This window comes from Schistocerca americana, chromosome 9, assembly GCF_021461395.2.
Source record: "Schistocerca americana isolate TAMUIC-IGC-003095 chromosome 9, iqSchAmer2.1, whole genome shotgun sequence".
Classification (NCBI taxonomy): domain Eukaryota; kingdom Metazoa; phylum Arthropoda; class Insecta; order Orthoptera; family Acrididae; genus Schistocerca; species Schistocerca americana.
Window position 1 is genome coordinate 117532225 of NC_060127.1, and position 72089 is coordinate 117604313.

Here is a 72089-nt window from a genome sequence, read left to right on the forward strand (position 1 = left end):
GTTGTCTTTTAAAGCCTGTCCTTGAAGCTTGGTAAGCATACTTTCTTAGGATAGTGTACATCTTATCTTGAAGCGTCTGCCAATTCAGTTATTTCAGCATCTCTGTGACACTCTGCCATGGGTCAAACAAACCTGTGACCATTTGATCTGCCCTTCTCTGCATGCGTTCAAATCCCCCATTAATCCCGTTTGATACAGGTCCCACACATTTGAGAAATATTCTAGAATGGATCATACAAACGATTTGTAGAATGACTGCATTTCTATGGTATTCTACCAAAAAAATCGAACTCTTTCGCCTGCCTTACCCCTGAGTGGCCCTATATGACTGTTGTTCCATTTCATATCCCTACAAAGTGCTTCACCCAGGTAATTGTATGAATAGACTTAATCCAAGCAATACACCCTGATACTGTAGTCATACCACACTGCGTTTTCTTCATTTTGCAAAATGCACGATTTTACATGTCTGAACATTTGAAAGAAAGTTTGAAATTATCAAGAACTGACGAATGTTTGTACAATTTCTTTCAGACTGTACTTTATTCTGATAAATGCACTATCTGTGAAAAGAGTGCTTTACTATTAATATTGTCTGCAAGGTCATTAATGTACATGAACACGAACAGCAATGGTCACAACATACTTCTCTACGAGACATCTGAGGTTACTTCTCCATCAGATGATGACTCCCCAGCCAAGATAATATGTATCCTCAATCCAGTCACAAATTTTACTCGATACCCATCACGGTAGCAATTTTGATAATAAGCATCGATCTGGCACTAGTCAAAAGCTGTTCAGAAATCAAGAAATACTGCCTGCACCTGTCGAGTCAGGAAGACGAAAGTTTTAAGGTCATCAGTTTAGGATAAATGAGAAGATGTTGACAAAACAGATTTTTAACACACTTGGAAACAAACCTAAAGTTTCTGACATAGTTCAGAGGAATGAGAAAGGATCTTTGACAAGCTGGATTAAATCTAGGCGGTATCTCACACCGACCAGAGTTACAACTTTAAAGGCTTCTACGCTGAGCATAATCTGTGAACAGTGCATGGACAGAGCAAATAAGACAGAGTGCTGGAGGAAGAATGCAAAGGCGGCTTCTAGTAATGTGCAATTGCTATTCTGCGTGGTCTTTAATAGCCATTATCAAATTTTAAAAAATTGAGAATAACAATAATACGGTACACAACAGGAAGGGTACAGCAGACTTCCCGTGATTGTTCCTTTCATTACCTTTCCTTGATCTTTTTTTTTAAAAATGATAATGTTTCTAAGTCTTTCCTGGTTTCCATTGAAAGGTTTGGATTGTTTGAAAGATTAATTTACACATTTTTTAATATTTTAATGTATTCTAAGACAGGAACTCAAAGAGCACAAGTATAAAAAAGCTGCATGTAGGACATTCATGTAAAGCTTTCCATTTTTAACTGCAAGGTAACGCCAGTCTATTTTGTTACAAGAAAATGAATGTCATTTCTCAGGTTTTCTTGGCATATCTGATTAATAGTGTGCTTCCAGGTGTTCTACCAAGCTGTTTAATCTGAAGAAAATGGATGGGTTGGTCATCAAAATATTGTGCCACCACGAATCACATGATTAAAATTACTATTGTTGGCCCTTAGGTAGCTCATAAAAATCTAATCAGTCTTATATGACTTGTACAACAAAAATGTTGAAATTAAAAATGCTTGAAATGCAAACGTAAGGTCTGCAATTGATCCCTGCTCGACTGCAGGGCACTTTTTTTTATGAGAGTTTATGTGATATTCACTTTTGGAAATGCTTTGTGTATATAGCAAGTTGCAAAATAGGTTGGATCCTATGCTAAACTCTAAGACCCCCTACAACTGGTAAGGGTAAGCGGTTGCCAGATCAGAGGAAGACAATAATATACTGGGTCAACAAATGTTCACATACCCTCACCCTCTTGTCCCACATTCAAACAATTACACTAAGCATTAATAAAAGTTCATCACGACCAATATAACCCACTTCCTCACATTAATTTTGCACATTATCACTCCAGTTTTCAGTCTGTTGGGGGTCATCCGAGGCTGTATTGGAGATGATAGCCCGATGACAACTCCTCTCTTGCTGTCCACAATCCACCACGGCACTTAGTTCTCCAGAGCTGATACTATTATAAGGAGTTGTGATGGAAGAACATGAGTTCCAAACAATGGATGCCTTGGATCTGTTTGCTGCTGCTTCTTTTTAATCTCTGCTGCTAATCTCACGAGTGAAAGATCTCTACCAACGAAAAAGTAGATTTGAATGACATCAAGTTTCTTCTCTTGCCGACAGTTGTTTCTACTGAAGAGAAATGAGTCCGGTCATCTTTGTTCATTTGCAGTAATTCAAAAGTGTCGTGGCACCTGATATGTATGTTTGAAAATAACAAACGATCAAAATTGTAATTAACAAAAGTATTGACAGCAGTAAGCTGTATTTATCACATTCAAAAAGTTTGTAAAAGCTGTGGACCCTTGTTTTATCATGTCAATCCATTAGTGCCAATGGCTAACAGAGTACCATTGACGATTACGTCAAGTGGCAATAACATTTTGCTTGCATCATAAATATTGAGTGTCAAAAGTTAATTCTAACAATATGAAATAGGACAGATTGCTACTCACCAGTTAGAGCAGGCAATGGGCAGCAGACAGGCATATTGAAAACAAGAAACTGTCAGATACTATATACTCAAAAAAACTCTTAGGTACTAAAGGAATTATCCAAATACCAAATAGGGCTGAAATCAGTAAATGTGACATACATGTGAAGACAGAAAAATAATTACAGTTTCAGAAAAAACTGGATGATTTATTCAAGAGAAAGTGCATCACAAATTGGATGAGATGGTCCACCTCTGGCCCTTATACAAGCTTGGTTCTGGTTGATAGAGTTGTTGGATGTCCAACAGAGGGACATCATGCCAAATTCTATTAAAGTGTCATGTTAAATCGTCAAAATCCCGAGGTGGCCTAACGGCCCTGCCCATAATGCTCCTTACATTCTCAATTGGGGAGAGATCCAGCAACTTTGCTGGCCAAGGTAGGGTTTGGCAAGCATGAGGACAAGCTGTGTGTGGACAGGCATTATCTTGCTGAAATGCAAGCAAAGTATGGCTTGCCAAGAAGGGAAACAAAATAGGATGTACAGTATTGTCAACAAACGACTATGCTGTAGGTGTGACATGGATGACAACCAAAAGGGATCTGTTACGAAAAGAAATCGCACCCCAGATCATCAGTCCTGGTAGTTGGACCGTATGGGAGGCGACGTTCAGGTTGGTATTCCACCAATGTCTGGGGCGTCTTCAGACACATCTGTGCTGATCATCGGGGCTCAGTTCATAGTGGGATTCATCACTGAAGCCAATTATATTCCAGTCAATGCAATTCCAGACCATAGACGTGCCTGGGGACACACCAGATAGCAGGGCGATACCAACCCGGCTGTTGGCTGCCATACAGCCAAACGAGGACCGATGGTCTACTGTGCCATTTATTTCCATAACAGGACCCCTTTGGTTGTCATCTGTGTCATCCTTACAACACAGATGTCTGCTGACGATATTATAAACCCCATTTTGTTTCTCTTCATGACAAGCCATCATCTGCTTACATTTCAGCAAGATAATGCCTGCCCACACACAACTTGTCTTCATACTTGCCAAAGCTTACCTTTGGCAGCAAGGTCACGGGATCTCTCCCCAACTGAGAATGTCTGGGGCATTATGGGCAGAGCCACCCAAACAGCTCATGATTTAGACAATACAATTCACCACTTGGATAAATTTGGCACGATGTTCCTCAGTAGGACATCCAGAGGTGGACCAACTTGCTCAATTTGTGAAGCTCTTTCTCTTGAATAAATCATTCAAATTTTTTTTTTTGGTCTGCGCACATACATCACATCTATGTATTTCCATCCCATTTGGATTAGTCTTTCATGCTGCATAATGTTTCTTTTTATCTTATGACTGTAATCTAATGGACAGAGCCCACCTCAGCATAGCAAGTTCAATGGTTGGTAGGGAAATGGGAGCAGGGGAGGGCATTGAGGTATGGAGCCACAGGAACGAAGCGTAGTAACTCTAGCTGCAACATATTTCCCATTCCTGTAAACCCCATTGCCTAAACCTTTGCTAGTCTCTGTCTCTCACATATCTAGGCCTTTACCTGCTCCCACCCCAGCCTCGCACCACCTGCTATCCCCCACCACACCTCCTGGATGAGGACTCTGTCCCACACTTTCTAATATCTAAAAGTTTTCCTTCATTTTGCCTGTCTGCCACTCAGTGTCTCCTCTAGGTGGGGAGCAGAAATCTATCGTATTTCATATTATTGTTATTCCATCCCAGATTTCCCAATGTTTAAAAATTAATTTTAGGCTTGGTGTAAAGTATTACACAAGCACTAAGTGGTTATTTTTTCCGATATTCAGATTATATTTTGCTCTCATTTTTGTCCCTTTATCTAATCGACTTTGCATTGTGACATTTCTGCCGAAAGTGCGAGTTATTCAGAAAGTAGGTAAAAAGTAGTGAATTCTTTCACTTTGTCTCAGGCATGAGCAAATGGGTGTACTGTATATGCGTTTAGCTGTATCAAATTATCTTCCCTAACACGAAAATGGGGTCATTATTCAATTTATCTTGAAAGTATGTGTGAAACGCACTTTCCACAAAAATGCTCATATGCGTAACTCTTAAAATATGAGTTTGAACAATAGGTCTGGAATTTTTAAAGACAAGATGAAGAAACCATTGGATTGTATATTTTTTTTTTATTAATCACAATGAAACAACATGATTCAAAGACATCAACAACATCAATGGAAGTTCAAGTGAATTGTCCGCCTCCAATTCTGATCAGAGAGAAACACTCCAATAGGAAACAGGGCACAACATCCTGCCCCATTTTCAAAAGATGCAATGTCAAATATTACAATCTGTAAAAAAAAAAGTCATGTGATAAATATTGTTTACATATCGATTACAGTAACAGAGGCATATATGGTCTAATAGGAAGGGGGAACAGAAGGGCAGGACATGGGGAACAATGAACAGATGAGATGTGAAACCACGTTAAGTTAATAGTGGCAATAATGCCAGTTAATTACATGTGTGGGAAAAGCAACCACTCTTGCTACTCAGAGCTACTCTTGTTTCTGCAACTGATCTTCCGTTCTTTCATTATCCCTATTTTTCTCATATTAATGGTTCTAGTTATAGAAGGTTTTCTAACTAAACGCTTATTAGGATTTTGTAATGAAACCGATCAACAATACAGTCTCATTCTCTAATGGAAGAACACAGTACATCGCGTTTGTAAATAACTTGATCCAACAAAACTTTTTATATGAGTATCTGGATATTCATTACACGACATTTAATTTTAGGTATCAATACAAACACTTATATAAACATTATTTACACTCAAAACCCATTATTCAAAATTGATGTCCATATGTGTAACTGTTTACATTAGCAATTATTAATATAGTTATTATTGCTAGCTTTAATATGGACTGTTAAAAGTTTAGAAATGTTAACTCAAAAATGAACTGTAAGCAAAATCTTTTCTGTTAAAAAGTTAATGTTGAAACCACTGGAGTAACTTTATAATGTATTATTGTAGTCATCATGTAAAAAAAAAAAAACACCAAAAAGTAATTAATGTTGAGTAATGAAATTTCAGGTACATTTGTCTAGGTAACATATTTAAGTGATTAATGTTGCACGATCACAGGTTAATATAAGTGTGAGATACACCATTGCAAATGTGATACACTAATACATTGAAATCCAGTGTAACTGCCAGAATGCTGAATGTAAGCATGCAGACGTGCATGCATTGTGCTGTATAGATGCTGGATGTGAGTTTGTGGGATGGAGTTCCATGCCTGTTGCACACTGTCACCAATACCGGGATGGTTAATGCTGTTTTTGGAAGACACTGGAGTTGTTCAATAATGTCCCGTATGCACTCAATTGGAGCCAGACCTGGTGATCAAACAGGCCAAGGCAACATGTTGACACACTGTAGAGTACTTGTGGCTATTAAAGTGGTATGTGGTCGAGTGTTATATTGTTGGAAAACACCTTATGGAATGCTGCTGTTCATGAATGGCAGCACAACATGTCAAATCAGCAGACCGACATACAAATTTGCAATCAGGGTGCTTGGGATAACCACAAGAGTGCCACTGGTGTAGGAAGAAATTGCACCCGACACCATAACTTCAGGTGTAGGTCCAGTGTGCCTAGCACACAGACAGCTTGGTTACAGGCCCTCAACTGGCCTCCTCGTAACCAACATACAGCCGTCACTGGCACCGAGGCAAAAGCAGCTTTCATTATAACACACAACACACCTCCACCCTGCCGTCCAATGAGTCTCACTTAGACCACTGAAGTCGCAAATGGCGGTTTTTTGGGGTCAGTGGACTACACGCTACACGACGTCTAGCTCTAAGCTGTTTTTGAAATAATCAATTTGTAACAATTCATCGTGTCACTGTGGTGCCAACTGCTGTTGCTGATGCAGTACAATGTGCCGCAGCCATATGCCGGACACGGTGGTCTTCCCTGTCGGCAATGCCATCCGGCTGTCCAGAGCCCCGTCTTCTTGCGACCGTACATTCTCGTGACTGAGTTGAGGTGGCACAGTGGTTAGCACACTGGACTTGCATTCAATTCAAACATGTGTCTGGCCATCCTGACTTAGGTTTTCCACAATTTCCCTAAATTGCTTCAGCCTAATGCCGAGATGATTCCTTTCAAAGGGCATGGCCGATTTCCTCCCTAATCGAAGTTTGGGTCCAGTTCTAATGACCTCGTCAACATAACATTAAACACTAATCTCTTCCTCCACAAATTTTGGTGCCATCACTGCCAGCATACGTGTGCAGTGGCTACATTCCTGCCAAGTCTTTCTGCAATAGTGCAGAAGGAACATCAAGTTTCTCACAGCCCTAATGCATGACCTTGTGCAAATTCAGTGAGGTGTTCACAATTACATTTTTGTCACCTTAAAGGCATTCTTCACCAACACCAACTAACCACGTCCGACTTCAAAAGTAACTAATGCTAACGATCATTACAGCTGGTATTTAAAGCAAACCTAATTTGTATCCTCATAGTGGCTCTACTAGCACCACTCTTGTGCGTCTGTACTGAACAATGAGTCTGTTGTACAAGATGTAGCCCGTACTTTAGAGCTCATAACCAGCTGAGATGAAGCTAATGCTACAGTTGTACCTCCAGAAGCCAAAAGAAGGAAAGCGTTAGGAGATGGAGGAGAAAGTGGTACGTTATCTACAAAAAAATATAAATGTAAGTGGTATAAATGTCAACCAACGTAAACAAACACTACTGAACCAGGGAAGAGCAACGAACATTATGTTGCGGAATGTCTAGCAAATAAGACAGTGCCCCAGGTGTTTGAGGATTTTTTTTTTTTTTTTTGAGAAACTAATGGATACTATTATTGAACAAATGAAATCTATGCTTGCCAACGTAACAACATAAATTTTCTGCTAACCAAAGAAGAACTAAAATCATTTATTGGCATACTACTTCTGAGTGGTTATCATAAACTTCCCCATGAGAATATGTATTGGGAACAGGCTCCTGATGTCGGTGTTCCTTTAGTCTTCAACTCCATGACAAGAAATAGGTTTCGGGAAATAAAGAGATTCATTCATCTCAATGACAACTCCAAAATAGACAGAAACGACAAGATGTACAAACTGAGGTTGTACTTTGAAATGCTGAAATAGGAATTTGGTGAATTTGGCGTATTTCATTCAGAACTCTCAACTGATGAAATGATGGTACTTTATTATGGCAAACATTCAGCTAAAATGTTTCTGAGGGAAAAGCCTATCAAATTTGGATATAAAATTTGGTGTCTTACAAGTTCCAGTGGCATTCTTTATAATTTTTCGCCATACTGTGGCAATACTGACAACAAACAGGAGCCTTTAGGTGCAAGGGTAATAAATGAACTAACCAGTATGATTCCAGAAGTATCCGAATTATAAGCTTTTCTTTGACAACTTTTTCACCAGTGTTGACACACTGATCACACTCAGAAAGAGTAAAATGAAAGCTACAGGAACAATAACAGAGATCCAAACTAATGCATGTCCTTTGATTGACTCAAAATGAATGGCAAAAGAAAAGGAACGAGGATTCTATGACTAAATATTTGACAAAGAGAACAAAGTTCTGGTTGTGAAATGGAGTGACAACAAACCAGTATGTGTAGTGACAAATTACAGTACTATTACTCCTCTGAGTTCTACTAAAAGATAGTCATGGGCAAAGAAAAAGGAAATATCTGTTACAATGCCACATCTCATTGAAGAATACAATGCCCATATGGGTGGCGTAGATCTACTGGACAAGCAGATATCACTTTATAGGACGAGGATAAGGTCAAAGAATGGTGGTGGCCATTATTCACACAGATGATAGATATCTGCGTAGTAAACACATGGCGTGCATACCAAATCGCTAACTTTAATGAGAAGCTCTTACTTTTGGATGTCCGACAGAGAATAGTGATGTTTTACCTATCAAAGGAAACAGGATCAGTACCAAAACGCAGAGGACCACAAGGAAGCAAATTGAAGGGAGGACGGGTGAGCACAGATGTACGACTAGATCCAGGAAATCATTTCTTTGTGCCAAGAAAAACACAGAAGAGATGTGCTTACTGCAAGAAAAAAACAACTAAAATTTGGGGTAGGTGCAATGCTGGTGTATAGACAAGTGTTTTGCTTCATTTCATACTGAATACACATTCCATAATATTAAAACATTCTTTACTTAATGTTTGTGTTGCTTCTTACAATATTATGCATGGAGAATAAGACTGTGTATTTGGATAGCACATTTGGCCAATGTCCCAAAAATGGGACGGTCTAGTTTTTGTTCTAATAAACCGAAAATTTTCAAAACAACTTTTTATTCAATTGATCACGCAATGTAACGTATTTATGTGTAAAAGTTTGCAAAAAATAATCCGATAGAGTTTTGGCCAGTAATGGGTTAAGGGAAAACCAGATGTAACACAAAGTGTCTGTCAGAAAATCTGCTACAGTAACTAAATCACAAACCCCGACTGCTCGCAGATTATGCAATGGACAATGGTAACTTCCGAAAGTTCTCAAATACACACGTTTATTTGCATTGATATACAATGAAATTCAGGGGTGATATATACTTTGGCTGAACTGTGAACCACAAAGCATTGATTTGCTACGAAGTAAATTACGTATACAAAACACTGCAAATATAGCACTAACTTACAAAGTATAGTTTTGTAGGTGTCTGAAAATTCTGAAACTAAACTATTTCTCACATAATTGGACAACAAAATTAGAGACAGACTATTTTGAATGAGGATGATAGGCCTACTGTTCTTAAACTAAATTGTTCTCTTTCAAAAATTTTAAGCCTACAATTGACAATAATACCCAAGTATCAATACAATCAATGAAAAATTATGCAGAAGTGACATGAACAGCAAAATATGCAAATATAGAACTTTGAATAGACACATTATCTAGTACAAGCAGTCCCCACATAAGGGAAAATTCCTAAGTCAGCTTTATTTAAATGGGTAAATAAAATAAATAACAAAAAACTGGAAATTGTCCCTCCTCTTGCAATGAATTGCTACTGGACAACTGCTTTTGTACATTAAATGGAGAGTACAGTACACATCTAATTAACACCAATGGATTTCTTTTCACAGAATAACAATCTTTGGATACTGTACTGCATAATGTGGGAATTATGAGACATCCTGGGTTGCTGCAGTGATTCATTTTCTAAAATAGACAGTGTGAAATGGTGTCCACTGTTAACATACTAGGCATATTTCACGGGCCACTTGTTCACTCCTTTTGTAACACATCAGTTAGACTGAGGTAGCAATGGAGTTTAAAAGAAGACATTCATACATGGCACTGAATTTAAGATAGAAGTGAATTTAAAGCAGTATTTGGAATCTCTTCATGCAATAAACCAACAGTCTGCTGCTGATTTAACGATTTCTGAGACACACTCTTGAAGACTGAAGTCAATAATGACAGCCACTACTGAAGAAAACTAGCTTCACCTCTGGATAATGATGACTGAAGAGGGCAGCTCTACCAACAAAATGAATGCAATCTTTGAATCAGATCAGAACTAGTTCCTGCGTGGCAATCTTCAGATCAGAAAAAATAGTTGTGAAGATCAGAAAAATAGTTGTTAGATACAACACCTTTTAACACTTGAGTAAAAAAACTTGATGCTAAATCCTGATATTAAACAGTTGAAAAATTTGATTCTCATTGGTCAAAAGCTGCATACAATAACTAATGACAGAAAACAACTGTACCAATCTGAGAAACAAAGCAGTTGTCATGTGATAGATCTTCTCAGAACAGACCCACATGGCAAAAGTGAAAAAGTGGACACAAAAATTATTAATGTCATTGGATGAAAATGATATTTTTCAACTTAAGATAATACAGTTACTAAATATATTTTTAGTTAAGCAACTAGTTTCAGCTCGAAAAGCCATTTTTCGGTTTACACACATAGCGAGGTCCCACAAAAATAAAAAGGCAGCAAACTCACACTATGTGCTGCTGTTCATCATGGCTTACAAATTACAGTAGAAATGCTACTGTTTGTTGTACTTTAAAAACATTTAAAATGGCGTTTCGGGCCAGAACTAACCGTATAATTAAGGAGAGGTCCTATTAAAATACAACAGCTTAAATGGAAAAAATATCACCTTCATTCATTACAAAGGTTGTCGTAATGTCAGAGACATTTAGAATGTATCACACATATGTAAATTTAATCACCTGAGCAGATCAGTATCCTTCATCACTCCAAGTAATGTTGTAATCAGGATATGCAGTCTTCAGAATTTCTACAGTCTTGCTGTGGTCTGCCTTCCCAAACCCCTGAAATAAAGCAGTCCTTGGATATTTTAAAACGAAAGTACAATTAAACAGCGTGCTACATATCACAATAATAATTAAACACTAAAACGAGAACTCTTAACTACAACTACATCATTAGTAAACAATGTGCTTGTAAACTGTAAAGCAATCTGAAATTTTCTAAACCACACATCACAACACAAAAGCAGCAGAAAAAGGAAGTCAGACCAGATGTGCAAGCTGTAGCATCTGAATTAATTTTTGTATTGATGGGTCTGGCATTGTACACAACACTGAAAACACAAGCAGCAGTAATCATGCAAAAAATTAAACACATACCCACAATCTGCAACTGTATTAACTGTGATAAATGAAACAGGTAGGTCACAAAATATGTGAAACACAGTCTGAAAAATATAAAATAGGTGCGAGGGGTACGGAGGAATCATTTGATCTGCTCCAAGTGCGAGGAATTGTTGATTTGCGTAATTACGACAACAACTGTCCTGGCAACTGGAAAAAGTCTTGTAAAAACACCAGGCTCACCACAACTCAAGTGCTGCCGTAACTATACTCAATCAAAAAATAGAGTAGCTGGTAATAATGTCATAAAATTATGGGACAAAAGATTCTCTCTCTCTCTCTCTCTCTCTCTCTCTCTCTCTCTCTCTGAATATACAGGTGGTAGCAAGGATTGTGGCCTCAAAAATAATCTGAAAGGTGTGAGAGAAAATCATGAATCAGATTGGACAGCTCAGTTGGTATCAGCATTGTCCATGGAATACAAGGTTTCAGGATGTAGTCCTGATCCAGCACATAGTTTTAATTTGGCAGGAAGTTCCATAATCATGGCTGCTACCCAGAACAAAAGTAGCAATTTCAACCAAAACACTTGTCCACAACACCACACCCAAATTATTATACACAGTTGTAATAAGCATGATGATGATTTACAGGTATTAACATCTGGCGACATTTACTTCTGACCATCTAACAAGGCATTCTATAATTTGTGCCATGTAACTGAAGCAGAAACTGCTTTCCCATGGAGGAGCTTGGCATATAATGTCCTCTACTGTTCTGAAGTGAGGTTGGATTGGACAAGGTGGTAAATAATCACCTAAAATATTTTAGTTTCTGACAATTCAGTCTTAGGGAGGAATATGCACAGAAAAATACGGATGTTGCATGTATCAGAGAGAGCTATTAATGTGACTGGACAAATTACACACAAACAGCAACATTCTTAAAAACTTTAAAAATACTTGAATTATAGGGCACACAACATATGAACAGAAACTTCACTGTTTTTAAAATATCCTTTGTTAACTGTGGTCTGCAGCTTATACGAATTGTAGAAATAACATCACGTAACACTTTAAGCTGTTGATAATTTTTTTTTTTTTAACGATGCAACCAGTTTTGGTCAAAGACCATTTTCGAGCACCTGTTGTACCCACAGCACAAAAACACGGAAAATTCTGTATTCTTTTGATATATATAGTTTTTGCTGCTAACCAAATTCTGTAAGTGTTGCTTGTATTGTTACTATAATTTTCAAACATTCTTTTCACCAAAAATTTTCATGTATCCACGATATATATACAACAGGAGCCTGAAAATGGTCAACTGAAACCAGTCACACAGTAAAAAATTTTGGTTGAATAACAGCTCAAGATGACACATACTGTCATTTCTACAACTCACTGCTTTTGGTATTACCTGTGAGTAGCCGTACACTTTGATGACCTTGGCACTGGGGTCGTGCTGTATTCTGCCACCACCAGTGCACTCTGTATCAACACCAAGGCCTTTCACCCTGTCCATAGTCTCATCGTAGACATCCGAATGGAAGCCAGCTCGCTTGTATCCTCGCACCTAGTAGCAGGAACCATAGCCAAACTTTGAACAAAAAGTACTAAGCAAGAAGAAAACACAAAAGTAGCAACGTGAGTGGAAATTGTGGCCTCAAAAATAATCTGAAAACAAAACTTAAAGGAGCTGATGTTATATCCACTATCTATAGGAAACACAAACAGAAGCTTCTCTTTTCTCTAGTATCTACTGCAAATGAAAATGAAAGCTTTTGTATATTCGGACATGTGTTCTCTCCGAAAACATGGAACATAATGTAAATCATCTAGCTGACAAGGTAGTTGGCAACATCAGCATGTGGCTTTTGGAGAACGGATTAACACTTCACTGCCAACAACTGAACTCTTGTAAAAGCGAAATAGTCTTGTCCTGAGATGGTCGAACAGACATTTTAAATTCTTAAGACTGAAGGTAGATGAAAAACTCTCTCGGAAGTATCATGTTCAACACCTTAAGCAGAAAATGAACACCTCTGTCTTCACTATACACAATGTCTTGGACACAAACACAAAAGCTTGTTTACTTTTGCTCTGTTATCTCATATGGTGTTATAGTTTGGGGCAATTCTGTGCACTTTGCAAGAATATTCTCATCCCTGAAAAATGCAGTCAGCAAGCTCTGCAGTGTCAGGTTGTGAACATTCAGGGTTGCCACAAGTTTCCCCAAGTGACATTCCCTGATTTCTAGCAAGTTTTAGCATTTTTCCCGGACAAATTTCGAGGTCTCAAGGGCAAGTAAAGACATAAGTTCACAAAAAAATGTAAGGATTTCTGTATTTCTTCCCCTCATGAGCAAAAATCTTAAGTACTAATGTAATCTTTTGTAATGAACCGTTTTTAGATGGAGAAAGAAAGACAATGGTATACAGTATTTCATAAGACCACTGTTGTTATTTTATTTCAATAAAACTAAAGATATTTGGTGACACAAATACGCATTTCCTTGGAGTCGCAACACAGATTTAAAATACCTACACTGATTTCAGAAATAAACTCAGAAAAAAGTAGGCCTATTGAAAGAAGTATATAAGGCAGGCCAAAATATACGGGTACATAGCATACAAACTGCCACTGACTGCCACAAGTTCTTCTTCCTATCGCTCGTACTTTCTAATATACAGGGTGTATGTTACGTCTGCGAACACTTTCAATTATTTATTGCACAAGAACCAAACATTGCACAGGTATCACACATATGTCATTTTGAAGAGCAACCCTGAAAGTTCTTTTTCATGTATGCCACCACAGCATAGTTTGGTGATTTGCCGATAGCACCAGTCATAAACATGGCAAGTTCAGGTGCGGAGCAAGCTTTCTGTGTGTTGGGAGTTCGACAAAAAAAGTGTGTGCTACAACTGTTCAATGGATGTTTAGAACAAAGTATGGTAAGAAACCACCAACAAGGAAGGCACAACAAATTTATTATGACGGGTTGGTTGTGCCCAGCACAGAGAAGCAGACATCCCAGTGTGAGTGAAGCGAATTTGGATTGCGTACGAGAGACATTCATAAGCAGTCCAAAGAAATTGGTGCGTCGTGCATCCCGTGAACTCGAAATGGCTCCACTGACTGTGGAACGTCCTGCGACAGAAGTTGTCTATGAAACCATTCAAATTGGAGCTAGTGTAGAAGGTCAATAACGACGACAAAAGACGAGTGTTTTGAGTTTTGCTCAACAACTGAATGAGGATGGGGATGGCATTTTTGATCGCGTAAGTTTTAGCAATGAAGCCACTTTTCACACTAATGGGAAAGTGAACAGGCATAATTGTCGAATCTGGAGTACAAAGCATCCACATGAATGCATTGAATTTGAGTGTGATTCGCTTAATGTAAATGTTTTTTTGTGCTTTGTCATGTCGAAAACTGTACGGGCCATTCTTCTTCGCCAAGAGCACTGTCACTGGATATTCCTACTCGGACATGTTGCAGCAATGGCTGATGCCTCAGATGCAATCGGACTCTCCGTTCATCTTTCAGCAGGATGGGACTCAACCCCATTTTCAACGTGAAGTTCGTGGGTACCTGAACACGGAGCTGCCGCATCGATGGACTGGCCGTGCTACAGAAGGGAACAGCTGTTTCATGAAATGGCCTCCCTGATCACCAGATCTCACTCCGTGTGACTTTTTTTCTGTGGGGACACATTAAGGATCTGGTGTATGTATGGTCTCTACCACGTGATGTAGCAGGGCTCCGGGAGAGAATGCGAGAAGAAAATGTTACAGTCGACAATGCCATGCTGGGACAGGTATGGCACGAATTCGATTACTGTATTGATGTCTGCCGGGTCACTCATGTTTCGCATATTGAAAAAAAAAAAAAAAAAAAACACCCAACAACAACAACACTTTCAGAGTTTCTCTTCAAAATGCAATATGTATGACATCTGTACAGTGTTTAGTTCTTGTGCAATAAATTATTGAAAGTGCTCCCGAACTTTATGTACATCCTGTATTTTCTAAGCCCCAAAATGTACTAGAATAAATAAAATATTTATAAGACAATGTACCGCACAATGTACTTGCAGTGAGGAAGTCGTAATTCCTGAACTCCATCACCCGTGGCCTCTGGCCTGCAGAGGAGCACCACAGTCCTGAGTCCTTGGATAAATCACAAAAATCCATTGTACACACAAACAGAGCCGGCCTGGGAGCAGATCGGTGAGACTAGATCCAACGGGCAGGGCTTGCACATTATTGGGAAACAATGGGCTTCAAATCGGCAGCCCCAATCCCTTAGAGACACCCACAGAAATGGCCTGTGGTTTTGGTCCATCATGGAAGTCCATTCATGTGGCCAGCTATTCATAAGTCACTGACATTATGTTGATGAAATGAGATGGTGATAAATCCATCAATTTGTGCAAATACTCTGATAATTAATGCTAATGAAGATAGGTGGCAACTCACAGTAAAGATGATCGCCAACTAAATTTTCGGCCATAGCCTTTCTTAGAAAATGACAACACACACACACACACACACACACACACACACACACACACACACATATTCACACAATCACTCAGACACAACTCATGCACACATGACTGTCATCTCCAGCCGCTGGGTCAACAATCTCCAAGAATCACATCAAAACAAATCACTCCTCACGTGTCCCATCGGCAGCTACTAGGCTAGTGGCAAGAAGTGGTAGCAGTACTGACTGCAAGCTGAGGGGAGTGGTAGGAAGGGGAGAAGCAGTAAGAATGGGGGAGTAGGGAAGCGGTGCATGTATTAAGCTGCACCCAGCCAGCGACGATGCATTAAATCCCAGTAAACAAACCGTTTCATCTACTGAGACAAAAAACAAGACTTCTCCAGTTTTTTTTTCTTTTTCACGTTTACCTTGTGGTATGCTACTATTCCGCACAGGAGACCCTCACAATACTTGAGAACTTCTCTATGCAATACGTAATTTATCCTAATCTTTCTTAATTTTATATTTTATTAATTCTGTAATTTTTTGTTTATAAATTTTATATTCAGCTAGGTACCACCTCACCCCATGAGCTTTGGCTCATAAAGTCTCAAGATACCAGATTTAAAAGAAAAAAAAAAAAGAAAAAAAAATTGTCAATCCCAAAACCTCACACGCCAATATAATGATCTGCAAAAAACTGATGCCCTCGATAATTCGAAGCTCTCATTTAAAGTCACAATTGTATGTATTATAGAACACTGTACAGGAAAAATGGAGGTATAAATGTAGTTGTGTGTTTTAGTGAAAATGACGTTTTTTTCAAATCATGGAGAACGATGGAGATATGTGTTGCTAACATCTGCTCTATACCATAAACCAGCACAGTACTTGGACGGCACTTTATGAAGTTTAGTCAAAGGCCTGTTTTGTGAGATGAGAGAATTTCTTTCTGGAAGTTGAATGCATTGCTTCTGTCACCAAAGACAGCGGTAAGAAAAAATTACGCATTCAGCCCCCTCACATCATTACATCGTCAGAACAAACCCGAAGATATTTCTCATGTAAATCTACATGACTCTCTGGCAGTCCACACTTAAGGATACAGGGCATTTTTCCAGCTCAATATTATATAAAAATCAACACCTATTTCTTTCAGGCACTGTTTATAATGTATATGTTTTACAGATTTTTTGTTGATATCAGGTAATAGAGCACACTTTCTAAACAAATTAGAAGTATTTTGAATATTTTTGAACTTGCTTAGGGTTATTTAAAAAAAATAACAAGGAAATTGATGCTTTTTTTTCCCAAAATGCTTCCTCACACTGAGGTACCATTTAATCCAATGTTATACATTTGAAGGAGACCAAATTTTTACCAGACATGTATGACATGATAGCTGAGGTACTAGACCAATTTAATTCCACCTATTATGTACACGGTTATTACAAATGATTGAAGCGATTTCACAGCTCTACAATAACTTTATTATTTGAGATATTTTTACAATGCTTTGCACACACATACAAAAACTAAAAAAGTTTTTTTAGGCATTAACAAATGTTCGATATGTGCCCCTTTAGTGATTCGGCAGACATCAAGCCGATAATCAAGTTCCTCCCATACTCGGCACAGCATGTCCCCATCAATGAGTTCGAAAGCGTCATTGATGCGAGCTCGCAGTCTGGCACGTTTCTTGGTAGAGGAGGTTTAAACACTGAATCTTTCACATAACCCCACAAAAAAGAAATCACATGGGGTTAAGTCGGGAGAGTGTGGAGGCCATGACATGAATTGCTGATCATGATCTCCACCACGACCGATCCATCGGTTTTCCAATCTCCTGTTTAAGAAATGCCGATCATCATGATGGAAGTGCGGTGGAGCACCATCCTGTTGAAAGATGAAGTCGGCGCTGTCGGTCTCCAGTTGTGGCATGAGCCAGTTTTCCAGCATGTCCAGATACAAGTGTCCTGTAACGTTTTTTTCGCAGAAGAAAAAGGGGCCGTAGACTTTAAACCGTGAGATTGCACAAAACACGTTAACTTTTGGTGAATTGCGAATTTGCTGCACGAATGCGTGAAGATTCTCTACCGCCCAGATTCGCACATTGTGTCTGTTCACTTCACCATTAAGAAAAAAATGTTGCTTCATCACTGAAAACAAGTTTCGCACTGAACGCATCCTCTTCCATGAGCTGTTGCAACCACGCCGAAAATTCAAAGCTTTTGACTTTGTCATCGGGTGTCAGGGCTTGTAGCAATTGTCGGTAAGGCTTCTGCTTTAGCCTTTTCCGTAAGATTTTCCAAACCGTCGGCTGTGGTACGTTTAGCTCCCTGCTTGCTTTATTCGTCGACTTCCGCGGGCTACGCGTGAAACTTGCCCACACGCGTTCAACCGTTTCTTCGCTCACTGCAGGCCGACCCGTCGATTTCCCCTTACAGAGGCATCCAGAAGCTTTAAACTGTGCATACCATCACCGAATGGAGTTAGCAGTTGGTGGATCTTTGTTGAACTTCGTCCTGAAGTGTCGTTGCACTGTTATGACTGACTGATGTGAGTGCATTTCAAGCACGACATACACTTTCTCGGCTCCTGTCGCCATTTTGTCTCACTGCGCTCTCGAGCGCTCTGGCGGCTTCAGTCGAACAAAACTTTATGAGTTTTTCTACGTATCTGTAGAGTGTCGTGACCATATGTCAATGAATGGAGCTACAGTGAATTTATGAAATCGCTGCAATCATTTGTAATAGCCCTATATATTACAAGGATAAAAATGTACCACATCTTACATTTTAACATTTATAATTTTTTTCCTAATAAAAATGTTATTTTTTCTATGATTTAGCTAATTCTGCAATAAAGCTTAGGTCTACTACATAAGTATGGACTACTGCAAGTTACAGAAAAAAATTAGATTAGATTAGATTAGATTACAATAATACTTGTTCCATAGATCATGAATACGGCACTTCGTAATGATGTGGAATGTGTCAGGTTAATAAAAGATGTCTGTACAAGATATTACATTACACAAAATATTGCATGACACTAATGTTTAAGTTGTTGTTGTTGTTGTTGTTGTTGTTGTTGTTGTTCCCCCCTTAATTTATATCTAAAAATTCAGCCAATGAGTAGGAGTTGTCATCTAGAAATTCTTTTAATTTATTTTTAAATGTTAGTTGGCTATCTGTCAGGCTTTTTATGCTGTTTGGTAGGTGACCAAAGACTTGTGCCAGCATAATATATATATATATATATATATATATATATATATGACTTACCGAATGAAAGCGCTGGCAGGTCGATAGACACACAAACAAACACAAACATACACACAAAAAAGTGGCAAGTCTCATCATCTTTCTTTTTAGATATATTTTTCCCACGTGGAATGTTTCCCTCTATTATACATATAAAACAAAGATGATTTGACTTACCAAACGAAAGCGCTGGCACGTCGATAGACACATAAACAAACACAAACATCCCACGTTAGGCATAGTAAGCTAATTTACTGAGATTCTTATCACCAAAATTTGCAATAACCCTAATAGCATACGTAGCTGAACTCAGACGTTTCAGCAGACCATCAATGTGTTGCTTCCCTTTTAACCTCTCATCAATGGACACACCTAAAAATTTTGAAAATTCTATCTTAGCTACAGACTTCGGTCCAAAGTCTATATTTATTACTGGAGTTGTGCCATTTACTGTACGGAACTGTATATACTGTGTTTTATCAAAATTTAAAGAGTCCGTTTGCTGAGAACCACTTAATAATTTTGTGAAAAACATCATTTACAATTACATCACTTAGTTCTTGGTTTTTGGATGTTATTACTATACTTGTATCATCAGCAAAAAGAACTAACTTTGCATCTTTATCAATGTGGAATGGTAAGTCATTAATGTATATCAAGCACAGTAAAGGACCTAAGACCAAACCCTGTGGGACCCCGTACTTGATAGGCCCCCAGTTTGGGGAATCAGTTGTTGTTTTAACATCACACGAACCACTTATTTCAACTTTCTGCATTCTTCCAGTTAAGTATGAATTAAACCATTTTTGCACTGCCCCCCCCCCCCCCCCCCTCAAACCATAATGATTTAGCTTATCTAAAAGAATTCCATATGATTTACACAATCAAAGGCCTTTGAGAGATCACAAAAAATACCAATGGGTGATGTCCGGTTATTCAGAGCATTTAATATTTGATCAGTGAAAGCGTATATAGCATTTTCTGTTGAAAAGCCTTTCTGAAAACCAAACTGACATTTTGTTAGTACTTTATTTTTACAAATATGGGAGGCTACTCTTGAATACATTACTCTCTCAAAAATTTTTGATAGAGCTGTCAGAAGCGAGATTGGGCGGTAGTTGTTGACATCCAACGTATCCCCCTTTTTATGCAATGGTTTTACAATGGTATATTTCAGTCTATAGGGGAAAACACCCTGCTCCAAAGAGCTATTACATACGTGGCTGAGAATCCTACTTATCTGTGGGGAACAAGCTTTAAGTACCTTGCTGCAAATGCCATCAATTCCGTAAGAGCTTTTACTTTTCAGTGAGTTTATTATTTCAGAGGGAGAGGTTGGTGGAATTACAGTTGTTTCAAACTGAACAGGTATGGCCTCTTCTATTACTAGCCTTGCCTCTTCTAGTGAAGATCTAGATCCTATTTCCTCCACAACATTTAAAAAATGATTACTGAAAATATTTTCAATTTCTGATTGTTAGTTAGTACACTTGTCATTCAGTTTTATGGCACTAAAATCTTCCTGTGCTCTTGGTTGCCCTGTTTCGCTTTCAATAATATTCCAAATTGCTTTAATTTTATTATCAGAGTTACTGATCTCAGACGTGACACACGTTTCTGGACTTTTTAATAACTTTTCTTAGTACCGCACAATAGTTTTTATAATATTGAACAATTTCGGGGTCAGTACTCCCTCTTGCTGTTAGATACGGTTCTCTTTTATGGTTGCAAGATATTCTTATTCCTTTAGTTAGCCAAGGTTTTTTTATATGTTTTCTTGGAATTATGTTTAACTATTTTCTTGGGAAAACAATTTTCAAGTACCCTTAGAAATGTATTATGAAATAAGTTATGTTTCAAGTTTGCATCGGGTTCCTTATACACTTCATCCCAGTCTAGCTGCTGTAGGCTTTCCCTAAAGTTTGTAATATTTATATTGTTAATTGAGTGCACTGCTTTGAAAGTCTGATTTGATATACTGCATGGAGCTATGTCATGTACTGTAACTAGCTGTGCACCATGATCTGAAAGACCACTCTCAACAGGATAAGCATTTATGTCCTTAAACTTATCTTGGTCTATAAAAAAGTTAACTATCAATGTACTGCTGTTCTTTGTTATCCGAGTAGGAAAATCAATGACGGAGCTCAAATTGAAAGAACTGAGTAATACTACAAGGTCATTCTTCCTATTACACTCTTTCAGGGAATCAACATCGAAATCCCCACAAATGATAATTTGCTTCCCCCTGTCTGACAGATAGCACAACAAAACATCCAAGTTTTCTAGAAATAGCTGGAAATTCCCTGAGGGGGGCCTATACACTGTTACAATTATGAAAGTGCCATCATTTAGTTTAAGTTCAGTGGCACATGCTTCCATATGTTGCTCTACACAAATTTTTTTAGTTTCTAAATTTTTTACAATGTGGAAGCTTTTGGCATATATGGCAACTCTTCCTCTCATCATATTATCTCTACTTACATGTGCAGCTAATTTGTACCCATTGATGCTAACCTTTTGCGTATCAGTGACAATGTGATGCTCAGACAGGCATAGTACATCTATTACATTCTCAGTTTCTATATCTTCTAAATAAAGCACAAGCTCATCAATTTTATTCTTCAATCCCCCAATATTTTGATGAAATATACTAACATTATTTTTCACTTTACTTTTGTGAGTATCTTGAACTTTTTTAACATCTTTAATACTTGCTTGGCTGAGTTTCCCACTGGACACTGATCTTACACTAAAAAAAAGAGTTTCCACCATGAGATGTAGTTCCTCCCCCCTCTACATTTCCTGCTATCAGCTCAGCCACTTTACCCTTCCCTTTCTTGTTGAGGTGTAGGCCATTTCTAGTATAGTCCCACCTACAGAGTGAATCAACAGGGACCACACCAATGTGTGACCCTGCACCAGATCCAAGTAGCCGTTCCAACTCCAAATTAACCCTCCTGACAGAAGAGCTCAAATGGGGTCGGTCGTGGCGCTCCAGAACCGACACAAACCCAACACTGGTATGACTCGATGTTGATGCAATCTTTGCCAGGTCACACTCTATGCTGTACCCAAGATCTCTGTCAATACTGTTGCCCGGCCAACCCACAATAACCACGGTATCTTCCTTAGTAAAGCCTCTACATAGTGAACCTAAATCCTCTATAACCTGCCCCAGTCCAGTACTAGGTTTGAAAAAACTTGTGACCTGGTATTCTGACCCTAATTCATCCTGCAGAAGTTGGCCCACACCCCTAGCATGCGAACTGCCTAGCAACAAGACTTTCTTTCTCTTTGCAGACTTCCCTACATTCTTATTCAATTTGCTGCTGAAAGCTTGTTGAGCCCTGTCTACATCTACTTCTGTGAGAGGCTCATCAGTTTCTGACTGAAGCAACAGGTCAAACCTATTTTGTACATTAATAACAAAGCTGTCAGAAGAATTTCTTGGCCTGTTCCTTATGCCTGTTGCCACTTCCTACCCCTGTTTACCCTTCTCCCCCCTTAACCTACCCAGTTCTCGCCTAGCCTCATCTAACTCAGCCTGAAGGGCAGCAATTTTCCCCTCCTGTTCCACAATCTTTCTATCTCTACTGCATAGCCTACAGAACCACTGATGAGTCTCGCTCATTTTCCCAATTCCCACACCACTACAATCGCCCCAATGAAAAAAGTTACTACATCCATCACACCAGACCCCGGAGCTAACGATTCTACAGCACGTCAGGCACTTTACACTCATGGTACAAATCGATTTTAGTGACAGAAAGACAATTAAGTTACCGGAAAAACAATGAAAACACGTGTACGAAAAATTAGACCTACTCACGACTATGTAAACAGTGGTTCAGAAGTTTTTTACTGGAAATTACTTAAGAGATGACGATACTCTACAGATATAAAGGGGCAGCAAATGTATTTAGCACACTAAACTATCAGTAAATGCACTTAAAATTGCGGTATGAAGTTTAATCTTAAAGCTCAAAAGTTCAGTCTGGTTGCGATATGTAAACAAAACGAACTTTACATCATTACTGTGCAAATACGTAAGACATAAACCTTTAATGGTAAGCTTGAAGAGCACTATAATTAACATAATAAATTAGTTTAAAGTGTTAAAAACAGTTTATTACTACTTAAATTACTTATCTTGTACGAGAGCTGTGACTCAGACGTCTGTATAGCAGGCGCAGGGCTACCAACTTTATAAACTTTAGGAAATATTTGTACCTGAATTCCGAAGAATACAACTTGCGGGAAATTGCGAATGAACATATGAGTCCAATTAAACTGAGCCTCAGAACATTCCTGAAGCATAGTCTTCATCCTGCAGCAATTCTTTATCTTCAAGCTTCCTCTTGGCATTCCTTTTAGCACTTCTTGCTTCTTTGATAACTTGAAGAGCGAATCTTTCAGCTTCATGCACCCATTGTCTGTCACACGCAAGAAATTGATCTTCCATATTAGAGCCACATTTTATGCCTAAATTTCTCAGGACTTCCAACCTTCCTATCACTCCCATCATTGAAACAAAGCACAGCATCTAGTACACCAACTTTTAATGTATTTAGTCCTACAAAAACATTATTGGGTAATCTTTCCCATATGGAATGGTTGAAACTTTCATTTGTATTCTGAGTGCCCCCCATGAAGACATTTACTAAGCAAAACAGGGTCCACTAAGGTCTCTAAAAATTGGTTTTATTTCATTCATAACAGGCTCAAGAAGATAATGCTTATGATCTTTTGATAGTATATTTGACCACTTTCTTTTGCTTTGTGGTAACCACTCCAAGAATCTGCTCTTTTAGGGCAAAGTCCATGAATAGGGTGGTCATCTGTGAACAACTTATGAAATTAGGTGGCCCATACAGCTTTTCTCATTGCTGTAACATCATTCAGAGGTGCAGTTTGTCTAATGGCCAGTCCTTAATAGCTCTGAAGAAGATCTATTTCAGTTTCTGTCAATCTGCCTCAGCCAGACAGGGATTTTCCATCAGATAGCAATTTTACTTTCATTTCTCTTCTTAGCTTCCTCAATCTAGCACCCATCCTCTTTTGCACATATCTACAACACTCCAGTTTTGTTACAAAGGTATCACCATAAACCTTGAACTCATTAATTTTATTGAAGCTTTAGAGTCCCCATCGCTTAGGTACTTTGTATATCTAACGTTATAAATGGGCACCGACCTCTGAAATAATTTTAGAGCTCCATCACACTCCATACCTCCACTGTAACCATCATAATTATTAGTACACTGATGTTCAATATGCCCTTCAGTGTTACTATGGCAGGTGTGGTAGTACTTAGATAAGCACTCAACATCAACAACTTTTCCATTCTCCACAGAAGTAGCACTTAAAACGCCATTCAAGGAACGATGTCCTCGATGTTGCCATGTCCCATCAAGTGCAACAGCAAGGTCCCTAATATTAACAGTTTTTTCTACTGCACATTTCATAGATGCTTTAGACACAACCGTCAAGGCACCTAAAAGTATTCTTATGTACTTGCTGAACCTACTGGGAGGAGGAGGAAGGTCAATCAAACTACAAAACGTTTGTGCAGCCTTGTAGTCGACCAATAGCAACATCACTGTTAAGTAGCGCGAACACACAAACAGAAAAAGTTAATGGTCTAAATTAATATACATAGTGTCGCTACATGAAACGCAAAGCTTTCACGTATAATATTGATCTATAAGATTAATACGCTGCAAGAGAAGCTAAGTTTTCACATACAATGTTGGTCTTCTATGCGCGTATTACAATTTAAGATGTATCACACAAAGGTGCCAGTAAAATTTTTAATAACAACATAAATGTCTGATCTTCCGGGATCAAAATTCATCTAAATGGCATCTTCCAGGCTCAAAATTCATCTAAATGGCTCACCATCAAAGAGTTGAACATTCGGAATATTTTCCCATGATCTGTTAGAAATAGGTTTGTTTCTGCAGTTGCCAAAGAGCACCAGATGACAGGCGTCACCGGACTTGTACAGCTACGATGTCGTAGGGAGCCCGTATGTTCATACGTGTAAAACATTAAAAGATCTTACATTATGTCACAAAAGAAACAATACATCAGAGGATACTCCAAGAGAATCGGAATTTCGTGACCCATACGAAAATGTGCACATTTAAAATGCACATTCGTATGTCCAGACTCCCAATGAAGCAGGCCATGACCTGATATTAAGCTTTTCAATGTGGTTTTCAGGATGTAAATTTTCTTGGAGAACCAGTACTGTGCTATCTCATGTTTGGTTCTTTATTACGGCATAATGCCAAACGTGCTGGAAGTTGAACACGTGCACTTGAAATGCAGCGAACTCAGTGTGTGGAATTAAACACTTTGTCTCAAATATATTGTCTGCCTTAGTGGAAAAGATTAATAAAAGACAATTTCTTTGGCAAACCAACAAAAATAACTTCATTGTTCTGCAAGGCAATTAATGCTAGACTGTCAGAAAGGTGTAAATAAAATCAAATCTGGAACTAATAACACATTTTAGCCTTCCGTAATTATGTGAATGTACTTTAATTCACTTGATAGCTCCCGGCCACAGAAATCTGTTTTGTTTTCATTTGACATGGGAGCAATAAATGAAGAGGAAACAGCAAAATCACTACATCTATCTACATCTACATCCATACTCCGCAAGCCACCTGATGGTGTGTGGCCGAGGGTACCTTGAGTACCTCTATTGGTTCTCCCTTCTATTCCAGTCTCGTATTGTTCGTGGAAAGAGGGATTGTCGATATGCCTCTTGGTTGGTTTGGGGAAGGAGACCAGACAGCGTGGTCATCAGTCTCATCGGATTAGGGAAGGATTGGGAAGGAAGTCGGCCGTGCCCTTTCAGAGGAACCATCCCGGCATTTGCCTGGAGTGATTTAGGGAAATCACGGAAAACCTAAATCAGGATGGCCGGACGCGGGATTGAACCATCGTCCTCCCGAATGCGAGGGTATGCCTCTGTGTGGGCTCTAATCTCTCTGATTTTATCCTCATGGTCTCTTCACGAGATATACGTAGGAGGGAGCAATATACTGCTTGACTCCTCGGTGAAGATATGTTCTCGAAACTTCAACAAAAGCTCGTACCGAGCTACTGAGCGTCTCTCCTGCAGAGTCTTCCCACTGGAGTTTATCTATCATCTCCATAACGCTTTCGCGATTACTAAATGATCCTGTAACGAAGCGCGCTGCTCTCCGTTGGATCTTCTCTATCTCTTCTATCAACCCTATCTGGTACGGATCCCACACTGCTGAGCAGTATTCAAGCAGTGGGCCAACAAGCGTACTGTAACCTACTTCCTTTGTTTTCGGATTGCATTTCCTTAGGATTCTTCCAATGAATCTCAGTCCAGCATCTGCTTTACCGACAATCATTCCATTTTAAATCACTCCTAATGCGCACTCCCAGATAATTTATGGAATTAACTACTTCCAGTTGCTGACCTGCTATTTTGTAGCTAAATGATAAGGGATCTATCTTTCTATGTATTCGCAGCACATTACACTTGTCTACATTGAGATTCAATTGCCATTCCCCGCACCATGTGTCAATTCATTGCAGATCCTCCTGCATTTCAGTACAATTTTCCATTGTTACAACTTCTCGATATACCACAGCATCATCCGCAAAAAGCCTCAGTGAAATTCCGATGTCATCTACAAGGTCATTTATGTATATTGTGAATAGCAACAGTCCTACGACACTCCCTTGCGGCACACCTGAAATCACTCTTACTTCGGGAGATTTCTCTCCATTGAGAATGACATGCTGCGTTCTGTTATCTAGGAACTCTTCAATCCAATCTCACAATTGGTCTGATAGTCCATATGCTCTTACTTTGTTCATTAAACAACTGTGGGGAACTGTATCGAACGCCTTGCGGAAGTCAAGAAACACGGCATCTACCTGGGAACCCGTGTCTATGGCCCTCACCCGTGTCTATGGCCCTCCGAGTCTCGTGGACGAATAGCACGGGCTGGGTTTCACACGATCGTCTTTTTCGAAACTCATGCTGATTCCTACAGAGTAGATTTCTAGTCTCCAGAAAAGTCATTATACTCTAACATAATACGTGTTCCCAAATTCTACAACTGATCGACGTTAGAGATATAGGTCTATAGTTCTGCACATTTGTTTGACGTCCCTTCTTGAAAACGGCGATGACCTGCGCCCTTTTCCAATTCTTTGGAACGCTACGCTCTTCTAGAAACCTATGGTACACCACTGCAAGAAGGGGGGCAAGTTCCTTCGCGTACTCTGTGTAAAATCGAACTGGTATCCCATCAGGTCCAGCGGCCTTTCCTCTTTTGAGCGATTTTAATTGTTTCTCTATCCCTCTGTCGTCTATTTCGATATCTACCATTTTGTCATCTGTGCGACAATCTAGAGAAGGAACTACAGTGCAGTCTTCCTCTATGAAACAGCTTTGGAAGAAGACATTTGGTATTTCGGCCTTTAATCTGTCATCCTCTGTTTCAGTACCATTTTTGTCACAGAGTGTCTGGACATTTAGTTTTGATCTACCTACCTCTTTGTCAAAAGACTAAAATTTCTTAGGATTTTCTGCCAAGTCAGTACACAGAACTTTACTTTCGAATTCATTGAACGCCTCTCGCATAGCCCTCCTCACACTACATTTCCCTTCGCGTAATTTTTGTTTGTCTGCAAGGCTTTTGCTATGTTTATGTTTGCTGTGAAGTTCCCTTTGCTTCCGCAGAAGTTTTCTAACTCGGTTGTTGTACCACGGTGGCTCTTTCCTATCTCTTATGATCTTGCTTGGCACATACTCATCTAACGCATATTGTACGATGGTTTTGAACTTTGTCCACTGATCCTCAACACTATCTGTACTTGAGACAAAACTTTTGTGTTGAGCCATCAGGCTCGCTGAAATCTGCTTTTTGTCACTTTTGCTAAACAGAAAAATCTTCCTATCTTTTTTAATATTTCTATTTACGGCTGAAATCATCGATGCAGTAACCGCTTTACAATCGCTGATTCCCTGTTCTGCGTTAACAGTTTCAAATAGTTCGGGTCTGTTTGTCACCAGAAGGTCTAATATGTTATTGCCACGAGTCGGTTCTCTGTTTAACTGCTCAAGGTAGTTTTCAGGCACTTAAAAAAATTCACTGGATTCTTTGTTCCTGCCACCCGTTATGAACGTTTGAGTCTCCCAGTCTATTTCAGGCAAATTAAAATCTCCACCCAGAACTATAACATGGTGGGGAAATCTACTCGAAATATTTTCCAAATTATCCTTCAGGTGCTCAGCCACAACAGCTGCTGAGCCAGGGGGCCTATAGAGACATCCAATTACCATGTCTGAGCCTGTTTTAACCGTGACCTTCACCCAAATTATTTCACATTTTGGATCTCCGTCAATTTCCTTTGATACTATTGCACTTTTTATTGCTATAAACACGCCTCCCCCTTCACTGCCCAGCCTGTCTCTGCGGTATACATTCCAACCTGAGTTTAGAATTTCATTACTGTTTACATTTGGTTTCAGCCAACTTTCTGTCCCTAGTACCATATGGGCATGGTGACTGTTTATTAATGAGAGCAGTTCTGGTGCCTTTCTATAGACACTCCTGCAGTTTACTATTAGCACATTAATATTGTTATTCCCTGTTGCATTTTGCCTACTCCTACCTTGCCGTGTCTCAGGAGGCGTCTTGTCGGGCCTAGGGAGGGAATTCTCTAACCTAAAAAAACCCACATGTGCACTGCACACGTACTCCGCTACCCTTGTAGCCGCTTCCTGCGTGTAGTGCACGCCTGACCTACTCAGGGGGACCCTACATTTCTCCACCAGATAGCCTTCCACTCAGCTCCAAACCAGAGGACCGCGATCGGTTCTGGGAACGATACTACAAATAGTTAGCTCAGATTCCACCCCGCGAGCGAGGCTTTCTGCCTTCACCAACTCCGCCAACCGCCTGTATGAACTGAGGATGACCTCTGAACCCAGACGGCAGGAGTCACTGGTGCCAACATGAGCAACAATTTGCAGTCGGGTGCACCCAGGGCTCTCTATCGCCGCCGGCAGAGCCTCCTCCACATCTCGGATGAGACCCCCCAGCAAGCAGACAGAGTGAACACTGGCCTTCTTCCCCGACCTTTCCGCTATTTCCCTAAGGGGCTCCATCACCCGCCTAACATTAGAGCTCCCAACCACTAATAAACCCCCCCCCCCTCCATGTGCCTGCTCAGACCTTGATGAAGGAGCGGCCACATGGCCACTCACAGGCAGAGCGGGCGATGCCACACGGCCAGCCTCCACATTGACCCTCCGCCTCGTGCGCCATGAACGCCGCTGAACCCGCCACTCCCCTTCGGGAGAGGGTGGCCCAACCGTGCCCAGTACCCGCGAAGAAGTCTCGGCAGCAGGGACAGTGGGTGAAGCATGTAACACGTGGGGTGTACCATGCGACGCACCAGACTCCCCACTGCCGCTACACTCCGAGGCAGCAGCCTGAAGACGGCTGACCGCGGCCATCAACACGTTCAGCTGTTCGGGAACAGTGGCCAGCTCCTCCTGCGTCCGTACACAGCAGTCACACATCCTATCCATCCTAAGAAATTAATTTACTGTAGAGAGTTAATCAACTTTTAACTAGACTGCTAATTCACTAAAGGCGGCTGATAGTTGACTAAACTGTGGTTACTAGACACTTCTTGTAGAAAACAATGAAAATAGCACTACCTGTCTCTGGACTTTATTCAAAACAAACACGAAATCTATGGAACACTATTACTAGCACTCGACAATTAAAGCTTCCTAAAAGCAAAAACACATGGAAGAAAAAGTGACAAGCAGGAAAAACACAGTTAATACTTAAATTAACTTAGCTCACTGCACAGTAGACGTGACACAGACAGCAGTTACAATGACACTAAATGTAAACACGAGTCACGTGGAGACTACCCACTTCCTCACTGTAACTCAGACCACTCTGCGCATCAGTCCCGGATCTCTAATATTTCCAAACCGGGGCAATACCCCGCCATTCCCTCGATCGTTTGAGATAGGACGTTAAAAAAATAAAAACGAATTTTCAAAAATATGTTCATTTTGTAGCACACATCTTTCTGAACAGTCTGATGCATACAACATATGTGTTCGAGGAAATGTAAGACATGTCATAAGTATGCCAAAGTGCAGTGCCTCTCTCCTCACACAGCATTCTTCTATCGCAAGTCACTGTACTTCGCTCTGTGGAATTGAAATGTGTATACTTTGTAATGGATGCCATCAAACTATATTCAGGACAGTGGAAATTAAAATGTCCTGTGGTGCCTCTCCTGCTTACAGTTGGCCGGTTTGACATTCTGTCCCTCTTTTTTTTTTTTTTTTTTTTTAAAAAAAAAAAAAAAAAAAAAAAAAAGAACTCTTCAGAAAATTTGCACTCTTTGTTCCCTATCAGCTAACAACTTGCTGCTTTGTGTGACATAAAATTAAATATAGGATATATAAACCCAGTAAAGACACGAGACGAGCAAGACAATACACGTTTCTTCAATCCTTAGCTCCTAGAATTTTTCTCTCTCTAATCTTGGTACAGTTTTACATGGTGTGCTTTCCTTTCTGCGAAATAATCTATTACCTCATCACAGTTCATCAAACATTTTGCTACATGAAAAGTCGAAATGTCTTTGTCTAATACTGAAAAAGCTGTTAATACAAATAGGACCCAAGACTGGTGTGGTTTCCCGATCTGATTATGTCTATTTTTAGTCACTGTCTGCTAGATAAAACAAAATAGGCCTTTCTCATACTGCAACAATTGTAATACACACAAAATAAACGAGACTGTTTTGGCACAAACGGTCTTTTTTGTAACGACAGAATATAATTCACGAAGTACCACTATCAAATGCCTATTAGGCCTACTACAAGCAAAAAGCTTTATGTGAGGAAATAGTTTCACACTTCATTCATATGCTCCAGTTTCTCAAGCACAAGATCGAAAAGTAGTAGTACGAAATTTTTATACAAACTTGGAATCGTCATACTGTTCCATAATTTGTGTGTGCCCCCGTTTCTTATCCTTCCTCATTCTAACAAACAGTCTTGTTATCACTAATTCTGTAAATATTCCTGCCAATGTCAAAGTTTATTTGCAGGTTAACTTCATTAACTCTACCAGAATCACCGGTTTAGCTATCCCGTGATTATTCTCCGGTTGGGCGTTGTTACATGTTCGTACAACGCATTTTCCATGCTTCTTCCCGAACAGAACTTAAAAGCAGCTGCTAGCCAGGGGCTTTACAACTGTCCCTTACTAGTATAGGGATCTGTCCAAAAATTTTCTGTCAAAATTTCATTTTCTTGGATACACCGAGAAGGTAATATGTAATCTTTCTTACCTGTTATTCGTTTATTTCCACTCCTGTAGTCTGAATCTATGGATTTCGCTAGTAATTATAACAATGCTCATCATTCGCAAACCCAATCAACCAAACAATCAGACAGTGGTTGGCATTCATCCGTTCAGCCTTACTCCACTCAGCTCTGTCAGATTCCACTGACAGAGGCAACATGTACACTATGCACGCATTCACAAATCAACTTACGATTCATTCAAAATCAACTTAGGGGTCATTCCATGTCCATTCAACCAATTCAAGAAAATGTTCCAGCTGATAGTCTCAGATTTGGCTGAAATTTAGCACACCAATGCTACCAAGTGTGGAACACTCATCTACAAAATTTTAAGTTCCCCTGCCAATTAGTTCCAGAATTATGGCTTGTGAAAGAAGGTGGCGTGACCCGGAAATTGCAACCCACATCTGGCAATCTTCTGGTCTTAATAACTTTGGAACTATTCCGCACAGTCCAGTGAAATTTTTACAACCCAGCAACATCCACTTAGAGAACACACACTATGAATCGAAACACCAACAACATATTTCTGAGGGAAAATAAAAAATTCCAAAATGTGATTAAAAAATGTAATACGTTAAAAGGTACACACTGTAGGTGCCCTCTATGCCAAATATAATTCACTCAAAAACGTTTTTTTTTTTTTTAAGCTTAATGTGGCATAAACACACACAGAACTCATCTTGCCCATATCAATCTCACAAACAGAGTTACATGCACACGAAAATACAAAAATTTGAAAAATTACCTGAAAAACATGGATTTTCTGAGTGTGGTAGCACAAATGGGACAAGTGATATCCAAGCCAAATTTCAAACACTGCATAAGTAGACCATAATATAGTGTGTGGCAAAATTTCAACTTGTTCTTGCAAGGCATTTATATACAATAAAAGTTGACAGATTTATTTGGTTACATTTCTTTTAACACGATTTAGCAAGTAATAGTGATGATGCAGACAGCTTGTTTCAGATAAAGCTGCAGCAGTTGTTGGGAACCATTAGGCAACAGAAAATTAAACAATGGTAGTTTTCAGGGACAGAGTCAGTCATTGTTAGGCAGGAACAACAAACAAGCAACAATTACAGATTACTCGTGTTTTTAAGATTCTAGTTCAGACTGGTTAGTACTGTTGTGGAAAATCAGTATGGAGGCAGAAGAGTATACGAGTGGTGCTTTTGTTCAAACAAGTTGCAGTATTGGTAGAGCACAAGCATCTGAATGTCATAAAACAACATATGGAACAAAATGTGGCATTCGCTTTGTACTGTATGATCTGGATGAATCGGCCCAAGATTTGTTGCTATGGAGATCCAGGATACACCCTGTGGGCACAAGAAGTACGGTTCCAGGAAACTTTAGTGTTTATTATCATCATATGAAAATGTTTCTGGATAAGTATTCCTTCCTACAAAGAAGTTGTTTTGATCCAGTTCGGATTCATAAGAAGAGAGTGAAGTGTAGCCTCAGAGAAACTGATATAAAATCAGCATTGAAAGTGAATCAGTGCATGGGACTTAACATGAAACCAGGACAAAAGTTATGTTCCAGGTGTGTTACACTGCTAAAAAATGAATATTCTGATAATTTACGACAGTGACAAAGAGTATAAGCCACCTACAACCACAGTGGATGAGCAATTAAATACTTCAGTGACTGCTCTTGGTTTATCTCCCATGAAGACACACAAAGTTGGGAAAAGAGACAGGCCCAGCTATGGTAGAAGAAAACTACAAGAAGCTCAAATGGAATTAAAACACCAAATAGTTGACACACTAATGGTGGAAGAGGAAGAACTATCTGCTCCAAAGGAACAGAAATCATGCCAGAAATGCTCTGATTTGGACAAAATTGTGCATGATTTGAAAGAAAAATGTGCCATATCCACAAGCCAGAAAAAAGTAGCTACACTGCAAAGGAATTCAATGTTTCTACATATATCGTAAAGCAAGCTAGGAAAATAAAAGCAACCCAAGGAGTGTTTCCACAACTTCAGCAGCTCAGGGTAAGCATTTGAGTTCAGAAATAAAGGTGCTAGTGTCGGAGTTTTATGACAATAATGACTACAGCCAAATAATGCCTGGAAAAAAAGACTATGTAACGCTGAAAATGGGAAACATACGTGTACAGATGCAAAAAAGACTATTGCTATGCAACAAATCAGAACTATATGTAGAACTCAAGGAATAGTATCCCAATACCAAAGTAGGTTTATCATCTTTTTTCAATCTGCGGCCAAAATGGGTTGTGCCTGTACATGCAAGGGGCACACATAATGTTTGTGTATGTGAGACCCATCAAAATGCTAAGCTGATGTTTGCTGCTATAAAGGATTCTGGTCTAGATTACAAAGGTGCGATGAAGCTGCTAGTGTGTGACATCAGTTCCTACCAGAGCACGACACAGGTGTGAAAAGTGTCCTGGTAAGGCAAATCTTGCAGAACACATGAATAACAAACTGTATGGTGAACTCCTTATTGATGACGATGAACTTGTTTCTTATAAACAATGGCCACACATGGATCGCACAAGTCTTGAAACAAAGCAAAGTACAGTGGAAGATTTTGTTGAAATAAGTTGTCAAAAAACGGATAAACTGACCACACACAGCTTCACAGCAACAGCACAATCGGCTATCTCCACTTTTGTAAGGATAATTTGAAACAAGATGAAATTATAGTAATACTAGACTTTTCTGAAAATTATGCATTTATAGTTCAAGATGCCATCCAAGGATATCATTGGCACAACAGTCAAGCAACTCTCCAGCCATTTGAGATTTACTATAGAGGTGAATCAGGTGATGCATCTGTCATGAACTTGTGTGTTTTTAGTGACTGTTTAATTCATGATAAAATTGTAGTTCATGTCCACATTCGCACTGTCATGACGTGTGAAAAACAAGCTGCCTCACATACATTTTGCAAAATACTTCAGTGATGGGGCAGCTAGTCAGTACAAAAACTGTAAAAATCTCAAAAAATTATGCATGCATTACCATGATTTTCAGATTCATGCAGAATGGAATTTTTTTGCAACAAGTCATGGTAAAAATGTAAGTAATGGTATTGGTGCTACCATTAAGTGCATGGCATCACGAGCTAGTCTGCAGCACCCTACAGAAGGTCACATTCTAACACCTCTTCAATTATTTACCTGGGTACAGAAAAATATCTCTAGCATACAATCATTCTATGTTTCGAAACATGAGGTGAAATCAGTCGCTAAAAAGCAGACTAGAACACATTAAAACTGTTGCAGACACAAGGAGCCATCACCACTTCTCTCCAGCGGACTCCGACAATGTGCAGATGAGCAGACTGTCCGGTTATAACTATAGGTTCATGCACAACATGTGTCTTCACAGTGTGTCTGACTCAGGATTCAGAAGCAAAAGCAGCAACATACAACCAGGTTGCTATGTTATTGCTATTTATGATGACAAATGGTACTTAGAATGTGTTGCTGAGTGCTGTGAAGCAGAAGGTGATGTATTTGTGAACTTCATGGCACCAGCAGGACCAGCAAGATATTTCATTGGCCATGTTTGGCAGATAGGTGTTGGATTCCTTTTGAACATATTCTTATGACAATTCCAGTTCCTACCACAGTGTCAGGAAGACAGTATAATATGCCACTCAATGTACAGAGTACAGTAGGTAAAATGTGGGAGAACGTCTGTTCGAAGTACAATCGACTGGTTTTTAGCAGTTAAGGTGCAGTAAACATTAATGATAGGTTGTGTTAATCTCTCTATATGTTGTTGCTTGGTGATTAAACAGTTGTGGGAGAGGATAAAAAGAGGTAGAACAGTTTACGATATGTTTTTACAAAATTGTGTTGTGGAACAATGGCCACATCACCAAATACATCTGCCAACTTCCCTTGTACACAAATGTCTTGCAATATCATGTTGAAATTTTGAGATATATATATCATTATGGTCGACTTATGCAGTGTGTGAAATTTGGCTTGGGTACCACTTGTCCCTTTTGTGCTACCACACTTTGAAAATCCATGTTTTTCAGGTAATTTTTCAAATTTTTGTATTTTTGTGTACATGTAACTCAATTTTTGTGACTGATATGGGCATGATGAGTTCTGTGTGTGTTTAGGCCACATTAAGTTTACCACATAAAAAATTTATACCCTTTTTGAATGAATTATATTTGGCACAGAAGGCACCTACCATATGTACCTTTTAATGTATTAAATTTTTAATCACATTTTGGAATTTTTTATTTTCCCTCAGAAATATGTTGTTGGTGTTTCAATTCATAGTGTGTGTTCTCTAAGTGGATGTTACTGGGTTGTCAAAATTTCACTGGACTGTGTGGAATAGTGCCAAAGTTATTAAGACCTGAAGTTGGGTCTGAAGATAGATTGCCAGATGCGGGTTGCATTTTCTGGGTCACGCCACCTTCTTTCACAAGTCATAATTCTGGAACTAATTGGCAGGGGAAACTAATACTTTGAACACGAGTGTTCCACACATGGTAGAATTAGTGTACTGAATTTCAGTCAAATCTGTGACTATGAGGTGGAGCTCCTGGTTAACTGACATGGAATGACCCTTAGAATGTGTTAAAAATGTTCAAAAACCGACAGGGATGCGTTTCAAAGTCATATGAATAATCAATAAACTAACAAACTAACGTGCGCTGGATGCTAGGCGCTTTGTGAAACAAGATTTTTTTCCCCCCTCAAAAATATGAATTTGTCCCCCCCCCCCCAACCCCTTGATTTGGGCCTCCTGCGCATGCATAAATCTGGCAGCTTGGGCGCTCCAGTAAAATTTTTCCCGGTAGCATCTAGCTGCTTGCTGCGACTGCTTACACCGCCAACAGCCACATTTCCGTAGCCAGAAGCAGGAGAAGGTACTACTCAACTGTGCATGCGCATGATCCCGCTCGTAACTGCTAAAACGAATCCAATGTAAACAGTTGTGACGTCACGTTCAGCAGAGGCAATTTGTTGTTAGGAAGCATTGCACAGCCTTCCTAAAGCCTTTGACACATTCTGCTGTTGGCAGACACTTGTATGAGCACTGTTTTGTTGCTGTATATGGCGCATTTCCCTTGCAATTTAAGTTTTATTTTCGTTTTTTTCTCTCGTTTATGTTTTACTGCTGCAGTATCGGGACACAGTAATATCCTTTGTTAAAGTATCGGTTTTTACCAATCAAAATTACGAAAATTGAACTGAAAACAAAAAAATGAGAAATTTCCGGAATTCTAAAAAATTCCCGAGTTTTTCCCAGATATCTCGGGTCGTATACACCCTTCATGTCCATGAAGCAATGTTCTTAGCAATAAAACAACATAGTTACCCTTCTTTGAACGCTTTTTCACGTCCTCTGTCAACGCTATCTGGCAAGGATACCATAGCACACAGGGTCATAACTGTGTAGTTCAACAGTGTTTCAGTGAAATTCTTTTGTGTATTTTCAGTTGTATTGCCATCCACCATCTCACTTCCAACTTAGCAGTAAACAGTGAAACACTATTTTATGCAGATAACCAACCAACCTTAGGCTACAATTCCCCATTGCAAGTCACCGACATCAATAGAAAAATTCAACTGAGAAAATTGAAAAATGATGCTAAGGACTGTCACTCAAATAATAATGTATCACAAAGTAGACCAAATATTAGTTTACCAGTTACTGACCACTAATTTGCTTGGTTCTTTGCCATCAGGACCCTCTGGACCAAAGACACGTATTAGAACATACTTAAATGTTCCTTCTGGGTCGATATCCACATCAGGAACAGCGGCAAGCTTCTCTGCTGCTGTCATTAGTGTCCTGTTAAACAGATGTTAAAATTATTCCAGAAATATTTATATACAACAGGTGAGAGAAGAATAGTGATGCAGTCACAATGTAAACAATACAATTCTGCATCTAAAATTTATACTGGAAACGATGTTTCTTTCAGAGAAATAATGATCTAATATTTGGATTTTGAAATGTGTGCCTATTAAGTGAATGCAGGCATGCCGTGGAAGATCATACACCATCCGAAACATAAGACTATCAATTAATTGTATCCAAAGGGAAACATACTTGAGAAAGCCATACAATTACAAAGAGAGAGAACTGTATCCTCATAGAAAGAATTCACTGGGTGAATTCCTTCATGTTTGGTGGACACAAAGATATTTTTTAAAAAATTTATTGGTTATCGTTTAGAAAGAGCAGCCATTTTTGATTCAGGCTGCAAGCATTCTTTCACTTTTATAAGTGTCCGTGGTTTTTTAAATTATTCAGTAATGGATTGCCCCAAACCTTTCATATAAGAAGTATTTATTTCAGCAGAAACTGGACTATAAATTAAAACCATGATCACCCTGCTGAATGTATTCCTTCATACACTTTTAATGTCTCAAATTTGTTGGTTGTAAATTTAAAAAACCCATTTGTAATATTATTTTTCCAAAGAGTAATTTCTTAGCCTTAATACATTTTGTGCTATTGCATTACTAAGTAGAGATAACTTTTTTTTTTTTTTTTTTTTTTTTTTTTTTTAAGAGAAACAATTGTGACAAGCTTATACTTAAAAACATTTTAAAAACATGTTTTGAATTTTTTCATTCTTTGGCCTGCAAATATCTTTGTTAATGGACCAGATATAAATCTGAAAATTACACACTTAATAGACCTTTATGATATCAAACTTCTGTATAAATTTCAACCTTGAGATTCCGTGGGCGAATAAAAATTACAAATATGAGTAAAAAATATGTTTCTTAATGTTTGTAATATCTGGGCTGATGGAAAAAGTGTATAAATTACATAATTTAAAAATATCTAGGATAACTTTTTTAAAAAATGAGACAATTCATTACATTATCACGTTCTCAACTTATTTGTTTTTACTAGTTCTTCACTGAACAACAGAGATATTTCTTCATTCACTTTGGGCACTGGATTAAATGTTCGCCTAGTCACCGTCATAAATTTCAGGGGAGAAGACAGCTCCTTTAATGCATTTTCAACGGGCCTCTCGAATTGATCCTTTTCAAATTTTTTAAATGGGGTTCTTGGTGCTGGTAAAATGTAACATCCACATCTTGGTTTTGGCGAGCAATGTTACCAACTTTGGCAATCCACCACTGTGGATAGACACAAGCTACTATGTCCTTATTTTGAAGTGTCATCGGTACAAGTTTTCCACAGTGATGACGTTCACTATCAGAGGATGTCGCGATGTGAACTTACAGTTGAGCAAGTTGTATGACTGAGGAGTAAAACAATGAAAAGATTGGGTGCCTTTCTTCTTCTGACAAGATTTGAATCTTTCCTCCAAGAGATTGGCCTAGAGTTTTCATATTTCCTCACATTTAATGAAACATAAGTAATCCCTTTTACCTGTTCTTTACAGACTTTGAACATTTCTAGAGGTGTCGAGATTTGGTTCTCATAGGTCCATTGCAGACTAGCTTTTGTGACAGCTCGCTTTGTTGTACCCTTGATGCCATCACACTCATTCTTCTCATGGCATGATGCAAAAAAGTGCTATTCTGCATCAAGCCAACAGTCTTTCTTTCTTTGAGAAAGGAGATGTTAATATTTGTTTGCTTTTATATTGGCTTGCAGTTTGTTTATGGAATTGTTGTGCTGTATTATGTAGTTTGTTGACTGCAGGTGAAAAACATGCACTGCTGTAGCTTTGTGTTCAAGGTAATCATTTACAACACAAAAACTATGACTCTAGTTTATCTGGATCTTTATAACAAAACACAAATGGACAAACTGTGGCTTGTTTGTTTACCCAGTGGTGCCCTTGTATTTCACTTGAACAACAAAGGAACAGTTTTCAGAAAAGTCAGCAAGAACTACACATTTATCAACTGCCAAAGTTTGCTTTTGTCCTTCAGAGATTTATCCTGACTTTGGCAATTAGATGACGCATTATAGAGTTTTCAAGGTTAGTTACCAACACTTAAAAAAACTCTTCTCGTGATTTTGAGACTCCATTGTTCTGCTGCACACTTCAAGGGCTCATTATTAACTAATTGTGAGTGAACAGATGTTGGTGGAAGGGGGGAATACGACAACACACAGATTTGTACAGGTTTGTCTACATCTAGATGGATACTCTGCAAATAACATTTAAGTGCCTAGTAGAGGGTTCATCGAACCACCTTCGCAATTCTCTATTATTCCAATCTCGTATAGTGCGCAGAAAGAAGGAACACCTATATCTTTCCGTACGAGCTCTGATTTCCCTTATTCTATCGTGGTGATCGTTTCTCCTTATGTAGGTCAGTGTCAACAAAATATTTTCGCATTCGAAGGAGAAAGTTGGTGATTGGAATTTTATGAGAAGATTCCATCGTAACAAAAAACGCCTTTCTTTTAATGATGTCCAACCCAAATCCATTATCATTTCTGTGACACTCTTTTCCATATTTCGTGACAATACAAAACGAGCTGCCCTTCTTTGAACATTTTCAATGTACTCCATCAGTCCTATCTGGCAAGGATCCCGCACCACGCAGCAATATTCTAAAAGAGGACGGACAAGCATAGAGTAGGCAATCTCCTTAGTACTGCCAATAAAATGCAGTCTTTGGTTAGCCTTCAACACAATATTTCCGGTGTGTTACTTCCAATTTAAGCTTGATATCATAAAGATCCATTAAGTGTGTAATTTTCAGATTTTTATCTGCTCTCCTTATAAAGATATTGCAGGTCAAAGAATGAAAAAATTCAAAAAATCCATTTTTTTTTAAATTGCGTACACTTTGTGTAAGCTTCTCACTATTAAAAGTAGTTATACTGTGTAGTGTAATAGCACAATAAATATTAAGGCTGAGAAATTACTCTTACTTGGGAAAATACAATTAGGATAGATAAAAAAATCTACTCACCAAGTGGCAGCAGAACTCACATATAAAAGACAGAAGAGGGATGAAGGAAAAGGACTGGGGAGGTCTAGGAAAATGAGTAGATATCAGGAAAGTCACTCAAAACAGCAGGTCAGAGGAGACTTACTGTAAGCAATGTCTTTCCTTCTCATCCTGTACGGCAAGTCTCCTCTGACCCGCGGTTCTGGGTTACTTTCCCAATATCTACCCCTTTTCCTAGACCTCTCCAGTCTTTCTCCTTCACCCCATTACTTCCCCTTCCACCCTTCTGCCTGAAGAAGGAGCCACTGGCTTCAAAAGCTTGCCAATTACAACCGTCTTTTATGTGTGTGTTCTGCCGCCGCTTGGTGAGTATAATTTTTATCTATCCAATTAAATAGTTTAAAGAATGAGTTTTTTTAGCTTGCAATCAACAAGTTTGAGCCATTAAAAGTGTATTAAGGAATACATTCAGCATGGTTATCAAGGTTTTAATTTATAGTCCAGTTAATGATTCTTATTTGAAATGTCTGGGGCAATTCAGTACTGAATACTTTATTAACAATAAAAAAATTATAAATGTTTTTAAACCCGTTAAACATTCAGGAATTCATCCAGCAAATATCAAATTTTATCTCAAATGACCGAGCAACTAGTTAGTTTTTTTCCTGACCCACTAGTCCTAGCTTTCATAACAGAAATCTTGATTTTATCAATACCAACTGTCTGCTTTCACCTATCACATCATCAAACTGCTGGACATAAATCACTCATCGAAATCAACCACACACTGCAATGAGAATTTTATCTATTCTCATAACGAAACAATCATAGGCTTCACCAACTTGCATTTAAAAATAATGCAGAAGCAAAATAAATATGGAAAAAAATGACATACTGTTTTAGAGATAAGGGATCTAACATTCTTTTATATATTTTTTGACACAATCTCACAAGCATTTCACAACGCTGTATCCAATTTTGACAAGCCAGCTGTCGCCTTTAGGGTAAAGGCACATACTGGTTTCCATTCTCTTCTCAACAACATTGAACACAACAGCAGAAACAGATCTCTGTCTACTGTTGGCTTCAACACATGCCTTTAGTCTGAAGACGACCACTGACTGGTTGAAACGGCATTGTGAAACAACCCATGTGTTCGTGTGGAAGTTTTGCGCATGGATATCACACACACCACATCAGTAGCATGCTACCAGTCAAAGGCAGTGTCAGTAGATCCAATTAAATCTTCAGAACTCGGCATTAGGGAAGCATCTGATTTAATTGATCTGCTTTGACCCAAGACGTCATCAATATAACAGAAACGCCTTCGTCCAGAGTATACAAAATGTCGACAATATTGTCACTATATACACATGTTAACAAACCTGCAGAAAAATAGAAACAGCGAAAGTAATTTTACTTCAACGATAAAATGAAACTAAATAACAACCGCAGGAAATAGGGGGTCTAGGGCAGGGACAAGCTAAATTTAACAATACAAAACATCATATCACCCCCAAAAAAGGCTCAACTTACGACATAATGCTACAGCCACAAAACCAGCAGGAATCTTACAGTTCACTCGAACTATACAGCTCAAACCAAGCCCACAGTACCAAAAAACCAACATCTGTAATAGTGAAAAGGGCACTTATGCAGTTTAGGGGGTACATGCACTGATCACGAGAAAAGTATTTTTGAAGGTAACGCATATTTCTGAAGATATAAGCATATGTATGCACAGAATACAAAAAAAAGAAGCAGAAGGACCAATTAACGGTCTGCTTTCACCAACTTATTCATGTTGCCAATGTGCTGCAGACACTTTAATATATTTCTTCACAGAATTCTTTACCCATAGGTATTGCTTACAGTTTCATACATCCGAACCGTGATAGCTATTGTTGGCTTTGCATATTGTTGCATATGGTATATTTCCCAGTTATGTATCTTGATTAGTGCACCCAACAACGTATATTTTTCTGTTGAGGCTGTCCGTATATTACTGTGTGTGCCAAAATAGCGATAAAATTTTCCAGATTTGAGTAACTTTGTAATGGAAGATTTATATCATGTTACGGAGAACACCCAAAGCTCCATACAATGGGCTAGGCAACAAGGTCTTTTGAAGAACAATATGGTGTGTGAAAATGGGTATTGTGTTGGATACAACGAGATGAAGCTGGAGAAAACTACAGGGAAAGATGTCGAAATTTGGCACTGCTCCGTTGGCAGGGACTGTAGAAAGAAATGTTCCATCAGGAAAATGTCATTTTTTGCTGGCAGTCATTTAGACATTTCTAAAATTTTGCGACTGTCTTACATGTGGGCTTTCAAACTCAATAAGCAAAAGTTTTTAATGAGTGAGCTCCAAATTAGCAGTGAGCACACTGTGGTCGATTGGTGCCAATTTTGTAGGGATATCTGCCATGAATATTTCTTAATTGAGCCAATAGTTTTGGGTGGCCCTGGCCATACTGTTGAAATAGACTAGAGCTGCTTTGTCAGGAGAAAGTACCATCGAGGTCATACGGTGCCGGAGCAACGGGTCTTTGGTGGTTATGACGTTGAGACAAAGCCAAGCTTTATGGTTGCTGTGCCACGACGTGATGCTACCCATTTGCTGCCAATTTTGCAACAGTATGTTTTGCCTGGAACCACAGTAGTTTCTGATTTGTGGGAAGCTTACAACACCATAGGTAACTTGGGCTACAATCATCTGGCTGTTAATCATTCGCTTTATTTTGTCAATCCCTTTACAAACGCAACCACAAATCACATGGAGTCAGTCTGTCAAAAAGCTAAAGAAAAAAATATAAGGCGTTTTGGAACTCACCGTGCTATGCTGAATAACTACCTGGCGGAATTTCTCTAGCGTCAATGTTTTGGGGAAAATCCATTCCACAATCTCATTGAGCATGTTCGAAAAATCTATCCTAATGCTCCAAATTAACTCAAGGTAGCTGTTTTTATCTAATCTGTGATTCGAGCCTTAATGTATAGCTGTGCAAAATAAACAAATATGATTTTTGAGAAAATTATGTTATTAAATCCATCTCTTTTTGCAAAAATAATTTAAAAAATAGTTTTTGAAGTTCCGTGCATACATATGCAATAGGCCTACATCATTTTTGATAAAAAAAATTTTTTTGAGACAGTTAACTGATAATATGTACTTTTTTGGTGACGAGTGCATCAGATATCACTGTAACACTCAAGTTTTGAAATAAAAAGTTTTTTGGTATTCCGCACATATATATGCTTATACCATCAGAAATGGGTGTTTCCTTCAAAAATAGGTAGTTTTCTCGTGATCAGCGCATGTACTCCCTAAACTAAGTGCCACGAAAAGCAGAATCGGACGTTTCCCTCCACCTAGACAGCTGAAATGAAGTCCAGATATCAAGGAACCAATAGCTATAACTCCAAAGAGTGGAAACAGACATTTCCCTTGACCTATGAAGCTCAAATGCAGCTCTCAATACCTACCAGCAATAATAATAATAATAATGACAACAATGTACACTTCACACACCTACATAACTCAAAAAACATCACAAAAACCAAAACCTTCAACAATTCGAAAACCCAAAAACTCCTATATAGGCTACACCAGATCAATTAAAACCAACCGAAGTACGATAAATGTAAAACAGACAGAACATCAGTATTACTTCAGAATAAAACCAAAATAAAAGTTTATTACCAAAAAAAGCCTGCAACAAAATCACTTAGGTTGACTGCCACTACCACCACACACACACACACACACACACACACACACACACACACACACCAAACTAATCGACCCTAACAAAATGCCATGCACATAAAAAACCCTCACTGAAAAATGCAAAGATTTCCAAATCCACATTGCAGCACTGGCTACCCAGACTCAAATAAATCCATGTTACCACAGTGATAACCAAGACTTGAATGAACCCAATGCCACATGTTAAACTCAACATGTGAAGATCCACTACCAGAGGGCGCCATCAAATACAACAACCTCACATCTACAAACACAAACCAATTCAAAAACACACACAACACCATTATGTCATGGGTAAAGGAGACGGGTGGAGTTGAACACTTCCAATGGCCCCTTAACTTAGTTCCTACCTCACGTAGACAGACAGGTTGTGAGGGCAAGGATGAATAGTTCTGAAAGATAAGATTAGCATTTCACTTTTAAAAGTGTATATCAGCAGTAGGACCTCCCGGGATTTTGCTTCCTTGACTGTCAGTAGTGACCAGCCATACTGTCTTTTCATAAAACAATTCCTTAATAACTTCATTGTTTAATATGTGGATTCTTGCACTGATGTCACCTCATGTGTAAGATTGTTCCCCCTATTGTTATCTAGGCAACAAACTTCAACTCTAAGACATAATATCATGATACATAAAAAGATTTTTACACTTAGTCTGCGAACGTGGACACTGACTAAGAAGGCATAGCCTAAAATTCCACTTATTTTAAGTTTTCAAAATGTCACAACCCTTTTCTTCTGTCATTTATCACATCTTTAACCTCTGGCAACAATCTGTTAATATAAAAACTGCAAAGCTGCCCCACTGTTTTTAGAGTTCATGTTAAACCACACAGACCTCTCTATAACTGACTGGTTGGAGAAAGGAAAGACAAAGGACTGGTTATGAACTGTTGTGTCCAAGTCAATCTTTGAAATGTCAACAGCAGGATTACTTAAAAATGTGATACCAAACTTACGAACAACAACACCTTAACGTGGTGGAGATATAAGACTTACAGAACCGACCAACTGCTCACGTGACTAATAACATTAGCGAAATAAAAAGCGAGAGACTAACAGGATCTCTGTGGGAAAAGGTAGTTTTGGGCCCGGAATGTTCTTTCTATTAATCCTTCAAACATATTAAAAACTTGAAAATAGCAGACCATAATTCAAAAGTGGAGCCTCACACAGGTACTTAAATGTATCTATGGAATGACCTACAAACCCAACCTATCCTAGATGTATGTTTACATTAGTCTACAGATCAGCCTGTCAATGTAAAAGAACACATATACACATCTTGTATACCACAAGCATCCCCCCACCCCCAGTGCATCACCATCTCCAGCTGGCCTAGACTTAAGGTACACCTAGCAAACAATACGGTCTAAGCTACCAGCCACAAAAAATAAACTTTATATTATGATCAAAACACACAATCAAAATATTTCACTGAAACACACATAATATCCTAGATGCCATATGACATCACACTTCATATAGGCTACCTATGGCTCATGTTGTTCACTGGACTCCAAACAGATTTAGTTTTTTTTTCAACACATTTATTAGTTAGTCCTGTTTCTTGAAGAAGTGTCATGAGATATCATGGTTAACTTTGTCAAATTAAGTTCCAAAGGTAATATCTTTTTGATAGCGATATTCTTCAATACTGGTTGTTTCTCAGATTCCACACCCACTTCAGAATAATATTAGTTATGGTACCAAGACCTTACCAATGATTTACGCTACAATAAAAATAAAACTTATTCACAATTCTAATTACAATAGCTACACATTTCATGTACCGGTATTCGTAAATACAAATCTTTACATAATTGGTTCAGATGAAATAATGGCAATGTGTCATAGTTATTTCGATGTGAGCAATGAAAATTCACGTAAAACAAGCCTGCGATAAGCGCAATAAAATAAATATACCGAGATCTAGAAATAAGCATGATTACACATAAAAGGGATGATTAATTCAGTTCAAATAAAAAATGTGTTTTCAACAAAACCGAAGTCCTACAGAACTGGAGGGGTCCAACGGTAATTGTTTTATTTTTTCAGCGAATTTACATACCGGTACTGGATGTTACTAATTCTCCTGAAACCATCAAATAAATGATTACAAAGGTAATTTACAGGTTTTTCTCCCCCGGAATCCAAAACATCAGACAGTATACATAATAACAATGGTATCACACAACAAACGAGGCTTATTTTAGGGCGAATTTTCGTCAATTTTGAGACGATATGACTCGTAATAGTCCTGCAGACGTCTTTTACAACAATCGAATAATTTGTAGCAGTATACCGGTAATAATAACTGCTTGCAACTAGCAAGTAATCGCGCAACCAAACTTCCAACACACAAATAACTTCTCAACACGATACGATTACATGACAATGGACACCATACACATATTCAAAACAACAAACCTAGATAAACACAGCACTGGATTTCGTACGCCTCCAAATAAACTGCTTTTCAGAGATTGTATTTTAATAAATGAAGACATACCGGAGCAGTGGATTTTAATAATACCGACAACCAAAGACAACAAAGCAATAGAACTACGCACTAGAGCAAGCCAGTTTATTTATTTAATTTAAAATGTGAAGGAAAAAAAGAGTTGTTATTTACTGACATTAATCCAAAGTGGGGGGATTTGATGACTGAACTAAACATCATTATTGACAAAGCCAAGCCAATCCAATAGAGACCGTAGATCTTACACTAATAACTAAACAAGAAATTTCCAGTAACTTACCTCTGCTTATTAGAATCCACTTATAAAAATGTGCACAGTGTGCACTAGAAAAATGTGTAGAAGAATGAAACTCAAGGAGAAAATACGTATTGCTTTGGAAGTAAAGGATACTTATTATAAATGTCACTCTCTTTATCATAAATTTTACTTATCATTTTTACAGCTTAATACTTTGGTTGCTTTTACTGGGTCATTGTAATACGAGAGTTTCTTATTTAAATGTAAACAGAACCATTAAACAGAGGCACATTTTCGAAGTGTTGTTTGACTGTTTTAGTCCCTCAGTACAAAACACTTTCCTAAATTCTTTACTAGTCTCAAAAAATGGTTCAAATGGCTCTGAGCACTATGGGACTTAACTTCTGAGGTCATCAGTCCCCTACAACTTACAACTACTTAAATCTAACTAACCTAAGGACACCACACACATCCATGCCCGAGGCAGGATTCGAACCTGCGACCGTAGCGGTCGCGCGGTTCCAGACTGTGGCGCCTAGAACTGATCGTCCACACAGGCCGGCCCTTGTTTCAGCTGTCAAGATATATAAACCGTGCAGTCTTCCGGAGTAAACGTCTTGTTTTTAGTCAAAAGAAGAAATTAAGGACTAATTCCTAACTCCACTGTCCAACCAGCATCCGAATTCACATCACCTGAGAGAAAAATATATATAATTTCCATCGAACCCTACCTTTACTGTTTATTAACAAAAAAAAATGTTCTAACCATATGAGAAAGTGTTCTGTTCCCTCAAAATGTTACTGCAACTTTTCTGAAGTGTACAATCCTCGACTGATTTGCCAGATTTATGTAATCTGTAATCTCACTAAATAACTCAAGGAAACTAACAGAGGCAGTTTCCTCCTATCCTTCTCCAATCCGTGCATGTATCATGTCTTCAGTTAACTCGGCACCGACAATTTTACTTTTTTAAATGTCCAACCACACATGCATATTTCCTTGTCCAGCATTTCATTCGGTTAGGCAGTCTCCAGTAAATGTTTCCTTCTGTGTTTTGTTTGTACAGCACCAATCATTCACATAGCTTTTAACTTATTTTTTTGCCAGTGCACTGTTAGTATTTGCGAAAGCAAAAACTGCTGCACAAGCTCTGCAAGCAACAAATGTGCTCTTACAAAACATCAAAAATGGTTCTTCGACAATAAAATGAAAACGAAAGAAGAAAAAACACAACAAAATCTGACCTGCAGCCTTACAAACGTTGCATACCACGACAATATGGAGGCTATCAAACTGCTGGGATTCCTGATTGACAGCAAATTAACAATGAATGAGCAAACAGTGTATGTGTGCTACCAGCTCTCTGATGTACTGTCTGCAGAAAGTAAGTTGACACTCGGCGCCGTGGCTTATGGGAACGACTGTAAATGGGAAATGCCTCCACTGTCGCTCGCTTCAGTCACCTCGCCGAGTGCCAAAGTTAGATTTAATCTTGAATAGTGAAGATCATCCTTTCTCCTAAAATACAGTTGGACGCGAACAGGCGACTATAAGTTTAGAATGCACGACGATTACCACTAGACCGCGGGCTCACACTTAGTTTGCGCGGACAGTAATATACCTTCTGAGGAGAACAGAAGGTGTATTAGCTGACCCATACCTTACAACAGTGCATTATGCAATATTTCATAGCCACATCAATCATGGCCTACTGTTATGGGAATACTCTGAAGGCTGCAAGAAGGTGGCAGTGCTACATTAAAAAAAACAGTCAGAATCATTGCATCAAGCTAAAGGCTGCAGCACTGCAAGCCTTTGTTCACCCAATTAGGAATAATGCAGTCTACATCCAATACGTGTTTTTATGCCACATCAGTGTAAAAGAAAACCAAGGTGTTATCTGCATGAGGCAAAACATACATAATCATGACACCCACAAAAAGAGGAACATTGATACACCATGTTGTCGACTGTCTGGAACACAAGATAGTTTTTCAATGGTTGCTTTAAAAATATTCAACTCGTTGCCTTAAAAGTGCAGTTCCTGTCACCAGGACCATTCAAAAGGAAAACTGCACAAGATATGAAAGAGTAATCTCTCTCTCTCTCTCTCTCACACACACACACACACATACACACACACATACACACAAACAAACACTGAAATGCCAAGGAAACTGGTATAGGCATGCGATTTCAAATACAGAGATATATAAACAGACAGAATATGGCAATTCCTATGTAAGACAAGAAGTGTCTGGGGCAGTTGTCAGATCGGTACCTACTGCTACAGTGGCAGGTTATCAAGATTTAAATGAGTTTGAACACGGTGTTATAGTCGGTCCAGGAGCGATGGAATACAGCAGCTCTGAGGTAGTGATGAAGTGGTGATTTCCCCATATGACCATTTCACGGGCATATGGTGAATATCAGTAATCCGGTAAAACATCAGATTTACGACATCACTGTAGCTGCAAAAAAATCTTACAAGAATGGGACAAGTGACGACTGAAGAGAAGCGTTCAGCGTGACGGAAGTTCAACCCTTCTGCAAATTGCTGCAGATTTCAATGCTGGGCCATCAGCATGCAAACCATTCAGTGAAACAGCATCAATATGGGCTTTCGGAGCCGAAGGCCCACTTGTGTATCATTGACAACTGCGCAACACAAGGATTTACACCTCGCCAGGGCCCGTCAACAATGACTGAGACCATGTTGCCTCTTTTCAAATTGTATCGAACAGATGGACAGGTACGAGTATGGAGACAACCTCACGAATTCATGGACCCTGCACGTCAGCAGGGGACTGTTCAACCCGGTGGAGGCTCTGCAATGGTGTGGGGCGTGTGCAGTTGGAATGAAATGGGACCCCTTATACTTCTCGATACGATTCTGACAGGTGACACATATGTAAACGTCTTGTCTACCTGCATCCATTCAAGTCCATTGTGCATTCCGACGGACTGGGAAAAATCCAGCAGGTCAATCCGACACCCCACACGTCCAGCACTTCCGCTGGCCTCCAAACTCTCCAGTCATGAACATGTTTGGGCATACCTGGGATGCCTTGCAACAAGCTCTTCAGAACAGATTCCACCCCATCACACTCTAGCAGATTTATGGGCAGCCCTGCAGGATTCATGGTGTCATTCCTTCCAGTACTACTTTTGACATTAGTTGAGTGCATGCCACGTCGTGCTGCGAAACTTCTGCATGCTCGCGGGGGCCCTACCCGATATTAGGCAGGTGTACCAGTTTCTTTGGCTCTTCAGTGTGTGAGTATATATATACTTCCTTATTTATATGGAAAATGATAAATAACCCCTGCATATGTTATCTTCACACAGTCTGTCCGCCATGACTAGTAAACGATGCAGATCCAGTAATTAAAAACATCAAGTTACTGGTATTTCTATAAATATGTTAACTTTGCACACATTTGTTGTGGAAGTAAGAGCTCTGGAAACCAAGGGGGCTCTTAGTTCTGTTTTGCATATATACCTACTTGATTAGCTCTCATTAACTGGAAAATAATATTGTGGAAATATGAAATCTACCACCCCCAGAAATGACAGTGAGAAGATGGATATCATGTAAAAATAAGCAAACACTGCAGAAAGTGCTAGATTCCCAATTTTTGGAATGGACAGGAAAATTTATGGGTCTCTACGTCAGTTGAACAGAATGAATAGAATATTTTGATAAATTCCATAAATGGACATAAGTCTGCCACAGCAGCCTGTATTCGAGATGACTGTAACTCTCTAAAATCATCTGAAAGGAAAAAAGATCAAGGTCAATTACAAATACTCGCTTTCTATTTAATCAAGTGCTTCAGATGAAGTGAATTACAAATACTCGCTTTCTATTTAATCAAGTGCTTCAGATGAAGGATTTTTCATTTATTTATTTATTATACACCTCTATGCATTAATAATGCAACCAACATCATCTTTTGTGCACACAGACATAGCAATACAATTACATAAATAACACACACAGTCTAAAAAAATATTTTACATAATTATTGTCAGGCATTAAATTGTCCATCATACTGAGCATGATGTATTCTGTAGAATCACATACATACGTTTAATGTAATGAAACTATGTTAGTGTCTGAGATAATTTTTAAAGCCTATTTCGAACTCTTCTATTGCATAAAATGTTTCTTTCTCTCAAAGCCACTTCTGTGTGACGTTTTTAAACATATTGGTGATACATTGTGTGCCTGTAGTGACAACATATTAAACTGTTTTACCCTCATGTATTTGTAACTATCTAGAGTTTCCTTAAGTCTAGCGACTGTGATGTCCGTCTTCTGTTTTAGGTGTGTATTATATTGACGGGCCACATGGCTACACCGCGGAGTACGAGGCACCTTGTCCTTGCCACAGTTCCTGCAGCTCCCCCCCGTCAGAGGTTTGGGACCTCCCTCAGGCATGGATGGGTGTGTTATCCTTAGTGTGAGATAGTTTAAGTTAGATTAAGTAGTGTGTAAACCAATGACCTCAGCAGTTTGTCCCCATAGGAACGTACCACAAATTTCCAAAATTACATCGATGGATAGAGGGTTTTAGTTTGTAATGGTGTTAGTTTTCTTTTGTATGTATTAGACAACTTAATATGAAGAGGGATGTACCTGTTGATATTTTTATTTTTTTTAAATAGGGTTTCCAAGATTCATTATTTATAGCCCCTCAGATGCATCTGAACTTATTTTTGCCAAATGTGATCTTTTTTTGCTCCAGGGAAATTCCTCAATAACACAATGGCATGTCAATTGTGCTTGGAAGAAGGTATAGTATGCATTTAGCAATAGCTTATCATTAATACATGACTTTAGTTTACCTAACAAATATGTAACACATACTAAGTTAGTAGAGATATATTTGGTATAATTCTTCCATGTTAATTTCGTGTGAAGACAGAAGTCAAGAAGTTTAACTGAAGCAGTCATTGCCATCCTCTTTAACTGATAAGCTAAAGAGAATATTTACAGTTTGTAACGATTAATACAAAATTCATTGAGATGGAACCACTTACTGGATGCTCTGAAATGATCCCTACTTTACTGCTTTAATGCTCCTCAATTTTTACCAGCTGGAACAAAAGTGGTACCACCATAACCTAAATTTTCACATACTAATCACTGGTTATGGCATAACGTATCATGAGTGACTAAAATTAGGAAGTATTATGTTATGTGGCTGGCATTTGGCTGAAATCAGAAATTAGTGGCTGGTGTTTGGCTGAAATCAGAAATCGGTCATGTGACATCCCTCACTCACTAATTTTGAGGCACAGTATTGTATTCATCATATTTCGTTGTTTCCATGTTATAACTTGGATTTTTTGACAGTATGCAATTTGAAGGCAACGTCAAATAGAAGATTTATCACAAACACATCACTCTACATACGATCTGTTATAATTAAATATCTCTTAGACACATCAGTCCTTAGGAGATTTCAAGATGAAAGGCATTCACTGTGGTTAGAGATGTGTTGTTACAGAACTGAAAGAAGTAGGATAGTATCCTGGAACGCACTAATACCTTTTCTCTCCAGCTTTGCTTTTGTAACACATTCTGGGTCTTCTTATTTATATAAGAGAAGCATGACCCACAATATTCGATGTTATTTTCATGGAATGAGTTTCTTCTCTTTCATGGCTTCAATCTGATTAAAAAACGAACGATGAAACTGCTGCTAGTGAAACAACCAGTAAAGACATTTATATCATATGAAATTTTTATTTTTTCTTATCACAAATAATTGACTTTTTTAATATGTCACAATTCCTGAGGGTGTGGTTAGGTAGGAACCTACAAGTAAAGCTTATATTACTGAGAGTGAAACCAGCAGCAATCATATTTATAGTCTTGCTTGTTACCAATACTTTGTGGTTTCTTTGAAATAAGCCACGATTTTTGAGTGTGTGGTTATACAGAAACCTAAGAGCACAGCTTAAATCGGTGCAAATGAAATGAGCAGCAATCATATTTATAGTCTTGCTTGTCATAAATATTTAGTTATGATCGAATCTTTAGCAGCGCTTTCATAAATGTGATAGTCAAGACAAAGAGCACATTACACTGTGAGAGAAAGACATCATGTCACAGTCTGATTTCATCCAAATGTCAGCCACACATTGTGGTACTTTCTGATTTCAGTCACTCATAGCAAAAGAAACAGTCCCTAACACAACATAAAAATGCTATCAATTTATTGTGTCTTTTCATATAAATCTTTTCACTTATATCTACTTTATCAGCTTTCACTTTGTAATTTAAGTTTACTTATTTAGAAACTATCATCAGCATTACTAACACTTAGTGGAAATCAGAACCACCCACAGTAACATTATGTGTGTGGAGGATGGCTTCTATGGACTAACCCCACTAACTCTGATACGAAAGTGTGTTTCACTCTGCTTTTTGGTACTTTCGTTAAATATAGTTTTTAAGCATCTGACATAGATTGATCAAATTATTAGGTCAAAATGATGTGATGGAGGCGATCTGATTAATCTAAAAGAAAACGTTTTAGTCATTATTAATTAACTAAAACAGAAATAAGGATGTAGCAGCAAATTTCGAGACAACTTAACCTTACAAAATCCGACGCCTAATACGTAATGTGCTAATCAGATACAGTCTTTTGATATACCAATTAAATTATGTACAATTTTGATTTTGTAGTAATTATCGTTTTCGTAACTTTTAGCCCTTCTGTCCCCACACCAACCCAGTTTAGTCAATATATTACAAACATGATTTGCCTCCAAACAACAGAGACGGAGTGTAAGGGTACCTGAACATCATTTTGGTTGTATTTGAAATTGTTTAAACAATAATTCGATTGAAAAGTCATTGTGTAATTCTAACCTGACGGCATAAGAATGACATTACATATCACCATTGTAAAATGAGCTGTTATAGCCAGTTATCTACTAACCAACTAATAAGGGACATATTTGTTTGGTTTGACAGCTTCAGATGACAGTGTGTATTTTCTTTTCTAAGCTATGATGTGGTGCAAACATTGATGGAAGCCATATTTAAATGCAGCAAACGTGGATGTTTGCAGAGATTTATTCAGGAGTGGACGAGGTTTTAAAATTTTCGTATTTGATATGACTTATTCTATGGCCCTCAGCAGATGATTATACCCAAAGAATAAATTTTAACATGGTATTATCAGTTTTATTGTATCTCAAAGCATTGGTAGTTGACTCAGTATATTTTGAAGGACACACTACTTTCATAACCCAAAAGGCAAGCATATTTCATAAATAAATGCAAAGTAAATCTTTTTGTACTAGTAATAATGAATATGGATACATTCTTTTCGATTAAACGATCGAAAATGACATCTGCATATGATTCAACAAATCGGGAAATTATGGCAGAAAATATTCACTAAAGATATTTTCATTCATATAGTGATAATGTTTAAATTGTCACTGAATACTGCAATAGAACGAAAAAGTCAGACTGGCTATGTAAACCTTGTCGGATATCACAAAAATAACCATAAAAAGTGTGACAGATTAAAATAGGAACTTTGAAGTCATCTGATCATGTGAATGGATTTACTAGATTATTTTCAAACCATCTAGTGTTTAGGGCTGACCTGTATAATTAAAGTAAAACGAAGTTTCTTTTTTGGTTTATTTGGATAAAGTGCAACCCACAGTCAGCATTCTACGCTCCCAAAAAACTCAAGTTAACCAGTAGAACTGACTTAACAGCCTAGAACTGAAGAAACAACATGATACTCTAACCCCAGGGTGTCACAATATTGTGCAACATGCCTACTGCACTTCAGAGTTCATGACTCTATAACTACATGTAGGCAATGGGTTTGCCACAGTGGTAACACCGATCCCCGTTGGATGAGCCATGTTAAGCGCTGTAGAGCTTGGCTAGCACTCGGATGTGTTACTGTCCATGTCTGCCAAGTGCTGTTTGCAAGTGGGGTGCATCAAGCAGGTAGTTTGGAGAATTTAAAAAGGGAAACGAATAGCTTGAAGATTGATATATTTGAAATTAGTGAAGTGTGGTGGCAGAAAGAACAGGACTTCTGGTCAGGTCAGTACGGGGTTATAAATATGAAATCAATTGGGGATAGTGCTGGGATATGTCTAATGATGAAGAAGAAAATAAGGGTGTAGGTTAAGTTTCTATGAACAGCATAGTGAACGCATTATTGTAGTCAAGAAAAAAATGAAGCCAACACCCACTACAAAATTACATGTTTATATCCCAACTAGCTTTGCACATGATGTACAGATTGAAAGAATTTGTGATGAGATAAAATAAATTATTCTGATAGTTAAGGGAGACTAAAATTTAACTTTGAAGAGGACTGGAAGTAGGTAGCAGGAAAACGAAAAGAAGGAAAACGAGTAGCAGGACAAGGACTGGGGGAAAGAATGAAAGATTCTGGTAGATTCTGCATGGATCGTAATTTAATCATCACTAATACATGGTTTAAAAAATCATGAAATAAGGCTGTACACATGGCAAAGACCTGCAGACACAAGAAAGATTGCAAATACTTTACCTGATAGTAGGACAGAGATTTCGAAACCAGATATTAAACTCAAAAAATTTCCAGGTGCAGATATGGATCCTGCAAATATTTTTATTAGTTCTGAATTGCACATTAAAATGGAGGAAACTGCAGAAAGGTAAGAAATTAACGTGATGGGACACAGATAAGTCTAAATAAGCAAAGGGTGATGAGAATTTCAAGGAAGAAGTAGGCAACTATCGATTGAAAGAAGCTTAAGAAACCCAACAGAAGGCAAATGGGTAACATTGAGAGATAAAACGATTAAGATAGTAGAGTATCAAACAAGTAAAAAAAAAGGAGCAGAAGAAATAGTTGGATAATGCACGAGATATTGAAATGATTGGTGAAGAAGAAAATATACAAATACGTCAACTGCAGCTTTGAGAAGGGAATACAGATGTCCAAAAAAGAGATTGACAGCAAGTGCAAAATGGCTAAGCAGAACCTGCTATATGAGAAATGCAAGGATGAAGAAGCATGTATAACTAGGCAAAGATAAATTCCGCCCCCAGGAAAATTAAAGAGTCCTTTGGAGAAAGAGAAGCTGCTGTATAAATGTCAAGAACTTCAATGGCAAGCTAGTACTAATCAAAGAAGGCAAAGTTGAGAGGTGGAAGATATACACAGAAGAGCAATGCAATGTTAATTACGTTGAAGGTAATGTTATGGAAAGGGAAAAGGAATTAGATGAAGATGAGCTGAAAATATGACACTGGAAGAAAAGTTTTGGCAGAACACTGAGGACTTAAGTGGAAACAAGGGCCTTGTAGTGGACGATATTCAGTGTGAATTATTAGATGCTGTAGAGAGCCAGCCATGAAAAACTATTTTACCTGATGTGCAAGATGTAAGAGACACGCGAAATACCTTGAGATTTCAAGAAGTATGTATTAATTCCAGTTTCAAAAGAGGCGGCTGCAGATCAAACCATCAATTATTTAGTCATGGTTGCAAAATACAGACACTAATATTCACAAAAGAATGGAAAAAACCGTTAAAGCTGATATGTGTTTGGGTTCTGGAGTATGAAGGTACATATAAAGCAATACTGAGACTATGAATTATCTTAGAAGACAGTTTAAATAAAGATAAACTGACATTTATAATTTTGTAGACCCAGAGAAAGCTTTCGACAATGTTGATTGGAATACAGTCTTTTAAATTCTAAAGGTAGCTGGGATAAAATATAGAGAGAAGGTTATGTACAGCTAGTGAACAGAATGTATTGCAGTTATGAAATCGAAGAGCATGAAACATAACTTTAACCATAATTTTAAATCTTTGTTAAATTTTTTCTCCCTTACATGCTTAACGTCGAATATTTAACACCTTACCTCATTCACATATTAATCAGACGTTTGAAAGTGTTTCATACACATGAGTTTGAATCTTTAAAGAATTGGGTGATGGGAATACTGACGAGGCACGTAAAAGTTTTAGATGAGTTTTGCTGTTTGGACAGCAAAGTATCTGAGGATGGCGGAAGCAGAGAGGATATAAAATGCAGACTGGTTGTAGCGAGAAACACATTTCTCAAAAAGTAGAATTTGTTAACATCTAATACAAATTTCAGTGTCAGGAAGTGTTCTCTGAAGGTATTTGTGTGGAGTATAGCCTTGTACAGAAATGAAACGCGCATTACAAGCAGTTCAAATAAGAAGAGAATAGAAGTTTTCAAAATGTGGTACTACAGGATAATGCTGAACATTAGATAGGTAGATCGAGTATCTAATGAGGTGGTACTGAATCTAATTGGGGAGAAAAGAAATTTATTGGAGAATTTGACTAGAAGAAGGGACCAGTTGGTACTGCACGTCCTAAGGCATGAAGGTAGCGGTAGTTTGATAATAGAGGGAAGTGTGCTGAGTAAAAATTGTAGAGGGAGGCCAAGGGATGAATACAGTTAAGCAGATTCAAATAGAGGTTACTGTATTTAGCTGACATGAGGAGGCTTGCACAGGATACAGTAGGGTGGAGACCTGCCTAAACCAGTCTTTGACTCAAGACCACAACAACTACATCACGTTTTATTGGCAGCATTATTATTATTATATTTTCCTTATCACTACGCTTGAGACGCTGTAAACAAAGGGAATGGATACCGGTACTAGCTTCACAGTTGTGTTAGGCTTTAACCATAAAGATTCCGCTGTCTGAGACGCTAATTCTGCATTTTTGAATTGATGTGTTAATATGAGAATGTTATTAAAATTGTATTTAGAGAAATACAATATGATTCTTCCAAACGATCTGTGCGCTGAGATGAGGTGGATGCGACCACACCCTGCTGTGTGCTGCTATGAGAGTATCACGCCACTTCCAGGCAGCCAATCCCGTGGCAGCACGTCGCCACGTGACCGACGGAATGACGCCAGCCTACGGGACTTTGTCCTTCCTGTTTCTTTTGCGCAACACTTTTGCCATGTGACTGGGCGAGCTGACGCATTGGTTAGCTCACTGCTCTCGCATTCGGGAGGACGACGGTTTAAACCCGCGTCCGGCATCCTGATTGAAGTTTCTGTGATTTCCCTAAATCGCTTCAGGCAAATGCCGGGGTGACGGCTTTGAAAGGGCACGGCCGCCTCATCCTTCTCTAATCCGATGCGACCACCGATGACCTCGCTATTTGGGCCCCTCACCCCAAATCAACTCAAACCCTCTTACCAGATGAGACAACATAATAGAAAACTATTGCTTCTATTAGTGAAAATAACGATTTCTCGAAAATTTCAAAAAAATGTTAATCATGATAAACAGCAACAATTCTGTGGTTTTTCTCACTCATACAGCATACTTGCTTGCAGAACCATTATAGGTCTGGGTACCGCTTGAGTGAAGAAACACCAAGTATGAAGTAAAAATTACGACTAATCGTGGTAATTTAGAAATCTGATAATTTTCGGTATGAAAAACTGTCATCATATCCACTCCTGTGAGTGAGTTTCGTCTGACTCGAAACGATGGGAAACTCAAAGCGGTCACAAGTCAGTGTAGTGCGATTTAGGTTTAACAACAAGTTGTAAAACGAAGGGCAGCAGCGATCGAGTATTCGCTGCTGCATGGAGGTCTTACGTAGCAGCGGCGTGTGAGACGAAAGTGGAGGGGGCTGTCAAAGAAGGCAGGGCTAATATCTTATTCACAATCTCTCGACGTCAGCTATTATCGACTGATCGAGAAAAATCAAAGTAGCGACAGTGAAAATACAATGTGATACAACCACAGGCGTCCACAGAAATTTATGAAGAGGGGACAAGATTCTAAAATTGGCGTTTCTGATACAATTACTTCGTGTATTAAGAACTAAATTTGACAGGAAGAACACAAAGAATATTAAATTTCGACAGTTTGATATTCTTATGCACTTAGTATTTTTCGTTTACATTTTTCCTCTCTCTCTCATCCAGCGCAGTGGTGTTTGTTCTACATCTACACTACTGGGCATTAAAATCGCTACATCACGAAGATGATGTGCTACAGACGCGAAATTTAACCGACGGGAAGAAGATGCCGTGATATGCAAATGATTAGCTTTTCAGAGCATTCACATAAGATTGGCGCCGGTGGCGACACCTACAACGTGCTGACATGAGGAAAGTTTCCAACCGATTTCTTGTACATAAACAGCAGTTGACCAGCGTTGCCTGGTGAAACGTTGTTGTGATGCCTCGTGTAAGGAGGAGAAATGCGTACCATCACGTTTCCAACTTTGACAAAGGTCGGATTGTAGCCTATTGCGATTATGGTTTATCGTATCGCGACATTGCCGCTCGCGTTTGTCGAGATCCAATGACTGTTAGCAGAATATGGAATCGGTGGGTTCAGGAGGGTAATACGGAACGCCGTGGTGGATCCCAACGGCCTCGTATCACTAGCAATCGAGATGACAGGAGTCTTATCCGGACGGCTGTAACGGATCGTGCAGCCACGTCTCGATCCCTGAGTCAACAGATGGGGACGTTTGCAAGACAACCATCTGCACGAACAGTTCGACGACGTTTGCAGCAGCATGGACTATCAGCTCAGAGACCATGGCTACAGTTACCCTTGACGCTGCACCACAGACAGGAGAGCCTACGATGGTGTACTCAACGGCCGGCCGTGGTGGCCGTGCGGTTCTAGGCACGTCAGTCCGGAACCGCGTGACTGCTACGGTCGCAGGTTTGAATCCTGCCTCGGGCATGGATGTGTGTGATGTCCTTAGGTTAGTTAGGTTTAAGTAGTTCTAAGTTCTAGAGGACTGATGACCTCAGATGTTGAGTCCCATAGTGCTCAGAGCCATTTGAACCATTTGTACTCAACGACGAACCTGGGTGCACGAATGGCAAAACGTCATTTTTTTGGGATGAATCCAGGTTCTGTTTATACCATCATAATGGTCGCATCCGTGTTTGGCGACATCGTGGTGAACGCACATTGGAAGCGTGTATGGGGTGCCATTGGTTACACGTCTCGGTCACCTCTTGTTCCCATTGACGGCACTTTGAACAGTGGACGTTACATTTCAGATGCGTTACAACCCGAGACTCTACACTACATTCGATCCCTGCGAAACCCTACATTTCAGCAGGATAATGCACGACCGCATGTTGCAGGCCCTGTACGGGCCTTTCTGGATACAGAAAATGTTCGACTGCTGCCCTGGCCAGCACGTTCTCCAGATCTCTCGCCAACTGAATATGTCTGGTCAATGGTGGGCGAGCAACTGGCTCGTCAAAATACGCCAGTCACTACTCTTGATGAACTGTGGTATTGTGTTGAAGCTGCATGGACAGCTGTACCTGTGCACGGCATCCAGGCTCTGTTTGAATCAATGCCCAGGCGTATCAAGGCCGTTATTACGTCCAGAAGTGGTTGTTCTGGGTACTGATTTCTCAGGATCTATGCACCCAAATTGCGTGAAAATGTAATCACATGTCAGTTCTAGTATAATATATTTGTCCAATGAACGCCCGTTTATCATCTGCATTTCTTCTTGGTGTAGCAATTTTAATGGCCAGTGGTGTACATTAAAGCCCCGCAGACCACCTCGCGGTATGTGACGGAGGATACTTTGTGTGCAACTGTCAACCCTCCCCCGACCCCCAACAACCCCCTTTCCCCTCTCAGACAAACAAAAGCTAAACGATGCCAAAGTTAGCGTAAGGAGGGCTATGCGTGAAGCGTTCAGTGAATTCGAAAGTAAAATTCTGTGTACCGACTTGACAGAAAATCCTAGGAAGTTCTGGTCTTGCGTTAAATCAGTAAGTGGATCGAAACAGCATATCCAGACACTCTTGGATGATAATGGCATTGAAACAGAGGCTGACGCGCGTAAAGCTGAAATACTAAACACCTCTTTCCAAAGCTGTTTCACAGAGGAAGACTGCAGTTCCTTCTCTAAATCCTCGCACAAACGAAAAAATGGCTGACATCGAAATAAGTGTCCAAGGGTCAGTGTAGTCAAAGGGCATCGTTGAATATATCAGGCCAACATCGCCTTCGTTAAACTCAGTAAAAACTTTTCCAGATGGTCGCGAGTGACACCAATACCTGCATAACCCGTTCCCGTTCACAGGAGCGAGTAACAGAATAATGAATATTACTCGCTCCTGTGAACGGGAACGCGTTATGCAGGTCTTGGTGTCACTGGCGTCCATTTAGATAAGTTTTACTGAGTTTAACGAGGGCGATGTTGGCCTGATATGTTCGATGCCCTTTGGCTACACTGACTAAAGGTTCCTTCTAAGAAATACCAAATTAAGGTAACCTGAAGATGTCTAAATAAGGCGAAACGCGTGGTTGAAAAATAAAAAAATAAAATTGCAACCAAGATTGTTTTTAACCTATACTCCTCACGAAATGTAGTTCATCAACAAAGGTAGTAGCTCACAAAATACTCATTCGACAAATACTTGAATATTACCCGTCAGTATGGGATCTGTACCAGATGGGATTGATAGAGGAGAGAAAATCCGAAGAAGAGTGGCAGCTTTCTTTATGGGTTCATTTAGTACGTACGAATACGTCGCAGAGATGACCAACCAACTCCAGTGGAAGACGATGCTAGAGAGGCGATCTGCATCACGCTGTGGTCTACTAAAGTTCCGAAAGCGTACGTTCCTGGAAGAGTCAACCAATATCTTACAGTACTTCCTCTCAAGAATATCTTACGAAATGGCCATGAAGATAAAATCAGAGAGATTCGATCCACACGGAGGCTTACCGGCAATCGCTCTTCCAGCGAATCATGCTCAACTACATCTACATCTACATTTATACTCCGCAAGCCACCGAACGGTGTGTGGCGGAGGGCACTTTACGTGACACTGCATTACCTCCCTTTCCTGTATGGTTCGCGGGAAGAACGACTGCCGAAAAGCCTCCGTGACGTCTCGAATCTCTCTAATTTTACATTCGTGATTTCCTCGGGAGGTGTAAGTAGGGGGATACCTCATCCAGAAACGCACCCTCTCGAAACCTGGACAGCAAGCTACACCGCGATGCAGAGCGCCTCTCTTGCAGAGTCTTCCACTTGAGTTTGCTAAACATCTCCGTAACGCTATCACGGTTACCAAATAACCCTGTGACGAAACGCGCCGCTCTTCTTTGGATCTTCTCTATCTCCTCCGTCAACCCGATCTGATGCACGTCTTACGTCAATGCGGTATTCAAGTTCTTGCCACACTGCAGCGAGCATGTCTTGAGTTACAGCTTCCACGGCTACTGTTACGCAAAGTCTCAGTTCATTCATTGTTGTTGGTAGCGGTAACACAGAAACAGAGTGTTTTATAAACTACAACAAGGAATAATCACACACAGTCAGGTGCGGTGACCTTGGAGGCCACTAATGTAAGGCTGGATAATTTGGTCCAAGGCAACCAATCCATTGTTCAGTAATCCTTTGATTTAAAAATTCCTGCCCTTCCAGATGCCAGTGTGGTGGTGCCCATGTTGGTAAATGAAGTCTCCAACTGTAGGAAAAGAAAATTCTCAAGCATATCGAGATATGTGCTTCCTGCAACAGTGTTCTCGGCAAAGAAAAATGGACTGTACAGCTTTTCCCGTGAAACTGCACACAACCTATTAAATTTTGGAGAGTCCCTCTTTCACGTGGTTGTTCCGAATGCCGGACATTTGCCACACCGGACATTTGCCACGCCGGACATGCCCCTTCGCCAGGTAGCTTGAGTAGCGATCCCTCAGGTAAGGGACGCCCTTCCCCGCACTACCTCTGTCCGCTTTCAAACCTCCGTCTCCACATCTTACCAGATACAACCAGTACGTAAGGGACCTTCTTCTTCGACATCTTGGCCAAATACAGAGCTTCTTTTCCGAAATCGAAATATTTATAACTTTTGGGAAACGAAAGCAATACCGACGATTATGTCAGTATGTAATTAGTTCTGCCAAGTATAAATACAGATTCCTCTGTCTGTACGGTAGCTTCCTTTCACGATGAAACGAGAATGCGAATGTACGCTAATCATTTCTTTTTGATCTCTGCATTTGTGCCTACTTTAATTACTACAGCTTCATACCCAAAAGACAATAGGGAAAGAATAAATGGGTTTGTGAATGTTTGAAAAGAAGAACGACGTACTCCACATTAATTTACTCTCTAAAAACATTAGTTAATAAAGTGTAGCGGGACAATGTTCAAAACGTAACTGAAAACACGTTCACTAAATAGAGATAAGAACATCTATGATCGACATGTCATCTAAAGTCGACTTATAATTTTAAAACGTTAGAAATAAGGAAATGAAGTAATACAGAATGCTACGCTTATAACGTATATTGTTGTACTACATTGTTTAGCTCTGGTATTCACAGGGTCACAGAGAAAGCATCTTAGGTTCTGGAGGGAAAAGCCGTAATTGTAATTATCTGCACTACAACAGAAACAAGAAGGACAACTTAAAGAAAAATAATGTAAGCCTACAATCGACTTTGAAGCAGATGGTTCCTGTGACTTAGTATGGGCAGAGGTTATGTTCAAATGTGTGTGAAATCTTATGGGACTTAACTGCGAAGGTCATCAGTCCCTAAGCTTACACACTACTTAACCTAAATTATCCTAAGGACAAACACATACACCCATGCCCGAGGGAGGACTCGAACCTCCGCCGGGACCAGCCGCACAGGCCATGACTGCAGCGCCTTAGACCGCTAGGCTAATCCCACGCGGCTGGCAGAGGTTATATTCGACAACCGGAATAAATTAATAACTGGCTCCTTTTACCGACCCCCTGTCTCAGATGAAACACTTGCTGAACAGTTCAAAGAAAGGAAAACTCGAGTCTCATCACAAATAGGTACCCTACTCATACAATTATAGTTGGCAGTGACTTCAATCTACCTTCCGCATGTTGACAAAAATACAAAATGGCTCTGAGCACTATGGGACTTAATATCTATGGTCATCAGTCCCCTAGAACTTAGAACTACTTAAACCTAACTAAGCTAAGGACATCACACAACACTCAGTCATCACGAGGCAGAGAAAATCCCTGACCCCGCCGGGAATCGAACCCGGGCGCGGGAAGCGAGAACGCTACCGCACGACCACGAGCTGCGGACCGACAAAAATACATTTTCATACCCTATTGTAAATAGAAAACAACGTCCGTAATCGTTCTAAATGCTTTTTTAAAATTATTTTCAACAATTAGTTGACGAGGCCATTCAAATTGTAAATGGTTACGAAAACACACTTGAACTCTTAGCCACAAATAATCCTGAGCATCACGACGGATACAGGGATTAGTGAACACGCAGTCGTAGCGAGGCTCACTTCCGTAACAAAAAAATTCACCAAAACTAAAGGCGAAATATATCTATTTATAAAAGCAGCTAAAAATTCAGGTGACGTCTTTCCAAGAGGTAGTCTCCAATCCTTCCAAACTATGTAAATTAAGACCATGTGTGGCTTAAGTTCAAAGAAATAGTATCAACAGCACTCGAGATATTCATACCAAATAAATTAATAAGAGACGGAACTGATACCCCATGGAACACAAAACACGACAGAAAGCCGCTGCAGGAGCACCGCAAAAGGCACGTATAATTTAGACGAACGCAAAATCTCCAAGATTGGTGAAGTTTTACTGAGGCTCGAAATTTGGTGCGGATTTCAGTGCGAGATGCATTTAATAGCTTCCACAACGGAACTCGTTCTAGAAATGTGGCGGAAAATCCAAAGAGATACTGGTCCCATGTTAAGTAAACCAGCGGAAAAGCTCAGTAAGTACATTTACTGCGCGACAGCGACGGTAATGTTACTGTAGACAGTGCCACTAAAGTGGAGTTAGTAAACGCATTTTCCAAAATTCCTTCACCAAAGAAGACGAAGTAAATATTCTAGAATTCGAAATGAGAACAGCTGCAAACATAATTTAGAAGTAGATATCCCTGGTGTTACAAATCAACTGAAATTACACTGTCAGTGACAGAGGAAATGATCAAATATCTTTTCAAAAAATCTCTAATGTCTGTATAAGAAAAGTAGGTCTAATACATTTGTTTCTGATGTTCTTTAGTAACAATTAATTTTCAGTAGTAAGCTCCTTGCTTTTACTGACCTGTTTAAAGATAATCAACAATTTAGTAAGAAATTTTAATTTTTAAAGGACTATATTTAAATGTACTTAAGTAGATCTACATCTACTATAAATGTTTGCAGCTAAACTTAAATTGTCAACCTTAGGATCAGATCAGTTTTGGGATGTCAATTTTAGGTGCAATTCAAAGGTTCAGTTCCCATTTTCTTTTACAAAAGCGTATACTATCAGTTTAACAAACCATGATATTTTAGGTGATAGTTGCGATTCTGAAGCTTCAGAAAATTATTTTAGAACTCACAATTATTTAATAGTTTGGCCATAATATTGGAAGGTAGAAAAAAAGTTATCTTAACGTGACAACAATAGGGATACTTTTGTGAGGCTTTAAACACTTTTTAATTTTTACATTAAAGGCTGATTCGCATCACACTTTGCACAGGCTTTGGACCGTGAAAATGATAAATGACCATCTACCATTCTGGCGTGTGTAAAATCAGCCTAAACACGCTGAACTAATTTACACTCTATTTACAATTACAACTTAATATTAGCTCCGATAATGCTGCTTCAATGTTTTAATAATTTTATCTCTGTAATCTGTGAAGACTCAGTGGTCTTCATAGTTTTTAATACATTATTTTAACGTATTTTAGTCCAGTTTCTGAATATGGGCAATGGCTTTCAAGCAAGGCCTAATGTTGCCAGTCTCTTCATAATTCTTTACGATTCTCTCTATCCTGTTGTCCAGCTCCAAGTACTTCTTCTTCCTCTTCTTACCTTCAAGATTCATTTCCAATTTCATGTACATGCAGTTTGTGAGCTCTGCTTCCTTTTTCAAGCACTCCACCGAATAACTGATTCTAGGGTGAGGGTATCCAATAATACTATTTATTTTGTTTTGCCACCCTTCAACAGCATTCGTCGTTCGGTGCCGTTTTCCGTAACAGTCTCACATTTCTATTGCGATATCCTCATTCTCTAGCCAGTTATCCACAAAGTAGTCAAGAAAATGAGAGAACCTTCCGTTATCAGGAGCTTCTGCATGAATCTCAATCCATCCATTGCTTACGTCCTCCGGTTTTACAACTGCCAGCGCTGCACACACGCTGACGTGAAGTCTTAAATCCTCTTTCTAGCGGTACTCCTCAGTTAGACCGAGAACTTTAATTCTTCTCCATAAACTCTTCTTCATATGGAAATAGAATCCATATATTTCAGTTGTGGGAAAAACTTGACGAATGGTCGATATCGCAGCTGCCTCAAAGTCCACCTTTACTTGTTTAGGACACCACTCAGAGACTGCCCGTTTTATCAGACGAAACAGACGAACATATGTGTCTTTCTTCTTATTAGGGAGCAGTGCAAATACAGTAGGAAGAATGTTTGTTTCTTTAATCAGGCCTCCTAAGTCTACGTGTATGGTGAAGGTCTGTACAAACTGCTTGCTGCATCTCTTAAATGTTCCATCCATAAAAAAATGGGCACATGTTTTTAAAATTTCTTTTCCTTTGCTTCCACTAAAAATAATTATTCTCGCCTCTAATCGATCGTCTTCCAGAAGAAAACTACTGCCATCTCCCATTTTTAATAGATCTTCATGAAGATCAATTGATCTTGACTCCATCGACGACGCATGGTTCTCTTCATAGATTCTGAATTAGGCATCACTGTAACAAAGTCACAAACTGTATTGTGTAGATTTCCCATTTCATCCGCGTACATCTCCGATAACTGTGTAGTTTCTTCTCGAGACCTTCTCTCCGCCCTTTCCACTTGTTTTCTCACTTTCAGAGCTGCATCGTCACGTGGTCCACAGAGATGTTCTAATACGCTCAACACTTCTGCGTTCCTCGAAAGCAGCTTTCCCTTGCAATCATCCGCTTTTCGGGGTAAGCACATCCATGTAACAACACCTTCTTTAGATTCCCTCTGTTTAAGACACGCGTAACCTTTGTAATGAGCAGGAGGCCTGCCCTTGCTTGTTGTAATATCTTCCATACTGATGTCGCGTTCGGAGCTTCGAAAGCAAGGATGTGGGGGGGGGGGGGGGGGGGGAGACCCGACCCTTCGGAGCAGGTAAAACCGTGGCAAATGTCCGCTGTGGCAAATGTCCGGTGTGGTAAATGTCCAGACACCGGTTGTTCCGTACCCCATATTCTCACATTAGGACGGTTCATCTTTCCATTTAAATGGAATGTTGCCTCATCACTAAACGCTAACTGTGGAAGAAAACTGTCAGCCTCCGTCTTGCCAAGAACTGCTACTACCTAGCGCATACTGCTGCTGCCTAACGGGAATCATGTAAAAGTTGAGAGTTTGCTCTTTTCTACAGTATGTTGTTCACGCACATATCTCAAATAATATAATAATTATGATTTTGTTAAAGCCGGATGATTCTTTTTGATACAACCTTTATTTCTGTTGCGTGTCACAATACCCTATAAACTTGTACTTGTGGAAGTGTCTTATCCGCATTTGGATGCAATACCACACTTGTCTCTGCACTGAGCTGCAAATTCTTTCACATACACACCCAGATTATCTCACAAGTCTTGAAAAGTCTGTATAATTCACTACTGCCACCAACACCACATTTGGTATCCTAACTGTGCCCACTCACAAAACAAAAACTTTGGCAAACTCCTTCTCAGTTGCCACGGTCCGCCTCTGGAACAAACTGCCCCTTACCTTGCGCAAAATTCAATCCCCTGCTGCTTTTAAGAAGAAGTTGAAGCATTTTCTACTATCATCCTCATAACGTTCTCCACAAAATTAATGTACAAGGATAATCCTCTCATTTGTCAAATAGCAAAGCTAAGGTCTCCTATCTCGCTCCTGAGATACCTTCCTCTTCATCTATCTCTATTAGCCACGCAATCTTCTTTTCCCTTATATTTCCTTTATGTTTCATCATGTCTCTATTCTTCTCCTCCCTTCACCATCAGTCATACTTCCTGCTGCTATTACTCCTATCTAAAACCTGTCTCTTCAATAATGTCTAATTATAACAGTACTTATGATCTACGAATATAAGCTCTATATGTATATATTTTTCCAGGTGTGCCTTTGTAATTGTGTATTTCACTTTATGTACTAGATGTAGTTTAACACGCCTACCAAAACATATGAATGTAAAATAAGTAGAATGCTTGGTTAGATGTAAGAGAGGGCCTGATGGCCCTAATCTTGACAGGTTAAATAAATCAATAAATAAGTAAATAAAAAATAAATAAATATCAACGAGAGTGCTGTACACATCACTTCTGAGACGATCACAGACAGAAAAATCTGTAGGACTGAGGCTAAACTAAAGGCCCTGTTTGACACGTTGTAGCTCTGGTCTTTTGTACAAAGACTAATTTGATGCACCTATCCGTGCTAATGTACCACGTGCAAGTTCCTTCATCTCTGAAGTATTCACCCACATCCAGTCCAACCGGCTTATTGTAGTCATCCCACGGTTTTCCTTTATAACTTTTAATCTCTACCTCCTCCCCCATTCACACATGCACTTTCCTCAATTACCAGAGACAATTCCTTCATCGCCGCGTAAGCTTAAGGACCCTCCCAGGGGACACCGCCTTATAGTAGGCACCTTCAGTGCCAGGCGGGAGCGTTTGCGTGCTTCGTTGAAGTCGAGAGCTATGCCGGCGGTAGCATAGCTACTGGCAGGGCCACCCAAGCCGGATTGGTCTCGACAGAGGAGCCAGACAAAGTGTGCCCCACAACATAGGGCAGGGAGGGCTCTAGAGGCGTAGTGAAGCCAGCTTCCCTAGAGGAGTAAACCTCATACTAATCCTGGTCCTCCAGGTTGGGGGTTGGGCATGGGGCTAATAACCTCATAATGTAAAAAAAAAGAATATACGGAAATTCAACAGAAGCCTTGGAAACTGGATGGAAAGCATGTATCAGGACCCCGGAAAAGGAAACGGATAAAGGACCTAACAGTAGCATCATGGAATGTGAGGACAATGCTTCAGCCTCGAAAAATGAAAGAAATAGGCGATGAATTTTTAAAATTCAAATATGATATCGTAGGGCTACAGGAAATAAGATGGCAGGGGAATGGGCAGATAGATAAACTTGAGTACTCATTGGTATATAGTGGACCAGAAGAAAGAACAGGCCAACTTGGAACAGGGTTTATAATAACTAGGGAAGTTAGGAAAAGCCTTCTAGAATTTGAACCCATAAATGAAAGGATGTGCAGACTCAGACTAAGAGGTAAATTTAGGGATATATCTATAGTTAATGCACATGCACCAACAGAGGAAAAAGAGGATATAATTAAAGAACAGTTCTACGAAGACTTGGAAAAAGTATGCTGAGCAGTACCTAAATATGACCTGATGCTAGTAATAGGAGATTTTAATGCAAAAATAGGGAGGAATGAACATCTGTATGGAGTTTCTGGAAAATATTCACTACATGAAGAAAACAACTAGAACGGAGACTTAATATGCCAATTTGCAGCAAGGAATAATATGATTATTTGAAGTACCTGCTCTCCACACAAAAGGATCCATCTGGGTACTTGGAAGTCTGCAGCCAATGGAATAGTCAATCATATTGACCATATTTTAGTGATTGCACGCCACTCCACGTCAGTTACGGATGTACGGAGCTGCAAAGGACCAAAGTGTTATTCAGACCACTTTGTGATAAAACCAGTCTTGAGAGAGAAACTGTCACTAACAAATGGCAACAGAATAGGAAAGATGATGATATGGAATACAGACAAACTGAACATCCCTGATGAAGTAAAAAAAAATACCAAGTAACACTAAGCAGAAAGTTGAGCAACGAAGAGGCCACAGTAGGAGTAGATGAAAGGTGGTACAGGTTTGAAAAAGCCATTAAGGATGCTGCAGAGGAAATAATAGGCATAAGAAGGAACAGAAGAACCAAGGAATGGTGTGATGAAGATTGCAGGTCAGCAATAGAGGAAAAGAACAGGGCAAGAACAAAAGTGCTACAGAGAGAAACCAGAAATAATGTGGAACAATATAGACAAGGAGAAGAGCTAACAGACTGTGCAAGAGAAGGAAAAGAGAGTGGAATAAGAAGAAATTTCAAGAATTAGAAGAACTAAAGGAACAGAGTGAAATAAGAAAGTTCTATCATGCCACAGGCAAAATGAAGAATAGATTCCAACCAAAAACAATGGCCTGTTCCATTAAAGATGGGAAGATGATAAGGGAGGAAGAACAGATAGTGGGAAGATGGACAGAGTATTTCAAAGATACACTAAGCACCAGCCTAGAAGATGAAGAGACAGCTGCACAGGAGGGAAGAGTGGAGCTGGAAGTAGACAATGAAACCAATGAGGCAAGAAAGCCAACACTACAAGAGCTCTCCCAGGCTGTGCACAAGTCAAAAAACAATGGAGCCCCTGGGGAAGACAGCATAACTGCTGAATTAATAAAAACTGGTGGTGAGGCTGTAATAAAGGAACTGCACACATTAATATCAGATATACGGGAAACAGAAACTATGCCAGATAATTGGAAAATTGGAATGATAATCCCCATTTATGAGAAAGGAGACAGAACAGCATGTGAAAAATATAGAGGTATAACACTCCTAAGTACAGCTTAGAAGAACTTCACAAGTATATTAAACGAAAGGATACAGAAGTGTGAGAAGGCATACTAGGGAAATATCAGTGTGGCTTTCGACCAGACAGATGAACAACTGATCAAATATTTGTGATAAGACAAATGATGGAAAAGTTCTATGAATATGATATAGATCTGCATTACCTATTCATCGACTTCAAACAGGCCTTTGACTGCATAAATCGGCAAGAACTATACAAAGTACTGAAAGAAGCTGCTATATGTGCTAAATTAATGAGACTAATCAGAATGACAATGACAGAGGCAAGAGCAAAAGTAAAGGTTCTTAACAGAACAAGTGAAAACTTTGACTTTAATAAAGGTGTGAAGCAAGGGGATAGTATCTCCACTGTCCTATTCAATATAGCCCTGCATAGTGTAGAAAATAAAATCAACAAAAGAGACACCCTATTTATGAAAACTAGCCAGATATGTGCATACGCTGATGACATTGCTATAGTAGGAGGAAATACCAATACACTCCTAGAAACATACCGGGCAATGGAAACAGAATCCTTAAAAATTGGCCTCATAGTAAATGAAAACAAAACAAAATATATGGTAATGTCACAATCTGAGGCCAGAAGAACCCCCAAAACCTAAACATCAATGGGAAATGCTTCAATGAAATGTCCTCTTTTAACTACTTGGGAGCTCTAATAACAAATGATAACAGTATTGGAAAGGCTATAAGGGAAAGAATACAAGCAGGAAACAGAGCTTACTTTGCAAATATGCAACTTTTCAAAAATAGGCTTGTTACAAGAAAAACTAAGCAACTAACATACGGCTCAGAGGTATTGACGTTGACAGAACACGATAAAAATGTACTAAGAACCATTGAGCGGAAAATACTATGCGAAATCTATGGGAGAATAAGGGAGGAAGAAGACTGGAGAATACGCTACAATGCCGAATAACAAGAGTTAATACAAGGCAGGGACATAGTAAAATTTGTGAAATCACAGCGAATACGATGGCTAGGACACTTGAAGAGAATGGCAGAGGATAGAATTCCAAAGAAAATGATGAAAGGCATGATCCATCCAGTTAGGCGAAAAGGGAGACCTAGAAGAAGATGGATCGACGAGGTAATAATGGATATCACCAGTATGGGAGTCCGGGGATGGAAAAGAGCAGCAAATAACCGAGAAGTGTGGGGGAAGATCGTTGAAGAAGCCAAGGCTCACCAAGGGCTATAGCGCTGAGACCGATGACCTCAGCAGTTTGGTCCCACAAGACCTTGCCACAAATTTCCAAATTTTTTTTTTTCCAAATTCCTTCATGGCTACGTATGCGTCCTACCAACCGACCCCTTCTTTTAGTTAAGTTGGGTCATAAATTTCTATTTTCCCCAATTCTAATCAGTACCTCCCCATTAAGGGGGGTAGGACGTCAAACGGGCCGACTTGGAGCAGGAGAGGCACCACAGGACATTTTAATTTCCACTGTATATACTTTTACAAGTAAATTCATAAAACTTTGTCAGCATGACCAGGAAGGATTCAGGATTCACACTCGTAGCAGCGGAAGTTCAAAAACGTAACAAAATATA

At 39.2% G+C, this 72089-nt stretch overlaps 1 protein-coding gene across 3 annotated transcripts; it reads right to left on the minus strand.

Moving 5' to 3' along the window:
- Window positions 1–4800: 4800 nt before the first annotated feature.
- On the minus strand, window positions 4801–46613 carry LOC124551166 (sex-regulated protein janus-A-like). Of its 3 annotated transcripts, none has more exons than XM_047126145.1 (5): window positions 46502–46613; window positions 37113–37248; window positions 12691–12846; window positions 10888–10989; window positions 4801–4965 (listed from the first exon to the last, which is right to left on the minus strand). In XM_047126145.1, the coding sequence occupies exons 1-4, from the start codon at window positions 46579–46581 to the stop codon at window positions 10897–10899; spliced, it is 465 nt and encodes a 154-aa protein (XP_046982101.1). In that variant the 5' UTR covers window positions 46582–46613; the 3' UTR covers window positions 4801–4965; window positions 10888–10896. The 3 variants fall into 3 exon arrangements, with proteins under 3 accessions (XP_046982101.1, XP_046982103.1, XP_046982100.1); XM_047126147.1 differs by lacking the exon at window positions 46502–46613 and adding an exon at window positions 46143–46363; XM_047126144.1 differs by lacking the exon at window positions 46502–46613 and adding an exon at window positions 45565–45590.
- Between the last annotated feature and the right edge of the window lie 25476 nt (window positions 46614–72089).

Bases quoted from the DNA above. Each gene is read 5' to 3' on its own strand.
- LOC124551166 (XM_047126145.1), bottom strand. From the start codon at position 46,581: ATGTCTTCATTTATTAAAATACAATCTCTGAAAAGCAGTTTATTTGGA. The intron at 37,249-46,501 runs GTTTGTTGTTTT...TCTGTTTAACAG, and splicing joins CCAGTGCTGTGTTTATCTAG to GACACTAATGACAGCAGCAG. The intron at 12,847-37,112 runs GTCAGTAACTGG...TCCTGCTACTAG, and splicing joins AAGAACCAAGCAAATTAGTG to GTGCGAGGATACAAGCGAGC.